Consider the following 72,089-nt stretch of genomic DNA (forward strand, 5'->3'; position numbering starts at 1 on the left):
TAGTGCTTTGGTTGTTATGAGGCGGCTATTAAGGTCGGCCTTTGATTTCCTCTTCACCCGGCCAACGAGGTCATTTTAGATAGATACCAGATTGGGTTGTGGCAGCTAGCCCCCAATTCTTGGTTCAACATACTCGGCTATGTGGCCGAGTGCAAAATGCATGAAGTAGGTGCAGTTTCGAGGCGTTTTCTCAAATGAATTACCTTAGTCGGACTCCAAAAGCAACGGGGTCCAGCTGGTATCAGCTTACATCCCATAGGGGATATGCCATGGCACAGGGTAAGGAGAACAAGTGGAAGGACTGGCAAACTACCTTCTACATTATCACCTGCCCTGACAAGGCCAAAAATTCCAAGTACAATAGGTGGAATAGAGATCCACCCTTCCTAGCCGGCAAAGACCTGCCGCCTGTTCCTTCTAAGGCCTAGCGCGAGATTTTAGATGCTGGCTTGTTTAAAGTTGACATTCAGGCGGATCCTGAATCTGGGAAGAAAGTTTTTGTTCCCCAACAATATGTTCCCAAATACAATTGGTTGTACGATGGGACGTAATTGGCCACCTGTGGGCTAAGTCCCGAAATGTCTGAAGGTAGCTATCCGCCTGTTTCCCATACTAACTAAGTCACTTGTCTATTTTTCTAATTCTTGATTTCTTGATGCAGCTGAAGCAATGGAGAAAGTTTCTGCTTCGAAGAACGCGGCAGCACAGTACCGCTCGGCGGTTTTGGGCAAGCGCCCAACTGAGGAGTCGCCAGCCAACAAGCCAGCTGGGGTAAGACTTCATGATTGAATCCAATCTCTTTTATCTCTTGCTTTTCAGTGAGCCCCTACTGACCGACTGTGATGTTTTTTTGCAGGACCGGTCGAACCCTCAGCCGCCTCCCGAGAAGGCCGGAAAGCAGGAGGGTGGGGACACAAGAACCCCTCTCCATCCCCGTAAAATGTGGCGACCAAACATGGGTCGTCCCCTGCTGCCAACTTCCCTTTAGAGAAGGGTCGGCAACAGGAAAAGGACAAACGTCCTACCGAGAAAAACAAGGAGAAGGCGCCTGATGGTAACTTTGTTTACACACTTCTTTGAGAACTTCTTTAAGTTTGTCAGTCGAATATTAACCATCCGCCACTTTTTGCAGGTGATCATCCTTCTCGGCCAGACCTTGCTGTCATAGCAAAGACTATGCTGCAGGCAGTCCCTTCTCAAGAGAAGGAAACGGTTAGAGGGTTCGGCACCCTTAACCTAGACGGCATCGTTGCCCTGTTGGCCGAGGTATTCTTTAAGCCTTCACAAATTGCTTTACTTTTGAGAGACGAACCTTTAGCTGACCGACTGTTCTTTTGTTTTTTACTAGTCGATGCTGCGAGTGCACGGTCTCCGTCGGCCCATCCAAGAAAAGAACAAAGAGGTAAAGTATGCCAAAGAGTTGGTCGCCTCCACCATGGACAAGGCCATGTTTTCTATTTTTCAAAATGAAGTCTTGACGAATGACATATTGCTTGCACAGGCGGCTGCGAACCAGCAAGTCAAGGATGACCTGGAGGCGGCCAAAGAGAAAATAAAGGAGCTCAAGCTCAAAGTCTCTGAGAACCAGGGGAAGGCCGACGCCCATGACGAGGCTGCGAAGGCGGCGGAGGACCTGAAAGCCAGCAATGCCCGCCTAAAGCAGCGCCTGGCCAACCAGGAAAAACAACTGGCCTAAAAATATAAGTCGAGGTTCGAAGAGGAGAAAAAGGCCCTGGTCGCCGACATGATGGAGGATTGTAGCGCCATTATGAAAATGACCTAAGACTGCCTCTATCCAAACGCCGACTATTCAACATGGGGGACCAGTTTGCCGCCTGCACTCAAGAGCATGACGAGGTGGTCATGTGAGGAGGCGATGGCCAGGGGGAAGCCGAGTCTTCTTCGTCTTCTGAAGAGGTAGTGGCGATTGCTGGGGCTGAAGGGGAGTCTTCAAAAAAGGCGCCTGAACAGGAGACTGTTCAGAGCAATCAAGTGTCCCCTCCCCAGCAAGAGGAGGCGGCTGCTGAAGCCGAGGTCCCTCCAATTGTTTAAGCTTTTCTATGTTCAAACTTGATCCGGCCTGCGTGCCGTGTATTTATGTATCTTTACCCGGCCAGGGGGCCGGGGCTTCTGAATATTTGCCAGCTTGTCTGGCTTTAACTTTAACTTTTCCAGCTTGTCTGGCTTTAATTTGAGATGAATTGGCGACTGTAGGGTCGTCTTTTGCTGCTACATAAGCTGTTTTTGATTTTCTGTTTTTGCTGAATTTGCCAAACAGGTTAAACTTCGCAACTTAATAGCCGCTTGAATGGCGCATCCATGTTAAAATTTTTTAGCTAAGATGTTGCACCTTGATGCCGACTGCCCTTGCCCCTGAACGACTAGGTTACTTCTTGAAAGGAGAGTAATTAGTCGGCCAAAGACAGTCGGATCCTAGTAGCAAACATAACCAACCTTGATTGAAATGCACGTAGTCACAGTGGTAAGGTACCGACTGAATCAACCAACTTATAGTGCATCTCAAGACACATGGGTTCACCTAGTTCTTGGAGAACAGTCGGCTAGTCACTGTTTTATCGATTGTCATAAGTCCCTTAGTATGTTTACGAGAGACATAGCAGGTGTTATCGCATCTAGTCGGACACCGAGAGGTCCTTCTAAATTGCTCGGATTCATTTAGTATTTCTTAGTAGGAATGTTTGTTTGAGTGCCTTTTTTGCCAAAGACCAGGCGGATTGCTCAAACTTATTATGATTCCGGACCAAGTATGGATGAATAACTATGGTTTAACTATGGCGTTAACCAATTGTGATTGCTCCTAATCCTGAGTAGTAGAGGTATCAGATGTCAACTGCTAACACTCATGAGAGTGTCGAGTTATCCTTGTCTCAAAACGGATACGTTGTCCTTGTGGACAGTCGTATAGGGGCCGTGTAAGTAGTTTATAGAGCATTATTCCACCCAAATGGGAGCTGCTCTCTACGACGAATCTCATCTAAATGGCATGTTGTCGGACGCCTGCTATCTATTGGGACAGGTCGTATTAATTTAAAAACTAAGCGTAATCAAGCAGCTTGGTGCCTGGGTTGATTAGCCGTATGGTGGGCAAACAGGAGTGCCCTTTAGTATGTATGTGATGGAGGGTATCCGCCTGTCTTGAGACAGACGGAAGGTACTCCTTTTTGAAACATATAAAGAGAGGATAAACTTGGAACTTTCATTAATAAAGTTTAATTGATTACATCAAAAGTAATATTTTTCCAGATTGTCTACATTCCAAGTCCTAGGTAGGGGTCGGCCCTCTGGAGTTTCCAGACGGTAGGTGCCGTCCCTGACCTCCTCATAGATTCAGTAGGGTCCTTCCCAGTTAGGAGTTATTTTTCCCAACTCGTTGGCCCTGCCGACTGATTCCATCTTCCTAAGTACAAAGTCCCCTACTTTGAGTGGGTGCTTGTGTACTCTTCTATTGTAGATTCGAGTCATTCTCCGGAAGTATATTTCATGGCGTAGGGCAGCATTGCCCCTACGTTCTGGAAGGGAATCCAATGCTAGGCGAATTGCCTCCCAGTTTGCATCTTCATCATACAGCATGACTCGGAGAGTCTGCTCATAGTGCTCAATGGGTAGGACGGCTTCTGCCCCATATGTTAGGAGGAAAGGTGTTTCTCCAGTAGCTCCTTTTTTAGTCGTCCTTATGGCCCAGAGAACATGTGGTAGTTCGTCTGCCCATAGGCCGCCTGCTTTTTCAATTTTCTTCTTTATACCGTCTGAGATGATTTTGTTAAATGCTTCGACCTGGCCGTTTGCTTGCGGCCGTCCGACTGATGCAAAAGAGTAAGCAATGCCTTGATCTCTCAACCAGGTTTTGAGAACAGGCGTCTCAAACTGGGGGTCGTTGTCAAAAACCATGGACATAGGCACCCCGAACCGAGTGATCACATTCCTCCAGATGAAGGAGATGACATCCTTGGTCTTGATGCCCCTGACTGCTTCGGCCTCCACCCATTTGGTTAAGTAGTTGACCGCTACCAAGATGTATCTCCTGCCGCCTGATGCAGGCGTATAGGGTCCCAAAATATCCATTCCCCATTAAGCAAATGGTATTGGGCTGTGGATAGCCGTTAGATCTGTAGCTGGACGATGAATCAATTTGCCAAACCTCTGGCACTTGTCGCATTTTTTAACCAGATCCATGGCGTCCGCCTCCAAAGTCGGCCAGAAGTACCCTTGCCGCCTCACTCTCTGAGCAAGCGACCTACCGCCTATGTGAGAGGCACAATATCCAGAGTGTAGGTCGTCCAGGACCTCTCGCCCTTTTTCTGGGGTAACACACTTCAAGAAGGGTTTAAGGTACCCTCTCTTGTAGAGTTCTCCCTTTACCATTTCAAAACTGGACGCTTGCTTCTTTAGTAAGGCCGCCTGATGATGATCATTAGGCAAGGTGCCGTCTGTCAGGTATGTCCTGATTGGGTCCATCCATGTTGAGCTTCTATCAAGGACTGCAAAGTTGTTTTCCTCAATACTCCTCTTTTCCATTACTTCCCAGAATTCAGTTCTAGGAGTGTTACATGAGGCCGAGGGCGCCAGTTTGGATAAAGCGTCCACCTGGTTATTCTCGAACCTTGGGACCTGAGTTAACTGGAAATCTTCAAGCGAACTTGCCGCCTGTTTCACGGCCTCTAGGTACTTGACCATAGCCGGATGAGTGGCTTCATAATCCCCATTGAACTGGCTGACTATGAGTTATGAATCAGAACAGGCGGCTATTTTTCTTGCCCCGGCTGCTTTGCACATGTGGATACCAGCCAAAAGGGCTTCATACTGAGCTTCATTGTTTGACGTCTGAAACTTGAAACGAAGAGCATATTCATACCTGTCGCCCTCTGGCAACTGACATATAATACCTGCCCCACAACCATTTGCTGTGGAACTCCCATCAACATAGACCTTCCAGAGTTGGTCAATTTTTTCACATTCTGGTGGCCGGGTCATCTCAACTATAAAGTCTGCAAAGGCTTGCCCCTTCATAGCTTTTCTGGGCTCGAACGTGACCTCAAGACTTTGGATCTCAATTGCCCATTTTATCATCCGCCCTGACGACTCTAGGGCCGCTTGATTGGCTGATCTATGTAGACGACCACCGGATGTGCCAGGAAATAAGGCTTCAATTTTTTCACTGCCATGTACAGGGCGAGTCCAAACTTCTCCACTAGTGGGTACCTCAACTCTGCATTCTTCAAAACATGACTGACAAAATAGACTGGGAGTTGGCAGCCGTCTCATTCAGCTAAGAGGACGGCACTTAAAGCATGATCTGATACTGCGAGATACATGTAAAGCACTTCTTTTGGAAAAGGACTGACGAGTCTCGGCAGGGAGTGCAGATGTTCTTTCAGCTTTTGGAGGGCCGACTCAGCATCCGACCCCCATTCAAACTTTGCTTTCTCTCTGATTGCCTGGAAAAAGTACAAGCACTTGTCGCCTGCTCGACTTAGAAACCTTCTGAGGGCTGCCAGGCAGCCTGCTAGCTTTTGTACCTCTCGGACGGTGCGAGGCGACTGTATGTCAATGACCGCCTGCACCTTGTCAGGATTTGCCTCTATTCCCCTTTGATTTATCATGAATCCAAGAAACTTCCCAGACTCAACTCCAAAGACACACTTTTTTGGATTAAGCATGACTCGGTGCCGCCTGAGTGTGGCGAACGTTTCTCGGAGGTCTTCCAAATGGTCCGTTTGAAGTTTTGACTTTACAATCATATCGTCAATATACGCCTCAACATTTCTTCCAATTTGTTCAAAGAACACAGTGTTGATCATTCTTTGGAAGGTTGCCGGGGCGTTCTTCAGACCAAACGGCATGACCGTGTAACAGTAGAGCCCTTGTTCTGTGACAAAGGCAGTTTTCTCTTGATCTTTTTTCCATAGAGGGATCTGGTGAAAGCCTGAATAGGCATCCATGAAACTCATCAAGGCATGGCCGACTGTTGAGTCGACTAAGCTGTCGATCTTTGGCAAAGGATAGCTGTCTTTCGGACATGCCTTGTTTAAATAAGTGTAGTCCACACACATGCGCTAGGAACCATTCGGCTTCTTGACTAGAACAACATTTGCAACCCATTCTAGGTAGAAACACTGCCGAATGTATCCCGCATCAAGTAACTTTTTTACCTCCACGGCGGCCGCCTGGTTCCTTTCTTCACCATGATGCCTTTTCTTCTGTCGCACCGGTTTCTTTTTTGGGTCGACAGCTAGCTTATGTACCGCCAGGTCTGGGCTAATACCTGGCATCTCATGTACCTCAAATGCAAAAATATCTTGGAATTCTTTCAACAGCTGGTGAAGGTCATTGCCAAGTTCAGTCAGAGCAGTCGTCCCCATCTTAACAGTTCGGTCTGGCCGACTGTCATCGAGGGCGACATCAACATGATCCCCAGCTGGCTGAGGGAGGAATTCAGCTGGCCGCTCCTCAGCAAGTGATTGCTATTGCTTATGCTTTTTCTGGACCTCCGCCTCTGAGGCTTTTCTCTTCCTGCCGCCTGCCTCTTGGGCAGACGCGTCCTCTATGGCCTTGCCCGTTGGGCCGTCTGAAGTTACCGTCGTTTTGATGTCAGTGAGGTAACATTCTCTGGCCATTCTCTGGTCCCCCCTTTTGGAGCCGACTGTTTTGTCTTCCTTCTCGAACTTGAGCAACATAAGGGATGGAATGATAACTGCTTTGGAGTCATTAAAGGTAGGGCGCCCAAGGATCATGTTGTAGGAAGTAAGCTCTTCCACAACCAGGAAACGAATAACCATGTGGCGACCCTCACCTCTTTCACCCAGACGGACGGGCAAGTCAACCTGACCAATCGGATGGACGACTCCCCCTCCAAATCCTACTAGAGGATGGGAGACAGGCTGTATGCTCTTAGGCTTGTACTTGAGCTTGGTCAAGAACTTTTGGCTGATGAGGTCCGACGAACTCCCCGTATCAATAAGTATTCTGCCGACTCGTTGGTTGACCACTTTACACTCAATGACAATTGGGTCGTCATGCGGCCGTCGGACACCACCAGAATCTTTCCCAGAAATAATAACCTCAGGAAACGAGGTACCAGCAGTCTCACCCCGATTAACAGAGTTGACATCCAATTGCCTGATGCTATCCTTGTTTCCCCGAACAGTCGGGCCTCCCCCTGCATGGCCGCCTACTATTGTATAGATGGTGGCTTCGTCAGTGTCAGAGCTGTCGGCCGGCTTCTGTCTTTTTTGCTTGGCCGACTGATTTTGTTTGGGGGGTTGTTTTCCTTTAGGTTTCTTGACATAAGATGATCAACCTTTTCAGCCAACTGATCCAGCAGACGCTTGAGGCTAATGCATTCGTTGGTCTCATGCCCAACATCATCATGAAAATGGCAGTGTTTGCCTTGGTTGCGCTTGCTAGGATCACCCTTCATAGGTGCCGGCTTCTCATGCGAGAGTCGGCCCTTAACTTCTTTGAAAATAGCATGATTATCTTTGTTGAACTCATACTTGGGGGAATACGGAGTGAACTCTTTTCTTTTCTTACTGGACGGCTGACCAGTGGAGTCAGCCATCCAAATATCTTTTCTCTTCTTATCTTCCTTGGGGGCCGCTTTCTGTGAGCGACTCTCCTTTTTCTCGGACCTTTTCTGGTCCCCATGCTTTCCCATGTGATAGAGGTCGACTGCCTGTATGTAGGTCTCGGCCTCCATCATTGCCTCTTGAAGAGTAGCTACTCTTTTTCTGACTAAGTCGAACTTGAAGTTCGACCCGTCCTTCAATCCCTTAAAGAAGTCGGTATAGGCTACTTCATCCGGCAAGTTGGGTATTTGTATCCTCATCAGATTGAATCTCTTTATGTAGGAGTGTAATCCCTCCTTCTCTCCCTGCTGGACGGCTCCTAGATCAAGAGTCGTCTTCCTGGCAGGTATGTTCATGGAAAAGTTTGATGCAAACAAATAAGCCAATGTTCTGAAGTTGTTGACACAGTCGGCTGGCAGATTGCCGAACCACTGTTGGGCGACTCCCTTCAGAGTAGCAGGAAAACATCTACACCATGTGGCATCGTCCAATCCTTGAAGGTACATTAGATTGGTGAAGGCCATAAGGTGATCCTCTGGGTTAGCAGTGCCACCGTAGGCGCCTATTAACACATTTTTCACTTTAGCCGTCTGGGCGGCTTGTAAAATTTCCTTTGAGAAGGCGATTGGTTGTTCTCCCAGTTGGAGCAACCGTAACTGCCAGTCCAAAGGCTGGACATTCTTAGCCATCTGACCTCCAAAAGGATGAGGCGGCAGAAAGTAGTGAGTTTGCGGCACATATGGCGGCTAAGTGGCATATAGTGCCGACTGTTGTTGGTGAGAGCTAGAACCAGAGTGTGTACTGCCTGTCCGGATCTCATAGTTTGACCTGGAATGATTCATAGAGGTGTTTTGTACACTGTCCAGAAAATCAGAAGTGGAGGCCGACTCAGACTGTTGTTGGCTCCTTTTCTGCTGAATCAGCAGCCGGGCGTCTGAGTAGGATTTCTTTGAGTCGTCTAGTTGGACCAGGCGGATTGGTTTCCTTCCCGATGAGGAAAGGATATGGTTCTTGGACAGATTGAGTAGAGTTACCCGCCTCTCCTCTTGGCGAGGGTGGGGGGGTTGCCTCACGGTCCTTCAATGACTTCTTCTTTCCTAAATAGGAAGGCTTCTTGCTCGACTGCCCTTTTTGGGGGACAACCGTCTTTTTGTTGATGAGATCTATAATCTCACCCTTGAAACTTCTCATGATGGTCATGAGATCATTCCTCGAGACAGGAGCTGTCCAGTCAGCCGCTTGGTGAGAGTCGGCCGATGGCCCAACTGATTGGCCTGGACCAGCCTGGTCTTGCCTTTCCTGCCTTTCACGAGGAGTAGTGCGTCGAGCCCTCAAGGACCCGTCTGGGGCCGTGCGAGTCTCGACTTCAGGCTCAGTGTCCTGATCAGAAACAACATGAGGCTCGTCTTCTTGGTAGTCGTCCTCTGGACGCCTGTCACCATTAGTCGGTACAGATTGTGATGCCGTCTCAAAGGTACTCTCCCCACAGACGGCGCAAAAATGTTCCGGGGTTTTCTGTCCCTTGGAGAGTTACAACTTCGAGGCTGGAACCACGCGCCTGTACCTGCAAGATAACGGAGACTCCTTGGGTAGGGAGCTCCGCCTCCAACGATCAAGTTAGTAGATGAAGGAGTTGTAAAGCAGAATGTAAATAGGTGCCGGATGCTAGGACGGGTCTAGCAGGCGGTACCGAGTGATGTGTGATTGTCTTGGAATTTGTGTAAATCCGAGTGTTTCTTGTGAACAGTCTCTCCTGTCATAAATGAGCATTTAAGACCGTATTTATAGCCTTGGGAAGCGTGCCGTGTTCTAGGGTTTTGGCCAACCCTAGGACTGACTGGGCTTCCTTGGGAATTGGGCCCAATCTCTTACTTGTTTAGGCAAGGTTGAGAGGGCTACATGGCATACCATAGGAGGTCCATGGTAGACCAATGGAAGCGCGCCACATGTCAGGTCCTGATAAGCCCAATTGGGTGACACTTGTTAGGCCCTGATTGGTCCACATGGCGAGAGGTGGATTAAGGAAAAATCCCCCTAATCATTATCGATGTTATAAACCTGTTTGTCTAGTGAAAGCACATAAAGACCATTTTCTGAATGTGCCTTACCATATAAAACATTATCAAAATAAATAAAACAACTATTGTTTTTGATTCGAAATTCGAATCCTTTGGCGTCCAACACTGATATTGATATAATGTTTTTGGTTACTCTTAGAACATGATAACAGTTTTCAAGTTCTAGAATAAGCCCTGAGGGAAAGACAAACTGAGAGTTCCAACGGAGACGGCAAACATCCTTGCTCCATTGCCGACCCGAAGCTCGACCTCTCCCTTCTCTAGCCTCCTATTTATCCTTAGTCCCTGAGCATTGGAACAAAGGTGTGAGCCACATCCGGTATCTAATACCCCCGATGTTTTGCTAGCGAAGTTTAAGTCTATACCGAAAATACCTGATGAAGAAGCAACGTTGCCGTTCTTCTTATCTTCCTTGAATTTGAGGCAGTCCCGTTTCCAATGTCCCTTCTTCTTGCAGTAGAAACATTCGGAATCAGATTTAGAAGAGCCTGCCTTTTTGTCCTTGCTGCCCTTGGCAGATTTTGACTTAGGCGGGAACTTCTTCTTTTTCCCTTTAAAGCTCTTCTTTTTTCCCGAACGTTTGAATGGCTTGCCCTTCCTCACCATGAGCATGTCATGCTTGCTCTCATCCTTGAGGGTTTGCTCGGCTTGCTTCAACATACCATGAAGCTCGGTAAGGGTTTTCTCCATACTATGCATATTATAATTCATTTTGAACTGATCATAGCCTTTGTGAAGCGAGTGGAGAATGATGTCAATTGCCCTTTCGGTTGAATACCAAGCATCAAGCCTTTCCATGTTCTCAAATAATCCAATCATTTTGAGGACATGCGGGCTGACTGGCTCTCCTTTCTTGAGCTTGCTCTCAAGGATCTGCCTGTGGGTTTCGAACCCTTCAGTTCGGGCCTGCTCTTGAAACATATTCTGAAGCTCAGAAATGATCACAAAAGCCGTCTCCTTTTCAAAGAAAGTCTTTTGAAGTTCCGGAGACATAGTGGCCAACATGATGCATTTGACATCCCGATTGGCACTTTGCCATCGGTTAAGGGTAGCCTGAGTGACCTCCTCATTGGGAGCGTCGGGCATTTCCTCATCAAGGACGTATTCTTTTTGCTCTTGCATTAATACAATGCGCAGATTTCTTTGCCAATCAAGAAAGTATGGCCCGCTCAACTTCTCCTTGTCGAGAATTGAGCGCAAAGAGAATTGGTTATTGTTTGAGTTACTTGCAGACATGGTTCTACAATTGAAAAAATTTGAAGCGAAAAACCATTCCTAAATCAATAAGTTGAAATTCAAACGTTCATGCATATTTTCAATCTTATTGAGCATTTTATCCACATATTTATAAAATTGTCCCTTTTAGGCGAGAATAAAATGATTCTGAGATCCCAAAGATCAAGAAATGGTTAAGCATGCTTTGGCTTGTCTTAATCATTAAATATCTTAAGGTAAGCAATCAAATTGCTAATAGCTCCAAGCTATTCTCGGTTTGATAAAATGTCGCATCTAATGCATCCTTGACATTTTATCTCTTTTGCTACGACATCTAAGGACTCCTTACTGATATCGTTGAGCTTAACCAAGACAACTTGTATACCTAGTATACCTTACGTTCCTAGGGAAGTAGTGATGTCTCGCTTTGGCATAGTCCATCACATATGCGCATTAGTTCGGTAAGTGTTGTTCTTGGAACGCCAAATTTTAGCTCAATATTATTAAGGGACCTAGGGTTTCTATGTTGGTTGATTTAAGTGAACTTAACTAATCGTCGCAACATATAGAAATCCTAGACATGCATCTAGCAATCATATATAACAACAATATATATATAACGCATAAAAATAGATGCATTTGGCAACTAGCATGACCCCTTGAAATCTTCAATTTCCATGGGTCTTCATCTTGGCTCGTCTTCATCGAAACGCTGTCTTGAGACATCTTGGCCAAAATAAATAAAGCTAGCTAGAACGACTAAGATTAATCTAATAGTACAAAAATATTTAACGGTTCGCAGACCGTATTTAGATTTACAAAAATACATAATGGAACGTAGTCCGTATTTTCTATCCTAGTCGGGCCCCACTAGTTGCCATATTCAAAGACCTGTTTTGAAAACAATCTTCCATTCACCCATTCACTATTTGTGAATGACCCATGCAATTTTACGAAATACACAATTAAACACACAAAACTAGTAACTAACTTAGGTGGTTAATCCGATTAACGCGCCTAATTAAAACTAGTCAAGGTTGTTTAATCCATTTTTTCTAAACGCAAAACGCTCACGCAATTAATTAAGCTCCCACTAAATTCCGCATCCATACCTAATTAATCCGATTAATTAAGTCGGCATAACCCATAATTTGTCAAAATTTTGCAAAATTGAAAATCGAGGTTTTTAACCTCGTTAAAATAATTATTTAAAATTATTAAAACGACAAGATTTTCGCAAAATCGTATAGCTCAAAATCAAGCAAAAATCCCACGCAAATGCTTGGTGGGTGCGCACCATGGCAGCTAGGCAGCCATGCCTTGTGCTGTGGTGCGTGGTGCTAGCATGCTGCGCCCAGCACAACAATCCACGCTGCTAGCACCAGCAGCCTGCCAAGCATGCTACGCATGCTGGCTAGCAAGCTGGCGCCTGCCAGCAAGTGGTGCGCTGGACTGGTGCTTGCTGCCATGCTGCCCAGCAGCATCCCTTCGCAAGCCAGCCCTCGCCACTGCTCCACACACTCATCCCCAAGCTTCCACGCCACACAGTAGCATCATGGCACACCCCTGTGCGCACCATAGGCAGCCACATGCGGGCTGCTAGGCAGCCCGGCTAGCCTTGGTGGCGCTTGGGTGTTTTTGCCTTGATTTACGTGCCATTTCTCGAAATTTAATTCCGATTTGTGTGTGACAAAATTTAATTCTAAATTATATTTTAGAATTAATTTGAGGGAAAATAAATAAAATAAAATAAGACTTAAATAAAATTATTTTCATTGGTGCACAAGCCTAAGTTATCCAAAATTTTATTTTGAACAAAATTAGGTCTTACTTAATGCTTGAAATAAAATGAGCTATGTCCATAATTAATCTTGCCAATATGCAAATTAATAATGGATTTGACAAACGGGAGTTGGAAAAATAAACTAATCATCTAATGAAAAATTTTCCAACTTCATACTTGTGTAAAATACCAAGATTACATCTTCCAATATGAAGATTAATCAAATTTTACTCACAGGTATTTGAACTTGAAGGATTTTGATCAACCAAACATGAAAAATCCAAACTTTGTTCAATATGGAATTTAGGGTTAGGGTTCCAATCATTTAAACCTTTAAAGATTAGAACTTTAACATTATAGGAACTTAAAATTACAAGATCATAACAAGCTTTCACATTTTATTGCAATTTATTTGAAAAAATTGTGAAAAACAAGTTTATGTGAAAAATGGTATATCAACTTAAGCACTAATAAAAACTCCATTATTATGCTTAAGGATATTTTTAAAACCAGTAGATTAGTGATGCAAATGTGCATTTAATCTAACCTTGTAATGCTTGCATTAATCAAGGCTTAAAAGGAATTAAAATTTTCGTTGAAAAACGAAAAACCCCAGAAAAAATGGGTTTTCGGTTCGAATTTGGCTTCTAGACAGTCCTCAAAAAGGGTTGAATCTGTTCCACAATGTCGATTCCACCCAAAAATTACTATTTTTGAGCCAAAATCTTGGTTCGACATCCAAATCGAGAATAAAATCGAGTTGTAAAATTAATTAAAACGAGCATCTAATCTAATTAGAAGAACATGAACCAGAAAAATAAATTCTTTTAAACACCTTAATTAAAAAATAATTGCAAAAATTAAAAGGAGCGTGGCTCCGATACCGCTGTAGGGTTTCGTAGTGACCCGACACTACGCGGAAGGAAACCCCCCAAGACCCGCCCCTTAATTAAAGCAATTAGCAAGCATAATAAACTTAATCAAACAAGATTAAGAACAAGAATTATACCTTTGTTGCATGCTTCGCTCCCGAAGAGCTCTTACTTCAAAATCTCGAAACTACGAGATCTCCGACGGATCGTACCCTCGACCCGACCCGAGCGTCCTAAGTCTTGAAGGTTAGTCAAGACCCGGACAAAACAAAACTATGAGTTTTACGAATCAAAGGTTTACTCTAATTATAAGAGTTGCCTTTTTAATTCCACTCAAGGTTGTGCATTTCCCAATACCATGCCTTTGGTATTTATAAGGAAATGCACCCTTGAACTTCATTCCCCAACCAATGCGGAGAATGAATAATTTGCTAATTAATTTATTTCTAAAATAAATTAATAAATAAATTCAATCACAATGCAACAAGTGTCAAGGGGAGAGAGAAGGTTAGGTGAGGACCATGAGGGGGTGGGGGGACCATTGCCTTGCTCCCCAAGGCTTTGCCCAAGCCTTGGTCCCCACCCCTCACAAAACCGCCCTAAGCAAAAGGGCTGCTGGGCTGCTGCGAGCTAGCACGCCAGCTCGCAGTGCCAGCTAGCCCAGCCAGCTAGCACCAGCCCAGCCAGCAGCCTCGCATCCCAGCCAGGCAGTGCTGGTCGATGCTTGGCGCTGGTGCGTGCTAGTGCTAGGCGCTGGTGCGTGTTGGCGCTGGTGCTGGCCCTCGCCTCTCTCGCACATGCTCGCATAGCCAGCATGCGTGCTGCTAGCGAGCCACGCATGCTTGCCCCTTGCCTCGCCAGCCACACGCACCACCCTCGCATCCCTCGCTGCACCTCTCGCACACGCATCAACCATGCACCCCGCGCACATGCGCTACACGCATTGCTAGCCCAACCAGTGTACCTACGCACGCAAGGGCCTAGCATGCGTGCTGGGCGATGCTGCCAGGTGCCCTCGCACTAGCACACATCAGCCAGTGCCTAGTACTGCTATGCTTGGTGCGAGGCACACACACACATGCACATGCGCCAGTGCCTAGCACTGCGATGGTTGTGCTTGGTGCGTGTGTGGCCCTGCCATGCGCACCTAAGCATCCAGGCAAGCACGCTGCTAGCTGCGATGGGCTGCCTGGTGCTTGTGGTGCTTGCGATAGGCTGCCAGGAGCCCTGGTGCGCCTATTGCTTGCGGTAGGCAGCGATGGAGCCTAGGCATCATGCCATGGCTGCGATAGCGCCTAGGCATGATGCTAAGGCTGCGATGGTCAGCGATGGTGTGCCTAGGCTGCGATGGTGCGCCTAGCACACCTAGTGTGCTTAGGCTTGCGCCTAGCCATGCTAGGTGCATGCTAGCTCGAACTAGCCTAGCATCCACATGGCTAGGCCAGTGTGGTGCTAGGGCTATGTTCATACTTGTTGCTTTGTGATTTTGCGACGCTCGGTCTCGACGCCCTAGGCTCGATATCCGACGTCTGTATTCGTAAAACTCTTTCGACTCATTAAATCCTTTCGAATTAATTCGTCGTCTCGGATCGGTGATTCGATTGGGTTCGACCCGAAGGGTTCAGTTAAGATTAAGCTGTAATATCAATTGTACCTCGATATTACTGATCGGAAGCGGCCTCCACCTAGGCATTCCGATCACTTGATCTTACTGAAGAATTAACTCTGTAATAATTCTGAACCCTCTATCGGAAGAATACATTTGTTGGAAGGACACCATTCCTTTCAAAAACAATGGAGACTCTGGTTGGGTGGAGTTCCGCCTCCGACGATCAAGTTAGAACGTGTAAGGAGTCTGTAAGAAGTGCGGAAAGTAAAGTATCTTCTCGGATTCCAAGAGAATATCTGCAATTTATGATTGCTCTGTTTTTTGTGAATATTTCTGAATGTGTCCCATGATAGGAACATCTCCCTATTTATAGGGTCTCGTAATGCATGCCTCCATCCTAGGTTACGGAAACCTAGGAATGGTGGGCTTCCATGGGAATTGGATCAGGAAGGTCGCCATTTTTCCCAATCATTAGAGATGCCACGTGTCAACAGGGATTGGTTCTCTGGGAACCTCTCTTGAAGTGACACGTGTCACCCCCCATTGGACCACGTGTCTTGGGTAAAAATACCCAAAACAGTTTCTATGAAGCAATGATGAATGATCCAACACTGTTCTTAGGACTGTTCTTAGGACAGATTTATATAACAATGGAGATTAGTCATTAGCTTATTACTCAATAGATGTATATATGGTGAGAATTGAAAAGAATAAATTTATTTATTAAGAATTAAAAATGATGTAGTATAAAGGTTTAAAATAAATTAAAGGCAAAATTGGATGGCTACAACAACCTGAACTATGGCTTAGGTACACTAAGCACCCAGCCAAAACACCACCTACTATGGTGTTAGGTGCAACGCGTGCCATAAATGAAATTTTCCGACAACTTATTTTACTGTGAGGAGGTGAATCATCACTCTCTAGAACAGTTATATAGTCTTCCTCCACTTAGAACGCATGGATTCACCTCCTCCGATGAAATAAGTGGCCGGAAATTTGGTGGTGTTTTGGCTACTACGCATAGTTCAGGGTGCATAGTGCATCTAAGCCATACTTCAGTGTGTTGCGTCCAATTTTGCCTAATTAAATGAAAAGGTTAATTTATTTTAATTAGAAATAAAAATGATGCAGTATAAAGGTTTGAAATAAAAAAGAAAAATAAATAAAGTAAATTTATAAAAAGGCATGGGTCGAATCCGTGATCTTTAGTGAATACAGATGCTTTATCATAATTCTACAAACCACCAAGCCAAAAAGAACATGTTTCAAATATTTTCATATAGTTAATAACAATCTTTATTTAATTTTTGATAGGTAACAAAATTGGGGCCTCTGTCCGCGGCTCTAGACGAGTGCCTCGGTTGCCCTGAGTTAAATACGAGCCTGATTGCTATCTCAAAACACAAGTACTTACAATACCACAGAGAAACAAAGTTATTGAAATATGATGAACAAGGCACTTAGAGATCCAAAGTTATGTGAAAATAATGAATAGGGCATTTGTAGAAAACTAATCATGTTAAGAAACAAGAGAAATTATGCTTAAATTTCTCAGCTTTTTTTTTTTTTTTTTTTTTTTTTTTTTTTTGTATATCTTGCCATGATCTCCTCCAACTTTTACAAAAAGGCATGTAGACCATTCAATCCTTCCGTGGATAGATCTCCCTTCTTCTTGGTTCCCTACATAGTTAAACGAGAAAAGACAATCATTTTTAGCTGGTGATCTTTACACCTAATAAAGGTTTCCTCCATCACCTTAATCATATATTTGATTAAAATTTTCACAATTATTTCTAGTATAAAATGTCTAGCATCTTTTTAGAGGTTCGTAGCTTTTATATTAGGCATGATTGGATATGCTTAGATATGTGTTTGTTGGAAAGTGTTTATCAATATAATTATCATCCATTCATTAATCTTATTAAAATAAAGGGAATTTCTCAATGGTAGCCATCAAGAATTGCACATTCTCATTGGTAAACAAATTTTTTTTACAAATTCTCTTAAATAGCATTACTTTTTATAAATTTTCCAAACATGACAATATTTTTACAATTAAAAACTAATTAGCTTAATTAAAAAAGAATTAGCCTAATAATTAACAAAAAATAAAAACCCAGCTACCTTGTCCCCACCCCCGCCACCCTGCTCCCATCTCAGCCACCATGCGCCGGCATGTACTACCCCTAAAATCGCGCCCGGCGCCGGCGACACCTCATCTGAACCCTCGACCCTTGAACCACCACTCTGCTTGCTCTTCATTCATCCCTAATTTGTAAACCCTCCCTAATCTCCCCTCTCTCTCTCTCCTCCAAATTAATTGTCACTCATTCAATTTCATCGTAAAAATCCTCCAAGATCTTCGTCTATCTTCCAATTCTCCCATGGATTACTCTGAATCGCAATTTTCAAGCCTTTAATCAGAGAATTCCTTTTTTATGAAGTTTGAAGTACTATAAGTGAAAAATCGTAACCCTAGATTTTTTATTTGGGGGTTTAAGGTTTTCGAGGGGTGGTTTAAGGGGAGGAACGGAGTGTGAGACTGTAGAGGTGGGGCAAATCGTGTTCGCTGGAACCGAGGAGGGGGTTTTGGCGCCGGCCGGAGTGAACAGAGGTTGCGAGCTTGTGTTGGTGATTGAGAGAGCAGGGGAGCGAGCAGAAGCTGCTAGTATCGGGCTGTTGTTGACGGAATTGGTGGTTGTAGCGGTGCAATGGTGCCGACGCCCGATTTCAAGAGTAATATGCGCCAACGGGTGGTGGTCGAGGTGGGGAGCAGGGTGGCGAGTCTGGGGGCAGGGTGGCGGGTCTGGGGGCTTGGGTGGGGTGGCTGTTTTTATTTTTTTTGGTTTAATAATTGTTTAATTAAGTTAATTAGTTGTTAAATACAAAAATATTGTCATGTTAGAGAAAATTAACAAAACTAATGCTATTTTGGAGAATTTGTAAAAAATTTGTTATCATTGAGAATGTGCAATTCTTTATGGCTACCAATGAGAAATTTCCTAAAATAAAATTATGATACAGATTTTATTATTGGATTGCATTTACAATTGATATTTTAAATATTGTATAGCTAAGAAAAATTATGCTTTTTAATGCTCATGGTTTTCCTTGACTTTGCTGTTGAATGAGGGACATACTTCCAAGGTGCTCGAGGATCTTGTGAAAGCTGGGGAAGCTCTTAAAGGCTTCTTCTTTGAGCAATCGAGCCCTTGTAAGATCAGCCGAACTGCCTGTCAGTTTCGATATTTGCTTAAGCCATATTTAATAATATTTAAGAGAGTGAATACGGCTGAGTAGGAGACAGAGGGGCAGAGAAGGGAGCTACTTTCTGTTGGTGTATTACTACTGTATTAGCTTCCATGATTTCAAAAGATTATTAGTGTATCTATTGTGTAGTAAATTTTTTTTCTCAAAAGATTACAAAAGTAGACCAAAATATAGAAATTGTTAGTGTACTATTGTTATTAGTAAAGGTTGACATGTTAATGATCCGCTTTACTTTATTATGATTTTGAAGTGAAATAGAAAAGGCCCGTTAATGACCCACTTTACTTTGCACCCAACCCTGACCTGCATAATATTTCCTCTGGCCCGCTACTAACCCACCGCGCTAATTAGTAATGACCCACACCGACCAGCCCCGACTTGCCCAATAATCAGGCCCATTAACAGTACACATGCGCAAGCAAAAGAAATATTAAGCGCAGTTTGGGACTAAGATTTCACTAGTATCAAGCGATTATATAACCACTGAAGTACTGAACACCTGAATGATTTAAATTTGATGGCTGTCAAACTTAAGCAGAGTTATCAATTTCTAAAGAACCATTAAAAAAAGGAGAAATAAATAGTAAAAAGGATGCATAGATTAGACAATTAACATGAAGAAAATATAATCGCACAACTACAAATCAACAGGAATCATAAACAGCTTTTCTGAACTTATACAACAATCTTAACAGTATGCCGCTATTATTCAGCTGTTGCGACATTCTCTCCATCCTCGGTTTCTTCCTCTTCAGCTTTTGTGGAAGTTTCCTGTCCTGCCACGGCCATGACCTCTCCTGGAGGCGGGTGGTCAAACTTGCAATTAGCCCCATAGCTACATGTGCCAGTTTTCATATAAAAGGGGCAATGTTCAACACCCTGTAAACAATGGATCCAAATTTGTGGACTTAGCAACGAAAGCAGATACAAAGTGTTTATATCAAGTCATACGACCACAAGCAATGTTCAAGATGGCAAGATTAATCAACATTCGACCACAAGCAGTCTTTATATGTCCATGTTTAGCTTCTGTACATTAGGCGATATTTTTTCTCTGTCAATTTTGCTACTAAAGATAGTGCAGTATAGACATAATGATTGTAAGCTAGTTTTCCCCATAAAGTGCTCAACCATTACATTCAAAAAGTCTCTAGAGACTAAATCTACCCAAAAAAAAAAAAAAATAATAATAATAATAATAATTTAGTAGTAGTAGTAGTAATGATAGTAATAAGAATAAAAACTTTTTTATATTTTCCACTTCTACTATTTGTTTCGGGGTTTTAGGAATCCCTCGGGAGAGTTACAATTCTGGGAATCCGCGCCGACTGTCTGTACCTGCAAAACCACGAAACTCCAGTTGGGTGGAGTTCCGCCTCTGACGATCAAGTTAGAACGTCTCCGGATGTATAAAAGTGTGGAAAGTAAATGGGTTTTCTCTCTGATTTGAGAGATTCTGCAATTAATATTGCTCGGTTTTGTGTTTGTATTTATAAGTATTTCTGAATGTGTCCCATAAATGAGGAGTTTTTCCTCTATCCCCTATTAGGGTTACAGTGCCATGTGTCAGCATTCGATTGGATTCCATTGGGCCTGACACGTGTCAGCTTGATATTGGGCCACGTGGCATAGGGTTTTTTACCCCAAACATTTGCCCCTCACAGGTGTGAAGTGGCTTGCCATGTGGCACCTGTGACACGTGTCACATTCTAGGAAGGTGACAGTTCGTCTCCTTCCCTCCATTTTTTTTTTTTGAATTCGAATTTCGAATTTGAATTGGAGGGGGAGGTGACGGTTCGCCTTCTGCCCCCCTCCTATAAATGGGAGGCTTCCTCCTCTCATTCCATACTTTGCAAATTTTCACAAAAAATCTCCTTGAGAGAAAAAAGCTCTAACACCGGCTGCTCTTGCGTTCAACCAGCTCCTTTGATTCAGATACGTTCGGATACCGGTTGAGTGCTTTCTTTGATCAACTCACTTAGGTACCGTCTGACTTAGTTAATTTTCTCCTCTTGATTTCAGTAGAACCACAGCCGGTCTTATACCGTCTGGGGCACCTTTAAGCAATTTCTTTCCTAAATTGCATTCAATAGACCCATTACCGCCTGGGGCATCTTTAAGCAGTCTTCTTTAAAAATTACATCCAACAGACCCACAGCCGGTATTATGCCGTCTGGGGCATCTTTGAGCAATTTTCTTCAACTGCATTCATCAGACCCACAACCATGCTTATGCCGCCTGGGGCACTTTTGAGCAATTTTCTTTATAACTACTTTCAATAGAACCACAGCCGGTCTTATACCTTCTGGGGTATCTTCGAGCAATTTACTTCATAAATTGATTACAATAAACCCACAGCCGGTCTTATACCGCATGGGGCATCTTTAAGCAATCTTCAAAAACTGCGTACAATAGACCCTCAACCAGTCTTATACCGTCTGGGGTATCTTCGAGCAATTTGGCGCATCTCTAAGCAATCTTCAAAAACTGCATTCAATAGACCCTCTACCATCTGAGATATCTTTGAGCGATTTTCTTCAAAAACGTCTCACTGTTTGTCTTTTTCTTCAGCTTTCAAAACATACACGGCCGGACACTTCCGCCTGTGGTATCTTCAAGCCACATTCTGAGAAAACGGTTGAGTCTTCTACAAACTTCAGTTGTTCTTCAAAGGGATACCGTGTGGGGTATCTTCAAGCAACAACTCTAAGATCCGTCTGCTAGCAAGTTTTTTCACTACTTCAAGGTACCGTCTTTTCCCCTTGCAACTTTTTGAGTTTTACCCGGCTGTATAGGTTGTTAGAGTAATGGACTCACCAACACACACACACGTTACAACCTAGGGCAGTTGTCAACCGTTCACCGGATACGGCTGAACCTAGGACTGGGGATGCCGTATGGGGGTGTTTGGACCACCCTTATTCTTCTACGAATCCGACCGTCTCTGTTTATGTGCAGGACAGAATGGCTCGGACAAGGAAAACGGTTGTTGACCCCGAGTACTAGTCCGATGATTCAGCCGGAACTCTAGTTGATGATGCTCCTTTTGACCACCCGGGCGTACCTAGCATGCCCGGAGATGAGATTCTTGAAGAGTCCGGAAGCTCGGACGGTGAAGAAACCGTCCAACAATCTGACTCCACAGAGTCGACAATGGAGCCGGATGCCCCTCAAGAGGATGAGGAGGCATATAACTAGCCTTCAGCAATTAACCCAACAGAGGCGCACATGAGCGCCCGGGACGTTACTTTGAATACAACACTCCCGGCATTTTTGAAGAAGCGCCCGGTAGGGGCCGGATGGGAGATAGTTGTTCCACCTGTAGATGCAGCCGTCGTCTGGGATGACGACGTGGAACACGCCGATAATTACTTCGGCTGCTATGAGGCGGCATTCAAAGTCGGCCTCTGGTTCCCCCTCAACAACACAATCAAAGCCATTCTAAGGGGTTACGACCTTAGCGTATGGCAGCTCACACCCAACTCTTGGGTGAACATTTTAGGGTACATAGCCGCATGTGAGATGCATGACGTGACGCCTAGCTGGGAGGCGTTTGCGCACATGTACTATCTTAGCCGTGCCCCAGGCGGCTGGAATGCATGGTACACATTGACCACGCATCCGGAGTACATGATGACTTTGGAGAAGCCATCTAAATGGACCAGCTGGAAGAGCAAATTCTATATGGTCTATTCCCCTTCTCCGGCTGTGAAGCACCGGCTGCGCCGTTACAATAAGATCCCGGCTCTATTGGGAAAGAAATGCGCCCTCCCCAAGATACCGGGGAGGTCTTGGGATCAGATAATGGAGCCGGGCCTTTATAAGAAGACAACCCTGCCACTGGATGATGGGACACAAGTAATCGTCCCTAAGTTCTGGGTCCCTCATCCGGACTGGTTCAAGGACGAGGCGTTCCTTTCCGCCTGCGGTCTTAGCACCTTTTGGAGCAAACGTAAGTTTATTGATTAACCGGCGTCTTATGCCGCCTGTATGGTGTTTGAATGATCCGGACTTGCTGAAGTCCGGAAGGAGCAGCTTGAGAAAAAGAGGGCCCAACTGGCGGCCAAGGGTGATAGGGTAAGCACCGACTGATCTTTTTACCGTCTGTATGTCTTGCAAACCATCTTGACACTAACCGGTTGCAATACTGTCTTTTGCAGACGGGGAGCCAGAACGTTCCTCGTTCCTTGAGGCAGATGGTGAAGAGACCGGGGGAGGAACTTTCCCAGCCTGCTTCACAAAGGCGGAGGGTCCCGCCTGCTCCTGCTTCTGCCTCTGCCGGAAACAACCGGCTCCTAAGAGGCCTACGTCTTCAGGCAAAAGTCTGCAAAAGTCTGCGTGATCTGGGCTTGAGCTCAAGGCCGGCTGAGGCCTAGGGAGCCTGAGGTTCCCTCTAACCGGATGCTTGCCGTTGCATCCAGCTCCAATGCGGCTGGGGGTGGTGCCACCCCTCAGCTTGAAAACCAAGGTACGACTCTTACCTTTGACCCCCCCCCCCCCCCCCGCCCGCTTGGGCCTGTTCGAGTCAAGTCCCAAGCTTCTCAGTCAGGGGATTCTTTAGGCAGCCGGCTGAATATAAGCGCTGCTTATGCCCAGTACTTAACGAATAAATCTCATGATGCAGATGCCTCTTCCCGTTGGCCGGATATGCAAAATTATGCCAAGAGAATGTTAAGGACCCTCACCCAGTCCGAGAAGGAGGCGGTACCGGGTATCAACCAGGTCAACATTGACTGCATCAACTCACTGCTGCTGAGCTAATACACTGGTTGGGGTACTTTTGTGCAATATAACTGAGAAGCTAACTTCTTTTCCGGCTGACTTTGCAGGTGATGTTGAGGGTTGATGGGATGAAAGCCCCCTTGCGGAAGAAGCAAGAGGAGGTAAGGGATGCCTAGATACGGGCAGCCGAATTAATAGATGTCTGACAATATAAATCCTTAATGCTTGAAATCCAAACTAAAGCCCGGGAGATGAAACAGGAGGAGCTGATCCGGGAGCTCACGGCTGCTACTGATACAGCCAACAAAAAGGCTGCCGACCGTGAACTCCAAGTTAACCAACTCAAGGCTGACGTTAAAGCCTTGGGGGACGCTGACAAGGAGAACACCGGGCTGAAGGCTGAGGTCACCCAGCTGAAGGATGAGCTGGCCAAGACCCAGAAAGAGCACAAGGACCAACTGGCGGCTGAGCACGACCGGCTAGTTACCGAGAACGATCGCGACTGTGAGGAGCGCATGAAAATGGCATGGTCTTTGATCCATCCGGATACTGATTATGCTTTCTTCGACTTGAAGTACAAATACACTACCGAGGTATTTGATGCTCAAGTTCTCGAGACTGAGAAGCCGGCTCCCTTTGAAGAGTGGGCCGGCATCGAGGAGGAGCATGCGGAAGAGACTGCGCCGGGTGAGGCTAGAGAAGCCAAAACCCAGGAAACTCAAGAAGCCCCTCCTGCCGGTCAGGACCAGTCGTTAGAGCAGCAACAGCAGCAGCAGCAGTAGCTTATCATTTTTTACTCCTGCTTTCATCCGGCCTGCGTGCCGCGTACTTTTGTATCTTTTCCCAGGACAAGGATCTGGCTGACATTTGAATTTGAATTTATATATATATATGCCGACTGTGTCGGTTTGCTTTAATTTTTTGCAATTTTGCCTTGAATGAAATATCTTTGTTGCAATTTGAATGGATACATGCGGTATGCCGGATGCATTGGCTCTGCTTGTCCCTGGATGGTTGTTTGCTTATAGTTACCAACTCTAAGCAGGCAGCCGTCCATAAGCATCCGGATGAATAAATAGACAGTCCTTGACCGTTTTTAAAACAAAAGTATTCCTGTTGCATCTGCCGGCTGTGCCGGCTAAACCCAACCTAGAACACTCGTTTAACCGGCTGTGAATTACCCCTTGGGTATCCGATAATGCCGTTGGTTGGTATGCAGGCGGCCTGTGGCCGGACGTATGCATTTTAACCAATTGCGGATTAAGCGACAAGGTTTTGACCTTGTTTACGGAAGATGTAGCCGGCTGTAGTGCTTTTTGGCAAAAGCCGGCTGCAGACCAAGATTTATTTCACCGCCTGTATTGCCTTGGGGCAATAACCGGGTGAATCTTGATTTCGATAGGTCATTCGAACGACCATTAGTTATCTTTAACCTAACCGGTTAAAGCCGTTTGAGTTTATGACCTGTAGAACAATGTACCACTCGGAAGGGAGATGTTCTCTTCGACGAATCCACCCAAATGAGCGTCGCCGGATGCCTGCTCATGTTGGAGCAGGCAGTTTAAAATATGTTGGCCATTGGCCTTTTGAAAAACTAAGTTCGATATTTAGCCTTCTACTCAATTAGAGCATACGGGTGCCCGGTTGTGCATTGCACAGATGGGACTTGGAAGTTGCCCGGTTGTGCATTGCACAAACGGGATTTTATACAAAAGATAGTTGAAATAAAGTACTCTTTCGTTAATATACTCTATTTACAAAATATTTACAAATCCTTAGAAGTAATACTTTTTCAAAGTTATCTATATTCCAGGTTCTGGCTAGCTGCCTGCCGTCTGGTGTTTCCAGGCGGTAGGTGTCGCCTCTGACTTCTTCAAAAATCCGGTAGGGACCCTCCCAATTAGGGGTTAGCTTCCCTTGCTCATTTGCCCTGCCGGTTGCCTCCATTTTTCGTAGCACAAAGTCCCCCACTTTGAGGGGCCGTTTGTGTACTCTTTTGTTGTAGGCCCTCGTCATTCTCAAACGGTATACCTCATGACGCAAGGCGGCATTGCCCCTGCGCTCCGGGATTGAATCCAATGCTAGACGCATGGCCTCCCAATTAGCCTCTTCATTACAGAGCATGACTCAAAGTGTTGGCTCATAAAGTTTAATTGGCAGGACGGCTTCAGTGCCGTATGTCATGAGAAAAGGGGTTTCACCGGTTGCCCCTTTTTCAGTTGTTCTGATGGCCCATAGGACGTGAGGCAACTCATCTGCCCATAGACCGCCAGCCCTTTCAATTTTCTTCTTAATGTCGTCTGAGATGAGCTTGTTGAAGGCTTCAACTTGGTCATTTGCTTGGGGGCGGCCAACGGATTCAAAGCAATGTGAGATCCCTTGATCTCCCAACCAGCTCTTGAGGGTAGGCGTTTCAAACTGAGGGTCATTGTCAAAGACCATAGACATAAGAACCCCAAACCGGGTGATGATGTTTCTCCAAATGAAGGAGATGACATCCTTTGTCTTAATGCCCTTGACCGCCTCTGCCTCAACCCATTTGGTGAAGTAGTCTACAGCCACCAAGATGTACCTCTGCCCGCCGCCTGTGGCAGGCGTATATGGACCTAAGATGTCCATGCTCCATTTGCAAATGGAACCGGGCTGAGGTCTGTAGCCGGACGGTGTATGAGCCGGCCAAATCTTTGGCACTTGTCACACTTTTTCACCATTTCCATTACGTCTGCCTCAAGAGTAGGCCAAAAGTAACCCTGCCGTCTAGCTCTTCTTGCTAGAGTTCTGCCGCCTATATGTGATGCACAAAAACCCGAGTGGAGATCCTCTAGAACCTCTTTGCCCCTTTCACGGGTAACACACTTCAGCAACGGCTAGCAGGGCCTCGTACTCCGCCTCGTTATTGGAGGCCTGGAACTTGAACCGTAGTGCGTATTCATATTTGTCTCCTTCCGGAGATTTGCAAATTACGCCTGCACCACATCCGTTCATAGTAGAGCTCCCGTCTACATATAACTTCCAAACCTGATCAACATTTTCTGGCTGTGCCGGCCTTGTCATTTCAACAATGAAGTCGGCGAACACCTGACCCTTCACTGCCTTTCTAGGATCGAAGGAGATTTCCAGACTTTGCATCTCAATAGCCCACTTGAGCATTCTGCCGGATGATTCCAAGGTTGTCATTGGCCGCTTGAGGGGTCGGTCTGTGTAGACCACCACCGGATGTGCCAAGTATGGCTTTAACTTCTTGACTGCCATGAACAGAGCGAGGCCAAATTTTTCAACCAAGGGGTACCGCAGCTCAGCATTCCGGAGAACATGGCTAATGAAATACACCGGGAGCTGTATGCCGTCTCTCTCAGCTAGGAAAACGGCACTGAGGGCATGATCTGAGACGGCTAGATACATGTAGCGAACCTCTCCTGCTAGAGGGCTAACCAGCCGTGGCAAAGAGTGAAGGTGCTCCTTCAATTTTTGGAATGTCGGGTCAGCAATCTCCCCCCATTCAAATCTAGTCTTCTTCTTGATTGCCTGGAAGTAGAGGCACTTGTCACTTGACCGGCTGAGGAATCTCCCCAGTGCCGCTAGGCAACCGCTAAGTTTTTGGACTTCTCTGATAGTGCCGGGTGACTTCATGTCAATCACCGTCTGCACTTTTTCCAGATTGGCCTCTATTCCCCTTTAATCAATCAAGAATCCGAGAAACTTCTCAGACTCAACACCAAAGATACACTTTTTGGGATTAAGCATGACCTTGTGCCGCCTAAGGGTGGTGAAGGTTTCTCGGAGATTAGCAAGGTGATCCGTCTGGAGCTTGGATTTGACTATCATGTCATCAATGTACGCCTCTACATTCCTTCCAATTTGATTAATGAAGACCGTATTAATCATCTGTTGGAAGGTAGCAGGCGCATTCTTCAACCCAAACGGCATCACCGTATAGCAGAATAACCCTTGATCAGTGACGAATGCCGCCCTTTTCTTGATCTTTTTTCCACAAGGGTATCTGATGAAAGACTGAGTAGGCGTCCATGAAGCTCATCAAGGCATGACCGGCTGTAGAGTCGACCAGATTGTCGATCTTTGAAAGTGGGTAGCTATCCTTCGGGCATGCATTGTTCAAATCTGTGTAGTCAACACACATCCGCCAAGTACCATTCGGCTTTTTCACGAGAATAACATTGGCTACCCAATCCGTAGCATTGCCGAATGAACCTGGCATCCAGTAGCTTCTTGACCTCGGCGGCTGCCGCCTGAGATCTTTCCTCGCCGTGGTTCCTTTTCTTTTGCCTAACCAGCTTCTTTTTTGGATCCACGACAAGTTTGTGGACAGCAAGATCCGGGCTGACGCCTGGCACCCATTTTGCAAAAGCAACCGTCCCCACTTTTACGGTTCTTTCCGGACGGCTGTCATCTAGAATAATATCAATATTATCACCACCGGACAGGGTGCCTACTCCTCACCCGATCAGTGATTGCTATTGCTTCTCTTTTTTGACGGCCACCAGGTCTGCTTTTCTCTTTTTGGCGGCTACTTTAAGAGCAGGCGCGGCTTCCTTGAAGTCATCAAGGTTAATGGGCTCCTTGCCATGGCCGGCTGCGTAACACTCCCTAGCCGTCTTCACCCGTTCAGGGAACCCACTGACCCATCATCCCTCTCAAACTTGATCAGCATGAGGGATGGGATGATGACTGCCTTGGACTCGTTGAGGGTTGGACGGCCCAGAATAAGATTGTAGGCGGTCAATTCCTCGACCACCAAGAACTTGACGACCATGTGCCGTCCTTCCCCCTTCTCTCCTAGCCGGATGGGTAGGTCAATCCTCCCCACCGGATGCACTACTCCTTCCCCAAAGCCGACTAGGGGGTGAGAAGCCTTGTGCATATTGCTAGGCTTGTACTTGAGCTTTGCCAAGCACTGATAGCTGATCAAGTCAGACGAGCTCCCGGTATCGATGAGGATTCGGTCCATCGTTGGTTGGCAACCTTGCATTCGATGACAATTTGGTCATTATGAGGTCGCCTGACCATACCCTGATCCTTCTCAGAGATGAAGACCTCAGGGAAGGTGTCGAAATCTTTCGACACCTGGCCCTCATCCACTGAGTTGTCCAGCTTTCGGATGTTGTCCTTGGTACCCCGGATGGTAGGACCACCGCTCGCGAAGCCGCCTGCTATGGTAATGATGTGCTCTTCATCAGTGTCAGAGCTCACAGCCGGCTTCTACGACGGTTGTCCATTGTTAGTTTTGGGAGTACCCTTGGACTTCACCATGTATGAATTCAAAGCCCCTTCATCAGACGGTCCAATAGCCGCCTGAAGCTATAGCAACCATTGGTGTCATGGCCAACATCCTCATGGAACTGACAGTACTTGCTCTTGTCCCGGTTCTTGATGGAACTCTTCATTGCTGCCGGTTTTTCAATTGTTAACCGGTCTTTGATCTCCATGAGGATGGAGGAGCAGTCCTTGTTGAACTCGTACTTGGGGACGTACGGCTCCAACTTTCTCTGTTTCTTCTGGGACGGCTAACCAGAGCGATCCGCCGCCCAGACTTCTTTTCTTTTCTTGCTCTCTTCTTTTTTGGCCGGCTGAGCAGACCGGCTCTCTTTCTTGTCGGACCTTCTAGGTTCCGAGGAGTGCTTGATGGCACAGAGCTCCGTCGCCTGTATATAGGCTTCGGCTTCCATCAACGCCTCTTGGAGGGTAGCAACTCTCTCGCGGACCAGGTCGAACTTAAAGGTCAACCCGTCCTTCAGACCCTTGAAGAAGTCTGTGTATGCAACTTCGTCAGACAGCCCCTGGATCTAAATTCTCATCAGATTGAACCACCTGACGTAGGACTGTAGTCCCTCCTTGTCTCCCTGCTGAATAGCCCCTAGGTCGAGACTTGTCTTTTTGGCAGGGATGTTCATGGAGAAGTTGGACGCAAACAGGTATGCAAGCGTCTTAAAATTGTTGATGCACCCGGCTGGCAGATTGCCAAATCATCGTTGGGCTATGCCCTTCAATGTTGTTGGGAAGCATCGGGCACCAGGCGGCTACATGAGGTTGGTGTAAGCCATTAAGTGGTCTTCCGGGTTCGTGGTACCGTCGTAGGTACCGACCAACACATTTTTAACCTTGGCCGGCTGAGCCGCCTTGGTTATCTCCCTTGAGAACGCCGACGGCTGTTCCCCAAGGTTTAGCAGCCGGAGCTGCCAGTCCATAGGCTGGACCTGCTATGCCGCCAGACGGTGAACCATACGGCATGTATAGATGTTGGGGCACATACGGAGCCGACTGGATGATCTGAGGGCCAGTACGTGCGGACATGCCACGTGACTGACCCTCTCGGTTTGTCTCCGAATACTTCATTGAAGTATTATGGAAACTGTCTGGGTAGTCGACGTTGAGGCCGACTCAGACATTTATTGACTTCTCTTCTCCTGGATGAACATCCGGGCATCAGAGTAAGTCTTTTTTGACCCATCTGACTGAACTTGCCGGATAGCCTTCCTTTGCCCTAATTCAGGGAAACGAAGTTTGGAGAGGTCGATCAAGGTCCCATCCGTCCCCTTTGGTTTAGGGTGAGGAGTAGGCACCCTGTCTTTGATGTGCTTCTTCCCGGAGGGAGAAGGCTTCTTGGCCGACTGACCCTTGTTGGAGCTCGTCTCTGGTGAAGGGGGTTGTGCCCTCCGTCGCCTGGGGTTGCCCAGCAGGCTTGCCGGCTGGGTTGCTGGACCAGCTTTGTCTTCGCCCCGTTCCCTTGTTTCTTTAGAACGGGTGCGCCTTGATCGAAATGACCCGTCTGGGGCCACATAGGTGTTGTCCTCATAGTCGTCACCACTATCCTGGTCCGTATGAACCTCAGGCTTAGCCGTAGGCCGCTTGCCCTCACCAGGCGGTACAAAATCGGATGCCATCTCAGACGGCGCCAAATGTTTGGGGTTTTTGGAATCCCCCGGGAGAGTTACAATTCTGGGAATGCGCGCTGACCGCCTGTACCTGCAAAACCACGAAACTCCGGTTGGGTGGAGTTCCGCCTCCGACGATCAAGTTAGAACGTCTCCGGATGTATAAAAGTGCGGAAAGTAAATGGGTTTTCTCTCTGATTCAGAGAGATTCTGCAATTAATATTGCTCGGTTTTTGTGTTTGTATTTATGAGTATTTCTGAATGTGTCCCATAAATGAGGAGTTTTTTCCTCTATTTATAGTAGAAGAAGATCTGCTCCCCTATTAGGGTTACAGTGCCACGTGTTAGCATCCGATTGGATCCCATTTGGCCCTTTTGGGGCTGACACGTCAGCTTTATATTGGGCCACGTGGCATAGGGTTTTTTACCCCAAACACTATTTGTTTTTAACATACATAAAATTATGTATATTTCATGTGTTAACATAGATACACTCTAATTAAATAAAATTCTTAAGATTATATTTCACAAAAAAAAAAAAATCTTAAGATTACTGTCTAGGGGACTAAGGGAGTATTGCTAAGCTTGAACAAGTTTGAGCTCCTTTAATGAACACAAATGAGGTACACTTGTTCATATGAGTTCATTACCAACTTATTTAATTATGTTATGAACAAGCTCTACAGAAATGAATACAGCCAAAGGACAAACTACAACATACTTTAGCAACTAGCAAACATTTGAACCAATAATTCAGTGCGGAAGATAATCAACAAACATTTTCCGAAAGAGAGATTTGTTTCTTTTATGTTTTATAAAAGAAGCTTTAAATCTGCACATGGAGCACAAATGAAAACATAACTAGGTGCAGTTGATGATATCATTCAGGACTACTTTCCACGCATACGCCTACCATACATACCGCTTTCTCGTTCAGGAATTTCTAAACATGAAGGTTCAAAAGCAGCAATAGATGAGATTGAATCAGACAGAAGGTTCACCCCTCTCCCTTCAAAGGGGGGATTGGGGTTCCAAACCTTGCTCTTTGGCCCGCTGTAAGGCCAATAAGAGAATGAAGGAGATTGGATTCAAAGACTAAAGACGTAAAGAGTCCAGAAATGGTTTCAAATAATACTTCAATCCAACAAAATATTTGATGCCAGAAGCCAAAACAACAAAAGAAATTGACAAGTTATTATATTCAATGCCTCTGAAAATAAAAATGTGCAAAACAGAAACATGGCAACATATCGTACACCAACAATTTAACTCTAGAACATGGCACAGTGAAGATGTTTCCCTTTCAACAATAATTAGATACATAGGCATACCTCTCTCCTCGGAAGACCCGCGAGGGTAAATTTAACATTTTGTTCCAGGGTCTGGTTTCTTGTGGGTGCAGATCTGTCTACAGGATGATGGAACCTGCACTTTTCTCCAAATTTACATTCTCCAGTTTTCATATAGAACTGCATAGAAGAGGGAAAAAAAATAGGGACCATAATCAGAAGCTGCTGCAAACCACAAATCATTAGACCCTAGACCAAACCAAATATAAACCTGCGGTAAAAATTACCAAAGAAACATGAAAGATAAAAGTAAAAGTATTTTTATTTTCATTACAATAAAAGTTTCTAGATATTATAATGTTACTTGGTTTTAAATAAGGGAAATTTTATAGGAAAAATGGAAATAAATAATCCCAACTTTCATTGGTCTTCCTAAAACAATCCCACCTATTGATTTTCCCAAAACAATCCTTACCTTTGCCCCCAATCTTCTTCTAACGATCCATTTGACTGGTTACCATTTTTTTTTTTCTATATATCACTCTCCTCTCACCTTGCTTCCACGGTGCAACCCAAAAACCCCTTGCACCTGAACTGCCACCACACCCCCAGAGATGCAACCCTTGAACACCCTAACAGCCCACAGCCCCACCCCATCCCAGAAACCCCACTAGCCACCCCCAAAACACCACAAACACCCCCGAAAATCCCCTAGCCACCCTGAATGACTGTTCAAGCAAACCGAAAACCCCACCCACCCAGAAACCCAATCATCCACCCTTAAAAACACAACAAACACCCCCGATAATCCCCTAGCCATCCCGAAAATTAGTTCAAGCAAGCTGAAAATCCCACCTACCCTGAAAACCAGAACAACCACCCTCAAAAATTCCCCTAGCCACCCCGGAAACTGTGGTTGGGTGTTTTAGGAGTGGTTTGTGGCGATTTCCGGGGGGGTGGGGGTCTGTTGGGGTTTTGGTGTGGCTGCTAGGGTTTTGAGGGAGGGTTGGGTTGGCGGGAATTGGGATGGGGAGGGGAAGGTGGTGGGTTGTTCAGATCGGGCTAGCGAAGCAGGGGTGGTCGTTTAGGCCGTAAACGGGTGGGGCTAGGGGCTTTATTTTTTTTAATTATTTTTGTTTTTTAATTATTAAAAAAATAATAGACCTATTAAAAGCTAACACGTGGCAAAAACCTAAGAAAACCGGTCACCAACAGGTAATGGATTGTCAGATGAAGATTGGGGGGCCAAGGTGGGATTTTTTGGAAAAATCAATAGGTGGGACTGTTTTGGAACAGTGAAAGGTAGGATTATTTATTTTTCTTCCAATTTTATAACTAGTTCATCCTTTTTAAGAGTTAAATTACACCCACTCAATGTAATAGCCATGAGCAAAACATCTTTTGTTTTTTTTTTAAAAAATATTACATCCACTTATGTAATAGACAAGGGAAAGAGAGATTTTGTTGTAAGGAACTAGTAATATTAATTCTCTATTAAAATTTGAGTAAAATAATAATATGAACAAAACATAATTTTATTTACTTAAAAAAGAATTGAAAGCATGTGAAGTTTTTTAAATAGAGAATAATTCTCGGTTAAGAAAATAAAAAAAAATATACTTCAGTTTTGTTTTTTTTTTTTTTTTTTTTGCACCATTTGTGATTTCACGCTTGCCAATATATTGGTATTGCTTTGACAATTAATATCTTTAATTACACTTTAATAAAAAAAATATAAAAAGTTGATATCTTACATGACTATGTTTTTTCTTTACGGATAAATCACAAAATATGGTCAAACAATATAGTGTGAATAGTGTAAAAATCCAAATGGTTTAATAAAAGAAATAAAGTATATTTTTTGAGAAATTTATCTTCATTTATAGGCTACAAGAGGCAGCCCCCTTTTCTATAGAATATAACTAACATATGTTGAAAATTCAACAATAATACAAGTTATAAGGCACCAAAGTTGAAAAAGAACCAAAAATTAAAAATTAAAAAAATTAAAAATAAAAATTAAAAGTTTTTTTTTTTTTAATGTTTTTTCTTAATTTGATTAATATTTTTTTCCTTTATAATTAGATAAGACTAAAGAAATTTTTTGTTACTAAAGTGAGCATTAATGAATATTTCAGGGTATCAAAGTGAATAAAAGAATAAACCCCAGGGCATCAAATTAGAAATTTAGAATCATCAAACCAAAACCATAGTGAAACATCTTTTACAAGCTTGGGGCACCAAAGTGGAATTATTTATCCATAGGGCACCAAAGTGAAATTATTGTAACCAAAGTGGAAATTTACATTAAACATAGTCCGTATAGTAAGATGAAAGGGGTGGAGGGCAGATTAGCACCGCCATCAGCAAAAAGAAGAAAGCTCTAGTGATGACCTCAAAAGGAATTTAACAAGTTTCAATGCAGTCTAAACAAAATCGATGTAAAGGATCTTCTATTGATTGTGTTGTAGCAGGTGCAAGAAAGATTAATGAAGAACATATAAGAACACATGGATATACAAGGTTCACTGACAAATGAGCTAGCTACGTTCAAGCGCAAGCGAGAGGATGTTTATTGATCTCGAGGAAGAAATCAAATTACATAATAGGCTAGGTTAAAACCTAGGGAGCTTATATATAGTAGTCCTTAAATAGAAACAGAAACAACCCTAAAATAGGCCCAAACAGAATATTGTACACCAATATAACAGATAGCATCAGGAATAACAGATTTAAGAAATAATTTTAGCAAAATTGACAACCCTAGGGTAGAAGAAAAAAGCAAGTTATGAAGGCTCTGAGATAGATTTTATCACTCCCCACAGATGGGTCAAAAGGCAAAAGTAACAAGAAATATATGAGTTTGTTTAATACTTACATCACATTCAATCTGGCCAGGCCGCTGAGGGTACATCATTGGAACCTGTCCATACTGAATTATAAGAAAATAAAATAAAATAATAAGACAGGATATGACACATTGGTAACTAAATAATGGAATGAAACACTAACAAGAAAAGAAAGTGAAATAGGTTACCATTATGACAATATAAACTGCACACATCACATGGCATAAATATATGCATAACTTTGAGCAGGAAAGATGCATTTTAGCAACATTAAAAATATTGCATTCATGAAACAATCATCACAAGTTGATTCTTTCCCATTTATAAGGCAACTACTTCTACTCTAGAGTGTAGATTAACTTAAGAAATGTCTAATATGGGCTTTTAGATTACAGAATAATGGCTATGACCTTTTAATTCATAACATAAGAGATGCAGATTTTCAGGTTCTTCTACCATCTGCATTAGCATCCACATTTTTGCACTCAGGAGTTGAAATTTTGCAAAGTTGAACTTTTCACAGTTGATTAACAATTTCACCAATTAACTTCAAACAGTTATATCTCACTCGTGTAAGGTTGGATATGGGCTTATGATTTAATGACGGAAAGCTCTTGGACCCAAATTTCATCTTCAAGCCTTGAATGTAGATATGGCTGTCTAAAGTTGATCCGTCAACAGAAATACCAAGCACTTGCATTCCTTTTAAATTCTCATCCTTGCTTCCATATATACTCACATAGCCTTCAAAGCAATCATTACATCATAGAATTCCAATGTATAAAGCCATGATATACTGGCCAAGCTTTTTAGAGCTAAAATAAAATGAACAACATTTTTATTTAGAGGATGGAGAGTGTAACAGTTACACAGTGATATATTCTAATGAATTCCAGGTTGAGTGGTTGATTGAAAGAGGACCCGAGTTTTGCTTAGATATAATTTAGGGACTATATTCTTTAATCAAAACACATTCTACCACTACATATCAAATTGTGAATATATAATTTATTTATCTTTTTGCAGTGTGTGTGTTGTGGGGGGGTGGGGTTGAAGAAAGTGATGTATATGTAGTTATAAATAGGAAATTATACTATTGCTGCCATTCTTAGAAAAACAGCCAACGAAACAGTGAACTTTCAGTTTTAAGAGCCATGAACCCTTTTCTTTCTGTATGTTTCCCATAATTTTTGCGGCTTTTGTTTTAGTCAATAAGCCTGATCCAAGAAGCGTTAAATATTGACTTAAGTTGCATGCCTCTGTACCCCAAGGTCAGGTCTGCAACCTGGGTTCCTTAGCATCTAAAATGGCACCTCGCTATGCCCTGAACCTAGGTATATATCTTAGAATCCCCTTACAGGGCATTTGGTATGTGGGATTATGGGTTGGGAATGGGATTACTAATACCAAGTCTTTATAAACCAATGTTTTTTTTTTGGCGGAAATTAGATTAGAGAGTGGGGAAGGGCATGGGATCATTTGGCCTCTATACCCTAGAATTTATTACCTTGGGGAGAGGTGGGGAGGCAGGGGGGCAGGTAATAAGATGTTAGAATTCTCTAGTTTAGTAAAATAGACAATATTACCCCGATCCAATGACACATATTTTACCTAACATTTGTAATACGCAATGATAAAAGGTTCAGATCGTAAAATTTGACTTTAAGCCCTATCTTTTCCCCACATAAGATGGTGCACCTGAAGTAGAGGGAGGATGAAAGATTTAAAAAATCATTAACGAGTGTGCTGTGGAATGGAAGCAAATAAGTAGACAGGTATAGTAGCACAGGGAAAATATATACTGATGAAAAGCATGCAATGTTGTAAGAACATGCTAGTTCAATATGCAACAGAGATTATGTTGCAAGAAGCACAATGAAATTACCATTGTTTGAGCCAGCCGAGGTTGAAGACTTTGGAAAATGGAGGCAGCTGGATTGACAAGCCCCACATTAAAGTTTGCTAATGAAGGAAAAACTGTATGGCCTACCATTGCAGCAGTGGGATTGATAACTGAGTAGGGAGATAACAATTCTGTGAAGCAATTCCACAGTATTGAGCACTTGCTATGTAATCTTCAAGCATAGATGAAATTAAAGAAAAAAGAAAAGCAAACACAACTATTACCATTCCTATCAGGATGATTGTATCGGCAAGTGATCCCATATTTACAGCTGAGAGAGATTAGAAATATATAGTAAGTAATATAACCAAAAATTTGAAGCCAAAGGACCTAGATCAGCACTGTCATGTTCACCTGCCAGTTTTCATGTAGAATGGGCAATTGACTTCATCCTGTCACAAGTAGGCTATAAAGCATCAGTTCTGACTGAAATATTACGAGAAGACCAGGGCCAATTACATTGTCAACAGGCACAAAGCCAAGTATAGAATTTCTATCTTTCACTTTTTTTTAGGAAGAAAATATGGGACATACATGAACTACTGATAAATCACTCATCACCTAACAATCACTTCATGTAATTCCTGATCCAGCTCATGATGAAAATGAGAATACTTGTTGAATTTAACAGCATGTAGGTGTTCTACAATTATAATTAAATTCATATACCCCATAATATAGCATTTATTGACAAAGACTAGTCAGCTTATTGTTACTCAGGAGGGCTGTGAACTTTGGTTTAATAAATAAACTGAATGAATTATTCCAGCTAAATCAAAAGGTTATTCAGATAGTTAACATAAGAATTTATGCATGGAACTAAAGGAGTGCAGACAAATAATTTTGTTTATGGACGATTAAAAACTCTTTCTCCAAATACCATAAGGGACTAAAAGTTGTTTTATCTCTACAACCCCAATTTGATTAGAGGCAGATGGTAAGAATAGACTAATAACATACTTCTGGAATGTAAACAAATGAACATATAAATAGTCTAATCTTTAAATGAGATCAAAGTTTTTCATTTTGGACTAACCGGACGCATGGGCAGTCCTTTCGAGTTATATGATAATGCAGCATTCGAGGTGGGTTTGATTATATTTCCATCACCAGCAGTACCATCACTACCATGCTGATCTATCGAATGAGTCTGCACTCCATCACCAGCTTCTTGTTTATCTGATTGGACTTTAATATCTTTAGGATGATGAAATTTGCATGATGTACCAAATTTACATTTTCCCGTTTTCATGTAGAACTGCTCACATAAGCACATATGTAAAATCACCATATTATGTAGAAGATAAAAAAAAAATTGAGAATAAAAGAGAAAAACTAGAAGAACAGTCATGGCCAGAAAATGGTTGAGCAACACACCGAACAAACAGGCTCAGATGGTCTATCAGGTAAATCTGGATCGTCGGTTTTACAGCTAGATGAATCCTGGGGGAAAAAAAATCTAACTATTAGGCACCAACAGTAATAGTCTGACAAAATTAAACAATGTAAGCCTATTCTCCTACCAGTTTATCCTTCGGATGATTAAATTTGCACATCTGACCAAACTTGCATTTTTGAGTCTTTAGGAAGTACTGAAAATAAAGCAAGAGTAAGGAAGCACATAAATTAAGTCACAAAGGCATTTTAAAGAGAAAATGTACATTTATACATACCGGACAGTCTGGTTCTCCAGGTCTTTCAGGATGGGAATCAGAAGAAGGAACTGAGGCAGACTGCATCAAGCAATTGACATAGATCACAAAAGTTTAATTCCAGAATCCAATCACCCAAATTTCATACAGTAAGAAAATATTTTGTTTATAAATCAGGAATTCAAAAAGTGAGGGTCATGAATAGGTAAGAAAGAAGATTGTGCATGTCCACATTAGGTTCTCCCCCTCCTCCCTCCCTCGCACATACAACTGGCACTTAACCAAGAGCACCCATAATGAAAAAATAGATTTTAGCAATTAAAAAAAAGAGAAAAAAAAAATAGATGGGCAGGAATTAATTGACAGTTAGGTTTACTGTCAAAGGTTCGAAGTTTCAAACTGCCATTTACAGATGTTTTCAAAGAAAAATACATCATATTAGAAATGGGACTAGTGATATGATACTCTGTGTATTTAAAGGTAATTTCATACTAAATGCAGCTTAGAAAAAACAACAAAAACATTTTCGGAGATCTAGATGTGCATAGATCATCGATGCGCTCCCAATAAATTGGAATTAGCAAGACATTTTTTCAGAAAATAAAACCATAGTTTAAGCTCTTCTGAACAATAATAGTGGAGCATATCGAACAAGTAAAACACTCAGCAGGAAACAGCTGCAACCTAGGGGAACATGAAGCAAAAACACAAGTGCAGAGTGTGGAGGGTCTAAACTCAAGAACTACAGAATTTTTTGCCAACATAAGGGGTACGGTCCAAAAGAAGGACTTCCACCGATACCTCAAAACGACTTTTTAGGTTCATATTTGTAATATGTGTCACACAACTATATTCTCAAATGAACAATGAGCAAAATTCTCGATGTTGAAACACAATGTGTAACCTAAATATGTGTAGGAGCCAAAACCCTAAGCGTGCTTAACTTATCATTGCTTAGTAACCTATGACATATTATAAAGATTGCTCAATGAAAGTGACGCATGGAGTTATTCAATGACCTCCTTTGTATTACTTTGACAACAAATCAACCACAAAAGTAATAAATGATCCTTTTAGACCTCATCCTTAAAATAATCATGATGTCTCCTCTGATCATACTTCAACTATCCCAAAATAGCTAACCTACATAAATATTAGTGAATGTCATAATCCACCTTTATATTTATCGCATTTTTAGTCATGTCCATCCTTGAAGCAGAAGCTGATAGGCTGATTGCACCATCATACTGAAAAGCCAATACTACTTATACTATCATTAATGAAGGCCATAATTCCACCTCCTCTTTTTAATTACAGTGGTTCTCTGGTACCACGAGATAATCAGAATATGATTGCATCATTTCACTGAAAATCTGCAACAGTAATGTATAGCAATATCTATGATGTTATCATCTAATACAGCAATGCCTTGAAAACTCAACCCAATGTATCCATGTTGTCTGTGTTCTAATCATGATTTCAAGATATATTCATTGTTATAGTACTTATATTTGCATATGCCATGATGCACATTAGAAAACCAATCATATGCAACAAACAAATACAAACAAAGAGGTCACGCTGTCCAGAAACTTAGAAACCCTAAACTGGCTAACAATGCATAACCCTTAGTCCCCCGGTCCCTCCCCCCAACCCCCTCCAAATAAGATGGCAACCTCTGAAGCAATGTGATGCACCCTGTTTAGGTGCGCTAATAACTTGAAGAAATAGGCATATTAAGATGTAACTGTGGTAAAATGTGTGCATATGTGTGTGTGTGTGTGTGTGTGAGGGAGAGAACAAGGATTTTGTCAAACATATTAGACAGTGTCAGATACATTTTTTTCCTCATTGTAAATGGATAGCATTGTCATTGCATCAGCAGTGTGAGGTTAAAACTCCATCTTTAAAGCAATTAGATAGGAACACATGCCATGTGACCCAGCAATCTAAGCATAGAAACATAGCTTGGCAGGAATTCATGCCCTCCAACTCAAAACTTCTAGATTAAGCAACATAAGAATTTCCCATCCAGTCAGACAAAAGGTTTTACGGAGAAAAATGGATTAACCAACTATAATGATATAATTTGAAATTATAGCATCACAAATAGGTTTGCATATAGCTTTTTCATATGCTTTTTAAAGAAATAATATTTCCTTTGTTTTTTATTAGAGTACGCAATTGATAGTTGTATTTCAATTTTTCAAGGAAAGAAAGTAATAGTGTTCTTAAATATGCCCCTCCACTAATTGATACTCGTACTTTAGAGAATGAAAGGAATAATTGTGAGATGTAAGAGAAAATCATATTGCTAGAACTCCGAATTTTTATCAATGCTCCAAAGTAGTGTTGGGTAACAAAAGTAACATTTTGCAACCAGCTAAGCACAGCTTGAATCGAGAGGGATAAGCTCACTAGAGAAACAAAAAAAAAAAAAAAAGGAAAGTATAGTACTGTGTTATAGTTACAAAATATATAATTTAGCAAACAGAATGTAATGTATCCAGTCTTTGACGGGCTGACACAATTCTAAATGTTGGGAGAAAAGGAGATAGCTACACAAATTATAGTTGAAAAGTTCTGAATAATAAGCATAAAGTTACCACCCTCTTATTTTATTTCTAAAATTATTTAGCCAGGCTGATAATACAATGCTAATACATATTATATAAATATAAATATAATAAGCGTATTAAATTATAATAAACAGTAAAAATAATATACTTGATAAGTATCAAAGATTCACCTCTTTCCAATCAGGGATTCCACCTGCAGGAACCCAGATAGGGTGATCAAACTTGCAATTATCTCCAAACTTACAGATTCTAGTAAGCATATAGTGCGAGCAGTCCTTTTCTCCAGGTCTTTGTGGATAAATTGGTAAATTGCTTGCACTCTCCAATCTAGGGCGCTTGGCCAAAGAATCAGAAGCAAACCAAGCCTCATTTTGCCCAATCATATGGGCACCCAGAACAGGATGATCGTAGAGAGCTTTAGTAGATAATATGAGTATAAACAAGAAAACCACAAATATGTGTGTTACTATATAACTTCAAATAGCTTTAAAGTAAGAACTAATAAGATAGAAAAAAAGATAGAATTGTATTATAAGAAAATTTTAAATATATACAAGAAAAAGGCATATATTACAGAATATAGGAGAGATGGAGAAAGAGAGATTGTCCGCTATGTCAGAGTAAGAATATTTCATTTATTATTATATTATATACTCCTATTCTCTAATAATTGTCCTACATAGAATTTTGTTCGGTCTTCAAACATTTAGCATCTTACCTTAAATGGAAGATCCATCTCACTTAATTCATGCAACCCATGATAAGGGCCCCAACACTATCTCACTCTCTTCCTTTATACCTCACGCAATGTGGAACCATCCATCTTAATATGCATGCCCAATGCTAAGAGGACAATAATTTGAGGACAAAGGGAATATAAAGAAATGGCAAGGAACCAATATACATGCCAAAGGACCAGAATCCTCACAAATAGAATAACCATTGACACCACCCAATAGATATTCAGCATCTCTATAGTCAAAGTAACCCCATGAAAGACGTTTAGTGCAATTATCATAGAAAGTCTAGTTTGGCACCATTTCAAAATTCAAAGTATAAATTATAAGGGTAGAATGATTTTTAAAATCCTGCTATTCAATTATATCCAAATGAATGAGATGTATTTCCTCCAACCTACAACTCGCACATTACGAAGTATAGGTTTGAGACAAATCGAGCATGCCTTTGTGTCTTACACAACGATGACAAAATGAATGTAAAAAGAGTGGTTTTCAATGATCTCCTCGTGAAACATAATCTATATCATAAAGGATTATTCCTTACAGTAGTCCTTACAACCCTTATTGTAGCTAAGTGGGGAGAAATTTAACCATAAAAAAGCTCTAACTCTAGCTAGAAATTATCTGCAAAAGCTCTAATCTAAGGTGGAAATCATCCTTTGAAAACTTTCAACACACTTTCATCTGTAGCACTACATATTGTAAGGGACATCAACAGAAAACATAACAAGAAACTCCAGATGCAATCTTAAGAGACAGCTCAAGATAGTTAAAAAATAAATAAAGAAAAACAATTTCATTGAAAGACTGCAAGGTCAAGCTAAAACATTCATCAGTGGACAAATTTACAAGAACTCAAACATGTGACATTACCATTTGCAATAGTATTAAACCAACTTTATTAAAGATTATCTTTGTTTTCATGTCACACCTCCCATCAAAACAAATATATATTAGCATTACAATTTAAAGACCTAACCTATGTTACATGGATAGGAGAGTCGGGTATGGGTACGGATCCGAGTGTCCGGTATGGCATTACCTATATATTAGGACACGGGGACTCTGTCCGGATTTCGAACCGGTTACGGGTACGAGTACGAGGCATATAAAATATAAAATTAAAAAAAAAACGTTTTAAAGTGACTTACTGCTATGTGAACAAGAGAGAGGAGAGAGAAAAAACTAAGATAATTTTATCAGATGCACATGAAAAAAAAGAGAGAAAAAAAAATAGAAATGTCGGGAAGAAGCCATTGAAAGTTGCAGAACTTGAACTTAATTTTCTCTTTTTTCTTCAATGCCGTGTCCGAGTGTAAACAGCCGGTTCCGACCCGGATTTCATACCCGTGAAGGGTCGTGTCGTGTCGACACAGATATGGAGGGGGAAAATGCCGAGTCCATGTAACAGAGGACCTAACCACCATCCGCCATAAGCCTAGAAACTTTTGCAAACTCACTAAGTAATTTTTAGACTTCTTCCCAACTCATATCTAAGAGAGGCATTAATATATAGTCAATCTGCCTAATAATAGCTTGAGGAAAAACATATAAGCAATGTCACACCCACATCAAACTTTCTGCCATTTTTGTGGCAATACAACACAACACCTACAATGACATGGAATAAGCACCTGGTTCACCAATGTCATCAGATTATACCATATTTAATCAAGCAATGATACAACAGGGAGACAATATCTGCATTTTCATTAATTCCCACCAAGCATCTTCAACATTAAGATCTGTTAGCCCCTTTTTCCCCTCCTTTAAATCCCTTCAAGCATCTTCAGCGTGAGATCTGCTAACACATCTACCAAAGATTCTATCTCTGGTGGTTGCCAACAAAGATCATCTTCTTCCATTCACTTCTATGAATTCCATAAGTGCTTTCATACTTACTCCACCTATCCACATCTTAAACCTTACACTGAATATCTACATTAAGATTTATATCCCGTACATCCATCTCTGACATATGTATGTGCTTCACTCAACATTCAACCCATGGTCCCATGCTAGACTAATAGTCATCCAAAAGATTTTTCCTAAAATCATAAAGCTGAGCTACGGTCACACCATATTCCACTTGCAACTCTTGATTTGAGCCACCCACACTTATCGTGATTGATATATTGGTAAATATCTCTATTCTTGTGTAGAACCAAATCAAGTACTTATAGAGCTAACTGATGGGAATTCCTTACAATTGCACTGTATACATCTTCATTTGACTCCCTCTAGACATTAAATTGGCACTCCATGTAATTAGTTTCACATTAAATAAGAATAAAGCCTCAAGATTCTAACGTATACCTCCATCTCTCTAATTTATCACTAAGCCTAGAAGTCTAAAACACAATATTATCTGCAAGCAACAAACACTGTAATATCTCACCTTGAATATAAACATCTATAAATGTTGCAAAGAGAAAATGACAATTGGCAGAAACATAGCCAAGGCTCAATCCTCTTTTTATAATTTTTCATACAAAATTTTGTTCTCCAATTCTAACTACATAATTAAATTATCATTTCATGTAGTTATCCCCCCAAAAAGACATTGTTGCGGCATTCTTCAAATTGGGTTTTGACCAGAGTGCATACCTGTATAATGAATAGGTACCTTAGCCCATTTAACATAACCTAACACCTGGAGTTATTCAGCCATAAATCTGATGTGAGCCAAAGAGGAGACAGCAACTTTCCACTCATCCAATCTATTACAGTCCCATATATAACTCATAGATGGAAGGTTTTATAACACCACAAACCACGGATGTAAAATACCAACTTAGCATAAATTGCTTTTGTTCTTAGACTTCTTACAGGAAGTAGGAATAAGACACAGTCTATTTTCTTAAGTAGTTGCTATCATAATTTGTTAGACATCTACATAAGCCTCATTATTGCTGCTAGACTCCACGTCAGGATTGATAACTGTTTACGGGAAATAAGACGCTCATTCTTATTCTTTTGCAACAAACATTCTAAGTGGTTATTAGTTTAATCAGTTTGTTATGGAACTTGGTTTTGGGTCCATATGATTTAGAGATCAGGCAACCATTTTTGTTTTTTTCCACTTGAAACGTGGTTCAAAAACTTCAAATCTTAGCATTAAGGTTCAGATTTCAAACATATAAAGTAAATCTTTCCAATCTAAGTGAAGGAAAACCTTGATGAACCCATAGAAAGAAACTGCAATCCTTTACATAACATATCATTCCACACCTAAAAGGTTCATAGAAAGAACTAGTGACCACACTAACCAGCAAGAAAAACACAACTCCCAAAGGCCAAAGAGAATGTTCATACTAAATCATTTAATCCATATGACCTTTTACGATCTAAGTTATTTCAGCGTTTATTTTCAAATTATGACAATTTATACTTTATATTGTTACATAATCAAAAGTATTCATGTTCAATGTATTTAGGAGACCATGTAAAGTCAGCTAGAGCAAGTAACTTGAGACGGGGGGAATAAATGAGAACCATTTACTCAAAAATACATTATACCAATTGTACCAAAGAGATAAAAGCAGCGAAAACCCGAACTAAACCTTCTACTCAACACCGTTCTCAACATAGTTAAATCACCATCAAAGCTCTAATAAGCAATTAGATAGTCAAACCTATGAATTACTCCATATATAAAATGTTCAACATCAATCCCAGTAATTACATATACACATACACATTAAAAAGGGGCATTCCAGCTACTTCAAGACTAAATTTACAGCGAATTGGCAAGAGGTATTGAAAAAAGGGCATTCATCATTTCAAGCTTTCAACCTAAGCAATAGTTTCACAAACACAATAACATTAATACAAGTAAATTTTTGAGGTGAACTATGTTAGCATTCCGAAGAACAAAGCTAAATATTGTCCAATAATTTCAATTAAAATCCGCAATTGTAAAGCCCTAAACAATGCTCAAAATTGAAGACAAGATCTTAACAGGATATGATTGCTAACCTTCAGAAGGGCGCTTACTGAGAGTAGAAGAAGCGTCGAAAGAAGGCCATAAAGAGGTGGCAGCAGCAGCAGGAACGTACATTCTGGAAGCAGCAGAGGTGAGTCCAAGGTTGTCAATGGAGGAGAGAGAGTGACGGTCAGAGGAGGAGTAGCGAAGAGAATGAGAATCGGAAGGAGTAGTTCGATAGAAGGAGGAAGGAGGGTCAGAGGAGAGAGAGTGAGGGTCGAAGAGGTAGCGAGAAGAGGTTCGAAGGGAAGATGGTTGTTGTTGTTGTTCTGGATGGTATGCATCAATGGCGGATCTTGAAGAGGAATTGTAGATGCTGGAGGATTGTTTTTGGTGGCCGTAGAGTTGATTCGCCATTGTTGAATGCTTGATTTTTAGGTACTCACTACTCAAATTGAAATTGGAATTGAAATTGAAATTTAGGTGGTTACTGCTATACAGTATAGTATACACTCAAGGATGGATGAAAATTCAACTGCGCTATGATGGAGATTGGCTCAGCTCAGCACGCTGCTGTGCTCTATATCCCAGCACAAGGGTAGCGTGGTAAGTTCACCCGGTTTTTGTTTTTTTTTTTCATTTTCCCTGCCTTATAAAAAGTCTAATAATACAGTTATGAATAGTGTGTTGCCAATTATACCTTTCGAAATGTGTATTTTCTTGCATACCATTATTAATAAGTACAAGTTTTTTAAATGAATAGTGTTTGTACAATTATATCCTTTTAAATGTTTATTTCTTATTTACCCTAATTAATGAAAATTATTTTTGTGAACTTTGAAAAATAGTGCCCAGGCATTTATACCCCTAAATATATTTGTTTACATATTTTCACTCATTTATGTTGCTAACAACTAAATTTGTATTGTTAGGCAAAACTAAAAGAATTTAGGATATGGCTAGCTATGGCGCGCGCATTAGTTGTCCTAGTAAGGTAAAATGAAGGAGTTTATTAAAGCAACACCTTTAAGCAAATGTAATTGATGAAGGTCGAACTTATGACACAATTAATAATAGGTACTCCTAGAGTACCATGTAGTTCGTGTTCCAATCTATCATAACAAAGTAGCAAAATCAAATAGGCAAATGCTCATGAGCGCCCCTGGGGGCGCTGGATAAAAAGAATACAAAAAGGAAATCTTATTAGCAATAAATGATAAATGGGTTTTTCTACATAGTACTCCTGAGTTATTGCGTTTTTATGTTGTGCCCTCCTAAATCCAAACTTCTACATGGTGCCTATAAGTTTAATTAACTTAATCAGCTTTATCTCATCAAAAAAAATAAAAAAATAAAAAAAAAATCCAATTTTAACCCTTTGTTAAGTTAATGTTAAACACTCTTGATTGACTACTAACTATGGTTAGCAATTTATTTTTATTTTTATTTTTTTCCTTTTCAGATTAAAAATAAAAAAAAATAAAAAAAATAAAAAAATAAAAAAAGAGGTTAGCAATATTATTACCGTAGTAAAAGATTTCTTGGGTTATAATTCCCCCCAAACTCACGACCCTCCCCTACTTTTAGAATTTATTTCTTCTTCTTCTGCAACAACAACCCAAAAACCTCAGCCAATTTCCCAAACTCGTAACCTTCCTTAAAAACCCAGAAATCTCTTTGTAATACCCCGTATTTTTATATACTTTATAAATTAATTTATTATTTTATAAACGTATTTTATTAATTAGAAAGGAATTATTCATTTCTATGTTTAATATTTTAAAGGTTAAATAAATAAAAACCCATCAATTAATTTATTTATATGGTTTTGGAAATTGTTTATTTCTATATTTAAACTTTGGGGCAAGTATTTGATTTGCAAAAGAATTATAAAGTCAAAAGGATTTAAAACAATGACAAAGACTACTTTGAAAGGGAAAAGGTCTTATTAAGGGTAAATAATGAAAGACAAGAGTAAGAGGGTTTTAGAGAGTGGTATAAATACCCACCTCAAGAGCAAAAATTAGTTTTTGCCTCAAGGTGGAAAAATACCCAAAGGTAATACTCTCTCTCTCCTCTTATTTCTTTCTCTTTATTTCCCCTCTCCCTTACACACTCTCACACCACACGCACCACCAGTGGCCAGCACCACCACCACCCACCACAGCCAGCCACCGCCACAATCACAAGGCCGGCAACAACAACAGTCGCGGGGGAGCAGCAGTAGCCGTCCCTCTCCCCCTTCCTCTTGAGCGTTTATGTGTGTGTGTGTGTTTTTTTTTTAAGTTCTTGTTTTAAATTAATTAAGTTATGATTAATTATATATTTTGGATGTTGTGTGATGATTTTAATGTTGTTTTATATAAGTAATTTTCAAATAATGTTTTATATGAAAAAGCCCCAAATTAATGAAACGCTAGGTTTTTAAATTGATGATTATTGATAGTGTTTGACTGTGGTTGGTTTATATTATTGAATTAATGTTTAAAAAGTAATTTTCAGCAAGTTTTAATGCTGGAATTTATGAAGGCCTTGAGTTGAGTTTCTTGTAGTTTTATTATAACTACCCGTTAATTGGGAGTAAACCCAAGTGATTATAAATAATTTTCAGCATGTTTTAAGGGGTTCAAAAGTGTTTAAAGTGTTTTTATATTGCTGGAAATTCATTAAGAATAAGTATTAATGACTCTTGGTAATTAGGGTTGTAGGAGACTTCCAAGAGAGCGATTTTGTTTACCCGTGGCGATTTTGAGATCGTATTCAAGGTACGTAATATGTACTCGATATTTATTAAGCGTATAGATTCATGATAGGATTTATTTTGATTAATTCATAGTTAGTTTCATTCTAGGAATTGGTTGGAATTGTTGGATTAGATTGGTTGCATGGAATTGAATTAGATTTGATGATTGGATTATGAGGCATGATTATTTGAAATGAATTATGGTTGGAATTGGTGATGTTTGGAATGTTGAATATGAACCACACTTTTATTATTAGCATGATTAAGAGCATGTTTAATTAAACTAAATGTTTAATTGAGTTTAGAATATTGAAAGGGAATTTTATTATGGTTTATATAATTTTTATCTGTTTTAAGCATGGGAATGGATCTATTTAAGTGCCTTAGTACACAGGGATAAAATATATCGCGGTGCCTAAGTGCACTTAAGGTGTTTATACACCGAGGGATAGGATTTGCGGTACTTTATACGCTTAAGGTATTTTTACACCGACGTAGTTTTCAGGGTCGGCTAAGGACCTGTGCAAACAGGCCCTTAACACAGGGCCCCCAAATTTGGAGGGCCCATATTTGCGGAGTCCAAGCCTTAAGTTAAAAAAAATAAATAAAAAAAATAAAAATTGTTTTCAATACTCACTCACTTAAAGGGCCAGCCTGTTCGTCCATTTACTCCAATTGTCTAGATCATCATCTCTTTTAGAGGTGGACATGGGCCATGCTGGTCCACGGGCGGCACGAGCACGGCACGGTGGTGACACGGCCCGACACAAGCCCGCCATAGGCACGGCACGGCACAGGGCCACTATGCCGTGCCGTGAACAAAATTTTCGTAAATCGGCACAAGCACGACACGGTTGTTTGGCTTGCAGGCCGGCCGGTGAGCACGACCCGCAAGCACGGCCAGGCACGGCCCAGCATGGCACGCGGCCCGCCAGGAACGGCCCATGCAAACGGCTAGTTTCCAACGGCCATAAATGGCTAGTTTCCAACAGCCATTAACGGCTATAATTCCAACGGCTAATTCATCAATTTTCCTATAAATACATCACTTCTTCATCCATTTTTTCCACAATTCATCAACTCATCTATTCTCAAATCTCTTATTCTCTAATTCTCTTATTCTTTAATTCCTACTCTCTTATAATCTCTACTTCTCAAAAAAAAAAAAAAAAAAACCTCATATAATCTTTAATTCTCTCAATTATAAAAATTAATAAAAAAAAATTATAAGTTCGGGAAATTAATTAGTGGAAAGCAATCGAAGCGTCGTTGTAAGATCTAACTCATCTTTGTTGTTGTTATTATTAATTTATTATTATTGTTGTTGTTGTTGTTGCTGTTGTTGTTGCTGTTGTTATTAATTATAATTATTGTTATTATTAGTTATAATTATTGTTATACTTATTGATACAATTTTGTTATTGTCACTATTATTATTGTTACTATTGTTGTTATTATTATTGTTATTGTTATTATTATTTGTATTATTATTATTTATTATTGTTATTATTATATGTATTAATATTATTGTTGATATTATTATTGTTATTGTATTGGGTAAAAATACCCAGGCCACGTGGCCCAATCAGAAGGTGACACGTGTCACCCTAGGAGAGGTTCTAAATGAACCAATCCCCGGTTGGCACGTGGCACTCCCAGTCAACAGGGGAAAAGACTGCCTTCGAGCCCAATTCCCATGACAGCCCATCTTTCCTAGGTTTCCGTAACTTAGGAAAGTGGCACGAATCCCAAGACCCTATAAAAGGGAGATGCTCCTACCTAGGGAACACACATTCATACAACACGAAAAAACCAGAGCAGTCAGTGATTGCAGATAATTAATTCACACCTTAGAGAATATTCCCGATCTCGAAATCTGAGAAGATACTACTTTGCTTTCCGCACTTTTTACATCTTCCGAACACGTTCTAACTTGATCGTCGGAGGCGGAACTCCACCCAACCGGAGTCTCCGTTGTTGCAGGTACAGGCGCCCGAAATCCAATCTTGGTGTTGTAACTCTCTCGAGGGACACAGAAAACCCCGAAACATTTGGCGCCATCTGTGGGGAGAGTACCTCTAAGATGGCTTCACAAGAACCTGTACCGCCTCCTAATAACAAACGGCTTACGGCCGAATTTGAGGTCTATTCGGACCATAGCACTAATGATGACTTTGACGTCGAAACATATGTGGTCGCTGATGGGTCACTCGGAACCAGACGCACCCGTCCCATAGAAAGAAGGGAACGGGGCGATGAACAAGCTGGTCCTAGTACATCATCCGGACAGCCGTCTGGACAACACCATGCGGCAGAAGACAACCCCAGTCACTCGAGACGAACTCATGAATTCATGACAAGTTTCAAGGGGGAGATGAAGGACTTGATTAACCAGAAGACGGGTGGCCCCAAAAGGGGTCAGTCGGCCAAAAAACCTTCCCTCTTTGAGAAGAACAAGTCGGTCAGGGATCGAGAGCCCACTCCGCATCCTAAATCAAAGGAGGGGAAGCGGCCCTTGATCGATCTTACTAAAATCCGATTCCCTGAGACAGGGAAGAGGAAGGTCATCAGGCATGTCCAACCGGATGGCTCAAAGAAGTCATACTCTGATGCCCGGTTCCTAATCGAGCATAAAAGGAACCAACAACAGTTTCCAGAATACCTCAATGAGATATTCTCAATCTACATGAGAGAGTCAGTCAGGCGGCCCGTCCGTTCACACTGGCCCTCAGATGATCCATTCGGTCCCGTATGTGCCTCAACAGCCATACATGACGAATGGACAACCTTACATGCAACCGGCCCTCTTTGGGGGTCAGGCGACACAAAATGTCCAACCTTTGGACTGACAGCTTCGTCTGCTAAAACTTGGGGAACAACCTTCTGCGTTCTCTAGGGAAATAACCGAGGCGACACAGCTTGCCAAGGTTAAAAATGTTATGGTGGGTACTTATGATGGTACCGCCAACCCTGAAGATCACCTCATGTGAAAGGAATGGTGTCCTTCTAACAAGTGTATTATTCCGATAGAGGGTTCGGAATTATTAGAAAGCTAATTCTTCAGTGAGGTCAAGTGATCAGAATGCCTAGGTGGAGGCCGCTTCCGATCAGTAATAATAATGCATAATTAATATTACGGCTAATCCTGACTGAACCCTTCGGTCGTACCCCAATCGAATAACTGATCCGAGACGACGAATCAATCTGAAGGATTAGATGAGTCATTATAGTATTACGAACAAATACGTCGGATATTGAGCTTAGAGCGTTGAGATCGAGCGTCGCAAGTCGAGTCGAATTTAGAATTCGATGAGACGTAGATTCAACAAGCGAAAAGTTCGAGCCAAGCCGTAGCCTCGCATTGGCCTAGCCATGCGAGTGCTAGGTTAGGCGAGGTCAACAACCCATGCGTGTCATGCGTGCCTAGCATCGCCTAACACACGCACATCGCATGGCACAAGCATTGCAAGATGCGTGCCATGCGTGTGTGTGCTGTGGCTGTGCATGCATGTCTGGGTGTGCTTGCTAGCATAGCAGCACCAGCCATCGCAGCTTGCTAGGCATGGCTGAGCACAACCCGCAAGCATCGCAAGGCCAGCAGCACGCAAGTGCTTGCTGGGCCTCGCTATCGCAAGCAGGCAGCGCATAGTAGCACGCTATGCGTGCTTGTGCTATGGGCTATGCGTGCTAGGCATCGCATAGCAGCAACACCAGCACACGCACATAGCAGCGCCTAGAAGCATCAGCCGCATGTGTGGCTTGCTAGCTACACGCATGCGTGGGCGTGCTGGCTGGGCAGCCCGGCCTTGGTGCTAGGCGCCAGCTGGAAACCTTGGCAGCCAAGGCAAGCTTGCCAGCCAGCCATGTGGCATGGTCAGCCGGTTAAGGGGAGGGGACCAAGGGGTTGGTGTGTGGCTCGGGGAGTAAGGTGATTTGGTTCCCCCTTTTTGGTGGTCCTCACCTACTCTCTCCCTCCATGTGACACTTGGAGCTTGTTGCTTGCCTTGCATTTTTATTTTGTTTTTGATTAAAATAAAATGGAGGAAAATGAAAATCTCCCACATTGATGGGAGAAGGGAGATCAAGGCTCCCTTCCCTATAAATACCCAAGTTTTGGGTTTGGGAAAAATCACTTGAGTGGAACTCAATAAGACATCTCATCATTAGTGAGAAAACCTTTAAGTTCGTAATATTCTAGTTTTATTTGGTCAAGTCCCGACTAACCTTCGGGATTAAAACCGCTCGGGTCGGGTTGAGGGTGCGAGCCGTAGGAGGCCGTCGCACTTACGTGGCTCAAGCTTTGAAGTAAGAGCTCGTGAATCGAGCGAAGCACGCGTCGAGGGGAAGAATGTCTTATCTCTCTCTCTTTCTTATGTTGTTAATTATGTGATTGCATGTTTAGTTTCTTTAATTAGTGAGCGAGTCTTGGGCGAGTTTCTCTTCCGCGTAGCGTTGGACGCTACGAAACCCAGCAACGGTATCGGAGTTGCGCGTTTGGCTCATTTTAATTATTGTAACTAATAATTAATTGAGGCAATTTAAAATGGATTTAAATTCTAGTTTTGCTTTCTAATTAGATTAGAAGCTCGTTTTAATTAGTTTTAATCTCGTATTTTACTAATTTTGGTCATCGAACCCAGATTTCGACTCAAAAATTGTGATTTTTGGGTGGAATCGATGTTCTAGATCGTTTTTAACTTTCTTTGAGGGTTGTCCAGAAGCCAAAATCCACCCACAAACATGTTTTTCGAGGGGTTTTTCGTTTTTGACGAAAATTTTTAAATCTTTAAACCTTGATTAATTATGGCATGTTAAAGGTAGATTAAATGTATGGTTGCATCACTAATCTACTGCAATTATAAACCTTATTAAGCATGTTTATGAAGTCATAATTGGTGCTTAATTTGGTGAGTTCATTTTTCACATAAACTTGAAATTTTCACATTTTGCAAATAAATTGCTTCAAGTGTGAATTTTTATGGTGAACTTGTAATTTTGAAGTCCCTAATATGTTAAAGATCCAATCTTTAATTGTTTATTTGGTTGGAACTTTGATTGCTAAATTCCATGTTGAACTAATTTTTGGATTTAATCATTTTTGAGTTGATTAAAGTCCTAAAAGTTCAAAACTTGTTATTGAAATTTAATTAATCTTCATATTGGAAGATGTAATTTTTCAATTATACACAAGTTAGTGTTGGAAATTTTTCATTAGATGAATGGGTTTATTTTTCCAACCTCTTTAATTTTGTCAAATCTCATTATTAATTTATATATGGTTAAATTTATTATGAGTATAGCCCTTCAATTTTGTAGCATCAAGATAGACCTAAATTGATTTAAAGAATGGTTCTTGAATAACTTAGGCTTGTGCACAATTAAAATTGAATTTAATTAAGTTGGACTTGTTTTATTTTCATTTTGCTCTAAATTGGTTCTAAAATAAATTTAGAATTAATTTTTATCACACATAAATCGGGAATTAAAATCCCGAGGCAAGTGCAAGCAAAGCGAGGCAAAATTGCCCAAGACACGCCCTTAGGCTAGCCGGGCTGCTCAAGCAACCCACACATGGCTGCCAAGGTGCGTGATGGGCTGCCTTGCCTCGTAGATGCGCTAGTGTATGGTGAGTGTGAGAGTGTGATGCACACTTGGAGCTATGGGCTGTGCGAGAAGATGCGTGTACTATGTGAAGGTGCCCGCAATTGTTGCTGGGCAGCGAGGCATGCGAGCCCCAGCAAGCCCAGCATACGCTGCCAGCGCCAGCATGCACGCAAGCATGCGTAGCTTGCTACGATGCTACTGGTGCCAACAAGCGTGGCGTGCTCTGCTAGGCAGGCATGCCAGCACGCACAACCACGGCACCTAGGGGCAGCAAGGCAGCCATAGTGGGCAGCCCAGCACCCTAGGCAAGCAAGCCACGACCTTAGTGCCTAGCAAGCCTAGCACCGTGGCTTTGATGCTAGGCACTTGGGGCATGTAGTGGGCTATTGTTTTGCGTAATTGGGGCCATTTTAATTATTTTATTTAATTATTTTTACGAGGCTAGGCCTTGGTTTTGCCGGCACTTGCAAAATAAATTTGGCAAAATTTGGGTTAACCGACTTAATTAATTGGATTAATTAAGTTGGATGCGGAATTTAGTGGGAGCTTTGTTAATTACTTGAACTAATTGCGTTTTAATCACATAAAATGGTTAACAACTTTGACTAGTTTTAATTAGGCGCGTTAATTGGATTAACCACCTAAGTTAGTTACTAGTTCGCACGTGTTAATGCATTGTTACTTGTTTATCGTAGTAAAATGCATGGGCCATTCACAAATAGTGAGTGGATGAATGGAATGTATATTGCTTCACAGGTTTTGTGAAAATGGTAACTAGTGGGGCCCGACTAGGATAGGAAATACGGACTCATCGATCTGTTATGTATTTTTGTAAATCTAAATACGGTCTGCGTACCGTTGCGTATTTTTGTACCTTAATATTTAGATTATTCCTAGTCGTAGTAGCTAGTAGTTGCATAGTCGGCGGAGATGTCTCGAAGACGTTTCTAAGAAGACAAGCCAAAGAAGTTGCATCAGAGACCCTTGAAGATTTGAAGACTCACGGGGTCATGCTAGTTACCAAATGCATCTTATACTTATGATTTATATATATTGTGTTTATATATGATTGAATTGTATGATAGATGCATGTTTAGGATTTCAAATGTTGCGATGATTAATTAAGTTCACTTAAATCAACCAACATAGAAACCCTAGGTCCCTATAATATTGAGCCAAATTTGCCATTCCAAGAACGACACTTACCGAACTAATGCGCGTAGTGATGGGCTACGCCAAAGCGAGGCATCACCGCTTCCCTAGGAACGTAAGGTATACAGGTCATCTTGGTTAAGCTCAACGATATCAGTAAGGAGTCCTTAGATGTCATGGCAATGGAGATAAAATGTGAAGGAAGCATTAGAAGATGCGACGTTTTATCGAACCAAGAGTAGCTTGGAGCTATTAGCAATCGGATTGCTTACCCTAAAATATTACGTGTTAAGACAAGCCAAAGAATGCTTAATCACTTTTTGACTTTTGGGATCTTGGAATCATTTTATTCTCGCCTAAAAGTGACTAATGTTAATGCGTGGATAAAATGCTCAATAAGATTGAAAATTTGCATGGACGCTTTAAATTTCAAACTTATTGGTTTTATGAATGGTTTTTCATTCCAAATTCTTTCAATTGTAGAAACATGTCTGCAAATATCTCAAACAACCAGTTTTCATTACGCTCAATTCTCGACAAGGAGAAGTTGAGTGGGCCAAATTTTCTTGATTGGCAAAGGAACTTTCGTATTGTTCTTATGCAAGAGAAAAAGGAATACATCCTTGATGAGGAAATGCCCGACACTCCCAATGAGGAGGTCACTCAGGCTGCCTTTAACCGATGGTAAAGTGCCAATAGGGATGTCAAGTGCATCATGCTGGTCACTATGTCTCCGGACCTTCAAAAGACTTTTTTTTGAAAAAGGAGACCGCTTTTGAGATCATTTCTGAACTTCAGAATATGTTCCAAGAGCAGGCCCGAACTAAAAGGTTCGAAACCCACAGGCAGATCCTTGAGAGCAAGCTCGAGAAAGGAGAGCCAATCAGCCCGCATGTTCTTAAAATGATTGGATTATTTGAGAACATGGAAAGGCTTGATGCTTGGTATTCAACCGAGATGGCAATTGACATCATTCTCCATTCGCTGCACAAACGCTATGATCAATTCAAGATGAACTATAATATGCACAGCATGGAGAAAACTCTCACCGAGCTTCATGGTATGTTGAAGCAGGCCAAGAAAACCCTCAAGGATGAAGGGAAGCATGACATGCTCATGGTGAGAAAGGGCAAGCCATTTAAGTGCTCTGGCAAGAAGATAAGCTTTAAAGGGAAAAATAAGAAGAATTTTCCACCTAAGTCAAGCGCTACTTAGAGCGACAAGGACAAAAAGGTAGCCTCTTCTAAATCCGATTCCGAATGTTTCTACTGCAAGAAGAATGGACATTGGAAGCGGGATTGACTCAAATTCAAGGAAGATAAGAAGAACGACACTATTGCTTCTGTATCAGGTATTTTTGTTATAGACTTAAACTTCGCTAGCAAAACATCATGGGTATTGGATACCGGATGTGGCTCACACCTTTGTTCCAATGATCAGGGACTAAGGATAAATAGAAGGCTAGAGAAGGGAGAGGTTGAGCTTCGGGTCGGCGATGGAGCTAGGATGTCTGTCGTATCCGTTGGAACTCTCAGTTTGTCTTTGCCCTCTAGGATTGTTTTAGAACTTGACTATTGTTATCATGTTCCAAGAGTTAACGAAAACATTATTTCAATTTTGGCGTTGGACGCCAAGGGATTTGAATTTCGAATTAAGAACAATAGTTGTTCGTTTTATTTTGATAATGTTTTGTATGGTAAGGCATATTCAGAAAATGGTCTTTATGTGCTTTCTCTAGACAAACAAGTTTATAACATTAATGATATCGCCAAAAGAGCTAAGACCATCGAGTCGAATCAAACCTACTTGTGGCATTGTCGTCTTGGCCACATTAACATCAAACGCATCAAGAAACTTCTTCATGAGGGTATTCTTAACTCATTCGACTTAGAGTCGTTTGAAAATTATGAAGGATGTCTGTTAGGCAAGATGATAAAGTAGCCATTCTCCAAGTTGGGAGAAAGGGCTAGTGACTTATTAGGTCTAATACATACGGATGTATGTGGACCAATGAGTTCACCTGCAAGGAATGGTTGTCGATATTTCATCACCTTCACGGACGACTATAGTAGATATGGTTATGTCAACCTTATGTCGAACAAATCTGAATCTTTTGAGAAATTCTAAGAGTTTTAGAGTGAAGTTGAAAATCAGCTTGGCAAGAAAATCAAAGCACTTCGATCGAATCGAGGTGGCGAGTATTTGAGCCACAAATTCGACGATCACTTCAAAGAAAATGGTATTCTTTCAGAGTTGATACCTCCCGAAATTCCACAATGGAACGGAGTGTCCGAATGGAGAAATCGAACCTTGTTAGACATGGTTCGATCAATGATGGGTCTTAGTGAACTTCCTATCTCTTTCTGGGGACACGCACTTCTAACTACGGCACTAACACTGAACCGTGCTCCGTCAAAAGCTGTCGAAAAGACTCCATATGAATTATGGACGAAGAAACCTCCACGGTTGTCTTTTTTTAAGATTTGGGGTTGCGAAGCATATATCAAGAGATTAATTTTTGACAAACTTCACCCAAAATCTGACAAGTGTTTCTTTGTGGGCTACCCAAAAGAAACCAAGGGGTATTATTTCTACAATAAATCCGAGAACAAAGTGTTTGTTGCTCGTGATGGTGTCTTTTTGGAGAAGGAACACCTTTTCAAAATGACAAGTGAGAGCACTAGTAGAAAATTTGAATTAGGCACCCCCCCTTTAGCACCGGTTCTTGAAAACCGGTGCCAAAATAAATGGGCGGGATTGGAAATTTTAGAGTTGGCACCGGTTCTAACCTAAACCGGTGCCAAATAGCTTAATTAGCACCGGTTCAAATCGGTGCCAACCTTTATTTTTTTTTAAAAAAAAAAAAAACAGAAGCAGGGAGTGGAGTTGGCACCGGTTTAGAGAGAACCGGTGGCAATTACAGCAATTAGCTCCGGTTTGAACCGGTGCCAGTTTAAAAATAAAACCCGGGTATTTTAATTATGCCCTTGCTTCTAACGTCTCTGCCTCTGGTTTTCGCTGCTTCCCTCTTCTCTTCTGTTTTCGCTGCTTCCCTCTTCTCTTCTCTTTGCATTGGTTCCACTCCATTGAATTCTGGTTTAGACCTTCCATTGGAGCAGTTGTCGCCGCACGCACCACCGTCATCTCTCCTCCATTGAAGCATCTTTGAGGTAAGTATACCTAGGTTTCAATTTCTCCATTGAATTCCTTCCCATTCATGGGTTTTTTGAGGATTTGCGATTCATTTAGTAATTTTAAGTTTCTTGTAATATAGGGTTTGTCAACTAAACGCGCAAGGCCCCCTTCCACAACGACCCTCCACATATATACTTAGCTTGTATATGGTTATGAAATGTAAGTTCTTGTTTTGATTTTTTAGCTATGTTACTTAATCTGTATGTGAGTATGTTGCTTGCACAGAATAAATTATGCTAATGTTGTATACGTGTGACATTTATTTTATATATATGCATGCTGGTTGGGGGGTTTTGGGGCTGCTGCTGTGAGTTGTTGTATGTGTGGGGGCTTCTAGGGCTGCTGGTTGTTGGGGGCTTCTAGGGCTGCTGGTGGTGTTGTTGTATGTGTGGCTGCTGCTGGTGGTTTTGTTGTATGTGTGGGTGCTGCTGTGAGTTGCTGTAGTGATTTGAGGTGATGTTTGGCTGCAAAGGGTGGAGAAGGTCTTGGGTGTTGGGTGTTGGCGTGGTCGGTGATAAGGAGTAGTATGGCTGCAATGGAGCTGAGGGAATGCGGGCTGGATGTGTAGTGTTTTGGTGTAGGTGTTTGAGTGAGGTAGTAGGGGAGCAAAATGAATAAATAAAACTTAGCCACTTGTCTCTCGAATTATAAAATTGCAATTACTAAAATGAATAAATAAAACTTAGCCACTAGGGTTAAGTAGTGATAGGTCATATAAAATTGCAAAAATGCGAACCAAACATGTATAAATACATTGTGGCGATAAATTTGATATATAGGCGATATATAGGGTTAAGTAGTGTTATACCTTTTGTACTTGTTGTGGTTTGTTGCCCCATTTTCTCTCTCATTCCTTAATCATATGCCCCTATCTTTTCTTATTACCCATTTCTCATACTTACTAACTTTTGTTTATTCTTTTGTTTTTTGTTTTTTGCGTTTTCATAGATTCATATGTGATTTGAAGTTCAATACCAGCTTGAAGACTACATATTTAGCTCAAAGTGGGAAGTTAGAAAGATTACATCCATTGTATTGGTATGAATTATAAACTTCTCTAATAAGGTATGTATATTTCTTTCTCTTTATTGTTTAAGTAAAAGTTTTTTCATGACAAACTAAATACAACAATTAATATATGAAATGCTTGCATCAGCATATGCCTAGATACCCGTTCAAGGCTTTCTCATTAGGAGAAAGTCTTGAATAGTCCCCAGTTGGGACTGTTCTTGAACGTTTACTCTCACTTAGGCGATGAATGTATGTCTTTTTTTTCGATTTTAAGGAACATCTTGGCTTACCATTTCCTCGATCACCATGTTCTCTGGGTACATATGTGGGTAAGTAATTACCTACGTCGTGTACTTGGAGAACTGGGGGGAAATGTTGCCGGATTTTCCTTAAAATTGGAAAGTCGACATACATTCACTAGTGAGAGTAAACGTTCAAGGATAGGTTAGGTTGGAGTGATAAGGACCCTTTGGAAGCATATATGCATTTTTGTATCTATATGAATGTTATATGCATGTTGTGTGTTTGAATTTGATTTACATATATAATAGATGGTAGCAATTATACATGATTCGTAATATTTTTCCATGTTTAGAGACAATTTACTTAATGGAGAAGGATCGTGGCTGGATGTATGGTAGACGTGATACATTGGAATTCTTTAATGGGGTTCAAGAGTTTTGCGAGAGGGATTCATCTTACAAGCGCATAATGGGTTTCTATTGCCTCTATTGTCCTTGTGTTGATTGTAATAATGTGAAGGTGGTCAATAGTGTTGATATCATTAGAGATCATGTAGTTTGTCGTGGGTTTAGGCTTAAATACTATGTGTGGATTTGGCACGGTGAAGAAGGAGAGTACATTGGGGATGTTATTGGGAATGATGTGCATGATGATAGAAGCAATGATATTTGTGTGGACGAGGAGTACAAGAATAATGATGAACATATTGTTGATCATGGTGCTGAGGATGGATTTGAGGATGATCATGTGGATGAGGTCGAGGATGAAGGGGTGGATGAGATGATGCGTGGTTTTGAAGGTGACGTGTTTGAGTCATTATCGGAGGCTTCTAAAAAGCCTTTGTATCCTGGGTGCAAAAAATACTCCAAACTATCAGCCGTGCTAACACTTTTTAACATTAAGTCAAAGAATGGGTGGACGGACAATAGTTTTACTTCTTTATTGACCGCGTTAAGTGAGATGTTGGCCGACGGGAATGAAATTCCTAAGTCTTACTATTACGCAAAGAAGCTCATGTGTCCGTTTGGTTTGGAGTATAAGAAGATACATGCATGTCCTAATGATTGTATTCTATATCGAAATGAATATGAAAAATTAGAGGAGTGTCCACGATGTAAGAAGTCGCGCTACAAGCGCATGAGTTGCAATGCTGGTACGAAGGGACCGCCTGCTAAGATGTTGTGGTATCTTCCCATTATTCCAAGGCTTAAGCGTCTGTTCTCTTTACCACAAGACGCTAAAAACTTGAGGTGGCATGCAGAGGGAAGAAAGAAAAACAAAATGCTGAAGCACCCAGCCGACTCCCTGCAATGGAAGAACATTGATATGAAGTTTGCGGAATTTGGTGATGAAGTCAGAAATTTAAGGCTTGGTTTGTGCACGGACGGGATGAATCCATTTAGCACTCTTAGTACCCAGCACAACACATGGCCGATACTTTTAGTGATCTACAATTTGCCTCCTTGGTTGTGCATGAAACGGAAATACGTAATGCTTTAACTTTTGATATCGGGGCCAAGGCAACCAGGAAACGACATAGATGTTTATCTTGCGCCACTTGTTGATGATTTGAGAAAGATGTGGGACGAAAGGGTTTCCGTGTTTGATGCTCATAAGAATGAGATGTTCACATTGCGTGCAGCTCTTATGTGGACCGTTAATGATTTTCCTGCATATGGCAACTTGTCTAGGTATAAGAACAAAGGGAAAAAAGCATGCCCCATTTCTATTGATGATACGCCAAGCAGACGCCTTGATCATTCTCACAAAGAGGTGTATTTGCGGACCAGAAGGTTGCTCAGGCGCAATCACCCGTACCGTAGGCAGAAAAAGGCTTTTGATGGGACAGCGGAAGAGGGGACTGCGCCTAGGCCGTTGACTGGTGAGGAGGTTTACGCTCGAGTTAAGGGTGTACGAATAGTCTTTGGGAAATCAGAAAAAGCGGCGGAGTCAACTGCTCTCTTTAAAAAAGAATCAATCTTTTGGTTGCTCCCGTACTGGAAAGAACATGACGTTAGGCACTGTCTTGATGTAATGCATATAGAGAAGAATGTGTATGATGCTCTTGTGGGAACGTTGATGAATATTCAAAGCAAGACAAAGGACAGAAAGGGTGCACGAGACGATTTGAAAAAGATGGGGGTGCGTCTAGAATTGTGGGTTCAACAAAGGGTTAGTAAGGGAAAGGAACAGGAAAAGGAAAATGAATTGAGTTCAAAAACAGGAAAGTGGAAGAGCAAGGGAAAGGGAAAGGCCACAGATGCGTCGAAGAAGAAAAATGAGGGAAAAGCCAAGGAGGGTAAGGCCTATTTACCTCCGGCTTGCTACACATTGTCAAGGGTAGAAAAACGGATGTTTTGTGCATGTCTGTATGGCATTAAGGTTCCATCAGGCTACGCATCTAACATGAAGAGATTTGTATCCTTAAATGGAGAATTGAAGTTGACAAGTATGAAATCCCATGATTGTCATGTTCTGATGCAAGTTTTCCTACCAATTGCAATACGTGGTATTTTACCAAAGCACGTGAGGGAAGCTATTACAAGCCTCTGTTCATTTTTCAATACAATAAGCAGCAAAGTGTTTGATCCTTGTACACTTGATGCTTTACAGGCGGATGTGGTTGTGACTTTATGCAAATTTGAGATGTACTTCCCACCCTCGTTTTTCGACATAATGGTGCATTTGATTCTTCATTTGGTGCGTGAGATTAAGTTGTGCGGTCCAGTGTTCATGCGGTGGTGCTATCCTTTTGAAAGACATATGGGTACATTGCAAGATAAAGTGAGGAATCGGGCTCACCCGAAAGGAAGTATTATTCAAGGGACCGTGGCTGAGGAGGTCGGTAATTTTGTGGCCGACTATATAGCCGTTGCTAAACCTATTGGTATTCCTACTTCTCGACACGAAGGGAGACTTGATGGTCATGGCACAATCGGTTCGAAACGAATGTCACCTGATCGAGATAAGTTCTTACAAGCGCACCTTTATGCGTTGCACCATGTTGTAGATGTTTACCCATATTTAGACGAGCACATGGCTAGTCTGCGTGATGAATTTCCATCGAAAGGTGAACGGGCACTGATGCAGTTGCATAATAAGAAGTTTGTGAGTTGGTTTCGTGATTGAGTGATGGGTGGAAAGTATGAGAGTGTCACAGATACAGTAAGGTGGCTTGCTTATGGTCCTAGGGATGACGTTCGCTCATTTGAGGGATATGACATAAATGGGTATACATTTTGGACTGAGCGTTAGGATTTGAAATCATCCTCGACCCAAAACAGTGGTGTAACGCTTGTGGCATCGTCAAGGGAGTTTGCAAGTGCTAAGGATAAATCACCTGTTGATGCAGAGTTGTCATACTACGATCGAATTCAAGAAATATGGGAGCTTGATTATTGTGACTTCACGATTGCTCTTTTCCGATGTAAGTGGGTTGATAATATCAGGCGTAACGTCAAACATGATGACTTTACTCTTGTAGATCTTGGCCACCTGAATGATAGTGCTGAACCATTCATCCTTGCATCTCAAGCCAAGCAAGTGTTTTACGTAAGTGACCCAGCCGACGCAAACTGGTCTATTGTGCTAGCCGGCAAAAGAGGAATCCTTGGTGTTGGAGATGTCGAGGATGAGGAAGAATATGATGCGTTTGATGACTCGACACCTTTCACTGTTCCTAGACCTGTTGTACCAAATGAGATAGACGACCAAGCCAATTACATGCGATCAGACCACGACGAAGGAATATTAGATTGAGGTACTATTTTTTGTTAGTTTGAAATTGTAGGCGTCGAAAGTATTATTAAATCACATTTTTAGGTGAAAATGAATGAAATTGTTAACTTACTTGCCCATTTTTCGTATTTTCTTTTAAATGAATGAAGTAACTTAGTTCCGCATTTTCTATGTTAATTTGTATTATAATTCAACAATTTATATTTGATTATAAGTTTACCTTACAAATTTATTTATATAATAACTAATAACGTGTTATGTTTGTAATGATAGGTTTTACATCTCATGGTAGATGATCACTACCGTATTGGAGTGGAGGATGTAGAGGATGATGATGATGATTCATCTGGGGATGGGGACGAGTTGTATGATGTGAACAAGGAGCCTGATTTGGATGAGGCAGAAGATCAGGCTCAAGATGTTTTGGATCGTATGCTTGATGAGTTTGAAATTGCAGCTGAACAAGCGCCTCTTATCGAAAATGCAATGTCTGAGTCGTTTGATGAGAATCCTAGTGGAGGGGGGTAAAGGCACCAGCGGACAAAAAGCTGAGGGGTCTGACGACAAGCTTCAAGAAACCTGTCGGTCCAATGGTCCTGGAGTATGACAGGGTAGGCCAACCTACAGGCAAATGGCGTCGTCAGTATGCTGTTCAAGTTGGGATTTGTGCGCGCAAAATTCCCATTACTCTTCGTTTGAGCGAAGTACCTACAGGCTTGATTGACACGTTTTGGAATGATACTAAGGCAAGTGTTTTTTTTTGCACATTTACAAATTCCTTCAATTTATTGTTATTAAATGGGAAAACTAATAATGACTGTTATTTGTGGTTGCAGAGTCTATTTAACATTCCAAATGAGTACGCCAAGCGAAGGGTGTTTGAATCCTTACTTGCGGAAAGATTCAGAGGCTTCAAGACCACCTTAGTTCGTCGGTTTATGATAAGTGGAATTTATGCCACTATTCGGGATTCATTTCCCTCCATTTATTGCTTGTTTAGCCCTATTTTGCCGTGCTTCTCCATATATTGCACAACAATGCCATTTCCCTCGTACCCCCCTACTTTACCTTTTTGTACTATTTTTGGGTGTTTTCCTGTGTTTTGCAGGTAAACCAATCAATACGTGAAGTAGAGGAAAGTTCGGGATAGTTTCGAGAGCCGGTTTCATGAGCAAATCAAGTGACGAGCATCTGATCAAGCTGCGCGCCCAGGAGAGCCCACTCTGCGCGGGTGCGCAATTCAAGAGAGAGGGCGCGCAATCGAGATGAAATCAGAATTGTGTCCACTGTAGATGCCTCGCGCGCCCTGGAGCGGGCGCGCAGGCCTCTATCGCAGGCGCGCACGAGCAGCTACGGGTCTTTTAAACGCTTCTTCCTCTCCTCTTTTTGGCCAAGTTTTGATTGGGGGTTTCTTTGGGGTTTTCTCTCTCCTCTTTAAGGGGTTAAACCCTAGCATCTCTCCATCAATCTTCACATAAATTAGGCTTAGATTTAGTTTTAATCTTTGTTTTTATACTTTGTAATGTAGATTAAGAGTAATTTAGGGCAGTTTAGAGAGAGAAAGTGAAGAGCTTTAATGGAGGATTGAAGAAGATGAAGATGCAAAGTGACATTATTTTGGATTACTCTTCATAAATCTAATGAGCATTCTAAACTCTATCTCATTTATTGCTTTCTTTAATTCTTGCTTTGTTTAGTTATTTGCTTGATTAGTATAGCAGTTTTGGTAATTTGTTCTTCTTGTTGGGTTCTATTCTTAGTCTCCCTCTTGTTCCTCTTTGTTGGTTAATGTTTGTTGTTCTTGTTAGTTTAGTTTGTGTTAATGTCTTTGATTTTGTTAGTTTAATTATGTTAGAGTAGATTGTTAACTAGGGTTAGGGATGATTAGTGATTGATGAGCAAGATGAACACTTACTTGATGGTTTAATTGGAATTGTTGATGTATTGAACTAAAAATGAAGGTCTTAATGCTTGATGTCTTCCTAGCCCATTGATGTCATGATTTAATCGCTATTGTGCTAGTTGTGCGGGAGTGAGCTAGCTTAATAGAAAAATTTCATTGTTTAGTTGACCACGACCTCATAGGCGGGGTTGAGAGTTTAATGGCCTAGTGTGTGCGGGGGTGACCTAGGTTGTTAGGAAATTCTCCATATCATCGACTTGACTAATTAGATTATTGATGATTGTTTGCTTGCGATTGATTAGTGCTAGTATAGTGGTGTGTGCGGATTAATTCTTAGTGATTTGGATGTGCTCATTGAGGTATGTGTAATGCTTGCTTTCGCTTTGGCCGGTTGAATGCATGATCTAATTGCTACCCATTTAGTTGCTTGGGAAAGAGCTAATTAGGTAGAAGTGAACCCTTTGTGTTGATCACGAGCCCTTGGCTGGGATTGGGTGCTTGATTGTGTAGCGTGCTCGGGAGAGACCTAGATGATTGAGCTTCGGCCCTTTCAAGTTATTGAGAATATCCGTGTTCATTGCTATGCTTGTGTTTGTCACATTGATTGCCTTGATTCCTCTTCCCTAGTGATTTAGTTTCTTAGTTACTTTCCTTAGTTTTTAGTCTTTTATCCTTAGATTTAGTCCTCTCTTCCCCCATATCCTTTGACCTAGCTTAGTAGCGGTAGTGTATACAATAATTCGCCGTCTCTGCGGATCGACCCTTTACTTATCACTAGACTTGTTTGGTGTAGGTTTAGGTATATAAATATTGTTTGGTAAAGGGTAGTTAGTCCAACGACCTAGCTATACACCTCTCATCAGTTTATCACAAAGAAACTTGTGAGAAAACCAAAGAACAAGAAAGGAGGTGGCAATGATGATGAAGTCATCGATGAAGAGAAACTCCCATGGCAAATATGGCCTAGCGTATCAAAGGAAGATTGGGATGCTTTCGTTCTTCAAAAAAGCAAAAAAGAAGCAATTGTAAGTTCAAGTAACTCTGATGACAAATGTATAATATATTTAATATTTTGGTAGTTTTGAAACTAATATGTCTAATTATGTAGGAAATAAGGGAGCAGAATTCCAAGAATGCATTGAAGAAGCAATACCACCATCGTATGGGGTGTATGACGTTTGATGAATGGAGGGAGACGTGGGTGAATGAAGGAGTATACCCCACTGCGCTTCTAGGGTCCTCCACAGTGCCCTCTGACTCCACGACCAGTACTTTGGTGAGTCGTGCCGGAGATTTCTTTTGTTCTTTGCATTCTCGTGACAAGAAAACCGGAAAATGGTCTATCAAGGCTTCGGAAACAAAAGAAATGGCAGATAAACTTGTAAGCAACTATGACTTGTGAACTGCATGAATCTTTTGCATATATATCACTTTACATAAACACTAACTTGATGCTGCCTTTTTGTTTTGCTACAGCTTGAGTACACTGAAGAGCTTGTTGAAGGCAAGCTCGTCCCAACAGTGGAGAAGGACCCTTTCACCTTGCATTTGGGAAAACCCTACCATCCAGGACGCGTATTGGGTGCGGGGGGGGGGGGGGGGAGCTTGCTAGGATGGGAGAAGGTGATGGGTCCGGAATATACCAAATCAGGGAGATCCCGGGCAAGTGTGCAACGAGATGCGAGAAGAGTTCAATGCATGGGCAAAGCAAATGAACTTGCCGAGCTTGCCTTTCTCCTCGCCTACACCGGTCGACTCTTCTAGTCACCCACGAAAAAAGGAGAAGATGAGATACATGCAGACGAGGAGGTACATGATCAAGTGGTTTCTAATGTATAAGTTTTGACTTTTTGAGTTACGTGGGTTTTAATTAGCCTCGCACTATCAATACACTTTTGCAGGTTAGTAATCCTGCACATGCGTACTTGAGGGAGCCTGAAAGTCCAACACCTCATGACTTTCCAGTTCTACAAGTGAGTTGTTTAATTATTTCTTTGGATGGTGATATTGATTCTGTGATTCTGCTGTGAATTTGTGAAGTTTGTTGTGTTGTTTCTTTATATTGGATGAAGTTTGCGGTTTTATGTGCTGTAAATGTTCTTCGTTTCTTCGTTTGCGTCGTGTTTCTTCGTTCCTGTAAAGACCGGTTTTTGTGCTGTTTCTGTGCTATTGTTGTCGTGTTTCTGTGATGTCATGCTGTTTCTGTCATGCTTTTTCTGTGCTTGCTGCCTGCCTGCTGTGATGCTGTGAGTTGTGCTGTTTCTGTGTTGTGTTGCTGCTGTTTTTGTGCTGTGAGCTGTGAACTGTGCTGAGTTGTGCTATGAACTGTGCTGAGTTGTGCTGTGAGCTGTGAACTGTGCTGAGTTGTGCTGTGAACTGAGCTGAGTTGTGCTGTGAGCTGTGAACTGTGCTGAGTTGTGCTGTGAGCTGTGAACTATGCTGTGTTATGCTGTGAGCTGTGAACTGTGCTGTGAGCTGTGAACTGTGCTGTGCAGCAGCTATGCAGGCAGCATGTAGCAGCTGTGGAGGCAGCAGCTGTGCAGCAGCTGTGTAGTCAGCAGGCAGCAGCTGTGCAGCAGCAGGCAGCAGCAGTGCCGGCAGTGCATCTGTTGTGTTGTTGCTGCGCTGTTCCGCTGTTTTGCTCTTCCCTTTTTTTTTTGTTTTACTTGTTTCTTACTAGTGATATTCCAAATTGGTGCAGGAAGAGACCCGTTGTGAAATTCTTCACCCAGACGAATCGCTTAATGGAGCTTTGAATGTCGTTGCATATGGTAGTGCACAACCGACCGAACAAGGTACGGTCCATTTGCGGCCGCTTCGACCTGAGCATTATTCGGTCGGGATCCATACTGTGGTTGCCGGGTTCGTGGACATCCTAATACATGTGCCCGTAGAGGAGGATGAGTTTACTACACTTTGGGCGGCAAAAGGTAGTTTTGTGCAATGGCCATGTGCTTGGATACGGTTGGTGAACCAGGTAATTAAGATTTAAAGTTCACGCTTTACTCTATACCCGATTTTCATCCGAAGAGTTGGATTTCTTTTGTTCTTTTCTAACCATTTGTGTGATTTGTCTTATTAGCGATCGAGGAAAAGCCAAACTCCAAAGAAGAGGGTGGAGGGGCCAAAAAGCATTGATCAACATATGCCAAAGAAGAGGAGTGAACATGGCTCGGTGAGTGGAAAAGCGTCGAACAAGAGCTCTTCACGAGGTTCAGCTATGCAAGCTACTCCACTAGTTGAAGACACGGTGCTTCAATCGCTCTCTAAGGAGTTAACTTATCTACACAACCGTGTTTGCGTGTTGCCTAATGACAGCCCCATTCAAGTTCCACTACCTAAGGAAATGTTCCACTACGATGATGATGCAATGACATGGCTATTCAAAGAAGATGTGAAGGAATTTCTAAGTGGTGCAATGCTTAACATTTCCCTCATTCAAATATGCATCAGGTAATTCAACTAGTACTCAATTTATGTTATTCAGTTTAGTGGTGATTGTCGGTTGGTTTTCGATTAACATTCTATTATCATGCATGCAGAGCACTCCAGGAGCACTTATGGGAGCTTGGTTCTCCATGTCAAATTGGGTGGTTATGCCCTGAGCAGATCTCCACTGCTAGAATCTTAGGCAACCACGCTGACGTGTTGTACTATGTTGAACGGGGTATCAAGGAATCAGTGCGTGCGGGAGACATGTTTATATTTGCCCCATATTATGAGGAGTATGTCATATTATGCTTGTCAAATTCATTTGTTTTCCTAGTTTATATGTTGTACTTGCCTAATTATTGATTTGTTTGTCTTGTGTGAATGTATGTACGTAGTTATCATTGGACCCTACTGGTGATTTGTGTTTCCAGTAACACAATCTTCTTCTTTGATTCTGCTCGGTTACCTCAACCAAGAAAGCGCCTCGTGAAGTCCATACTGCAAAAGTAAATATACATAGCTTCAATTCTTGTTATTGATTACCATAACCTAACTCATATATATTAATTATACTAATCAAATTTGAACTTACTTTTCTATGTAGTGTTATGAAGAAGATAAATTCTCAAGCTCCTCGAGGTCCTACATGGAAATCACCGATGGTAATGCCACATGATATTATGATTTTCGTAATGTACAATGCGTAAGATGTTGCTAATTTGCTATGTATGTTTGATTCATGTACTTCGTTCCTCATGCTAGTGCGCACAACAAGATAACGGAGTTGATTGTGGCCTATACGTGATGAGATTCATGTTTGACATAGTGAGTCATTGTACAGACACACAACAGCTTGAAGAGGTATGCCATTTTGGTTGAAATTGCGTTCTAAAACCCCTTCATTGCTATTTTCTTGTAATTTCAAGCCTTGGCCACCTATAAATAAGTGATAAAGACATGTTATGACTATTTATGAGTTCACTTGACAAGAAATGTAGGAGATAGGCATCTTAGTAGTGAAAATGGCCTTACTCAAGTCATTTTGATTGAAAAAGCGTTCTAAAACCCCTTAATTGCTATTTTTATGTAATTTCAAGCCTTGGCCACCTATAAATAACTGATAAAGACATGTTATGACTATTTATGAGTTCACTAGACAAGAAATGTAGGAAATAGGCATCCTAGTAGTGAAAATGGCCTTACTCAGGCCATTTTGATTGAAAAAGCGTTCTAAAACCCCTTAATTGCTATTTTTATGTAATTTCAAGCCTTGGCCACCTATAAATAACTGATAAAGACATGTTATGACTATTTATGAGTTCACTAGACAAGAAATGTAGGAAATAGGCATCCTAGTAGTGAAAATGGCCTTACTCAGGCCATTTTGGTTGAAATTGCGTTCTAAAACCCCTTAATTGCTATTTTCTTGTAATTTCAAGCCTTGACCACCAATAACTAAGTGATAAAGACATGTTATGACTAATTATGAGTTCACTAGATAAGAAATGTAGGGAATAGGCATCCTAGTAGTGAAAATGGCCTTACTCGGGCCATTTTGGTTTAAAATGCGTTGTAAAACCCCACAAGTGCTTTTTTCTTGTAATTTCAAGCCTTAGCCACCTATAAATAAGTGATAAAGACATGTTATGACTATGAGTTCACTTAACAGGAAATGTAGTAAATAGGCATCCTAGTAGTGAAAATGGCCTTACTCGGGCCATTTTGGTTGAAATTGCGTTGTAAACCCCACAAGTGCTATTTTCTTGTAATTTTAAGCCTTAGCCACCTATAAATAAGTGATAAAGACATGTTCCGATTATTTATGAGTTCACTCCTACTAACTTACGTTTTGTGTATGTATTCCAAGTTTTGCAAGGGATAAACGGGAAATCCGTTCACGAGCGAGGAACTCAATGTAATTTGAGACATGTTGGCGGCCTACATCACATTTAATATGTAAATATCATTTATTTCTGTTTTAACTAGCTTAGTGTACTACATTATTACTAATTAATTTTGTTTGTTTGTAGTTATGACACATTTTTCTAATTAATATCATATTTTGGGATTGTTATCAATATTTATGTCCTTGTTATTATTTTCAATTATTATTATTAATATATTAATAATACTAATTATTATCAATATAATAATAATAATTATTATTATTAATATAAAACATTAATAATAATAATAATAATAATTATTATTATTAATTATCGGTATTATGTGCATGATCTCATTATTATTATATTTATTAGTATTAATATTAATATATATTATTTCCGGAAAAAAAAAATAACAAGTCAAAGGCACCGGTTCATGCTTAAAACCGGTGCCAACTACATTGAATTTATTAAAAAAAAAAAACTGGCGCCATTAAAGTTGGCACCGGTTAACCGGTGCCAAATAGCTTTAATTGGCACCGGTAAACCGGTGCCAACTTAATGGCGCCAGCTTTTTTTTTTTTTTTATTAAATTCAAGGTAGTTGGCACCGGTTAACCAGTGCCAAATGCTTTAGTTGGCTCCGGTTTTGAACCGGTGCCAAATTTTTGAGGATTTGGCATCCCTCAAATCCCCAACGGTTCAAAATCGGTGCCTTAGGGGGGGTTTGAACCGGTGCCAAATTAGGATTTTCGTCTAGTGGAGGAAAATCGAACTCGACGAAGTTCAAGCAACAAAGTCAACCTGACAAAACTAACAATCAAAGTGCTTTAGAAGCCGCTAATGACATTGGTCAGAGTCAAACTGACAATGCAAATGCTCAACCTATTACCCTGCGTAGGTCGCAACGACCAAGATCTCAACCAGACAGATACCTTGGTATTGTCTTAACCGAAGATCAAGACATCCTTTATGGATGGTGATGAGCCATCGACATACAAACAAGCTATGACGAGCCCCGACTCTACAAAATGGCAAGAACCCATGAAATCTGAGATGGACTCTGATTAGGGGATTTAACCCCGACACGTGGACCAATGAAACCCTGCCACGTGTCATCCACATGGACCAATCAGAGCACGACATGTGGCAGACAGATTGCCAACTTAGACAAGCTGCCTTCCAAGGCCCATACTCCAAGGGAGCCCAGTCAAACCTAGGTTTTTCGTAAACCTAGGACTGCACACATTACGAGACCCTATAAAAGGGAGATGTTCCCCCCTGGGGAACGACATTCAGAAATTATAAAACACACGTGTACATTAATTGCTGAGCATTAACTCCAACTTTAATTGCACTTCTTGAGAGCTGGGGCTCGGATTTCGAGGCTGTCTGAGACAGTCGGATGATCGCTTCTCTTTTAAGAGGAGCCTAATCCCCTTTACTTTCCGCATCTTTTACATCCGAACACGTTCTAACTTGGTCGTCGGAGGCGGAACTCCACCCAATCGGAGTCTCCGTTATTTTGCAAGTACAGGCGTCTGAAGTCCAGTCTTGGTATTGTAACTCTCCCGCAGGACACGGAAAAGACCTCGAAATATTTGGAGCCATCTGTGGGGAGAGTACTTCTAAGATGGCTTCACAGTCTGTACCGCCTCTTAATGAGAAACGGCCTATGGCCGACGCACAGGTCTATACTGACCAAGATACAAATGACGTCTATGAAGTTGATACATACGTGGCCCCTAATGGGTCACTAAGAACTAGGCGCATCCGCCCCACCGAAAGGAGGAATGGGGCAACGAACAGGCAGGTGCAAGTGAACCAGTCGGCCAGCTGACTAGTCAACCCAGGCGGCCGAAGGCGCAACCCCTGTAACTAGAGACGAGCTCATGAGTTTCATGACAAGTTTCAAAGGGGAAATCTCGGATTTGATTGATAAACGGACGGCTGTTTCCATCAAGGAACTGCCGACCAAGAAGCCCTCCCATTCTAGGAGGAACAAGCCGGTCAAAGACCGAGAGGCCACTCCTTACCCTAAACCTAGGGAGGGACAGAGGCCCTTGATCGATTTAGCCAAATTCCGGTTCCCTAAGCCAGGGAAGAGGATGGCCATCCGGCATGTTTAGCCGGATGGTTCAAAGAAAACTTATTCTGATGCTCGGATGTTAATCCAGCAGAATAAGAACTTACAACTGTCAAAGTCCGCTTCAACGTC

General features: G+C 41.7%; 1 protein-coding gene across 5 annotated transcripts; it reads right to left on the bottom strand.

The window, feature by feature from the left end:
• Positions 1-18,856: 18,856 nt before the first annotated feature.
• Positions 18,857-45,848, bottom strand: LOC110738418 (zinc finger CCCH domain-containing protein 37-like). Of its 5 annotated transcripts, none has more exons than XM_021918814.1 (12): positions 45,019-45,848; positions 40,471-40,715; positions 37,743-37,802; positions 37,593-37,661; positions 37,447-37,512; positions 37,106-37,327; positions 36,424-36,461; positions 36,294-36,340; positions 36,052-36,200; positions 34,196-34,240; positions 31,360-31,497; positions 18,857-19,295 (listed from the first exon to the last, which is right to left on the bottom strand). In XM_021918814.1, the coding sequence occupies exons 1-12, from the start codon at positions 45,380-45,382 to the stop codon at positions 19,122-19,124; spliced, it is 1,617 nt and encodes a 538-aa protein (XP_021774506.1). In that variant the 5' UTR covers positions 45,383-45,848; the 3' UTR covers positions 18,857-19,121. The 5 variants fall into 5 exon arrangements, with proteins under 5 accessions (XP_021774506.1, XP_021774508.1, XP_021774505.1 ...); XM_021918816.1 differs by having other exon boundaries at positions 34,196-34,249; positions 36,052-36,152; positions 45,019-45,847; XM_021918813.1 differs by having other exon boundaries at positions 34,196-34,249; positions 45,019-45,847.
• Between the last annotated feature and the right edge of the window lie 26,241 nt (positions 45,849-72,089).

Source organism: Chenopodium quinoa, unplaced genomic scaffold, assembly GCF_001683475.1.
Source record: "Chenopodium quinoa cultivar QQ74 unplaced genomic scaffold, ASM168347v1, whole genome shotgun sequence".
Classification (NCBI taxonomy): Eukaryota; Viridiplantae; Streptophyta; class Magnoliopsida; order Caryophyllales; family Amaranthaceae; genus Chenopodium; species Chenopodium quinoa.

What these genes read in the sequence shown, in the direction of transcription:
- LOC110738418 (XM_021918813.1), bottom strand. Translation starts at nt 45,382, where the DNA reads ATGGCGAATCAACTCTACGGCCACCAAAAACAATCCTCCAGCATCTAC. An exon ending in CAGTAAGCGCCCTTCTGAAG is followed by an intron (nt 40,716 to 45,018) that starts GTTAGCAATCAT and finishes TATCTACTAAAG; the next exon opens with CTCTCTACGATCATCCTGTT. An exon ending in CTGGCCAGATTGAATGTGAT is followed by an intron (nt 31,498 to 34,195) that starts GTAAGTATTAAA and finishes TCTTCTATGCAG; the next exon opens with TTCTATATGAAAACTGGAGA.